Below are 72089 nucleotides of genomic sequence, written 5' to 3' on the forward strand. Positions count from 1 at the left end.
CGACCCCGAGTAAGGCTTGCTTCGACCCTCCCTTTTTAGACAAAAAAATTATTAGTTGTATGTCTTTTCGCATTGATTAACAATAAATTCATGCAATACCTCGCTAGGCACGATGCAGTGATGTCAATTGACAAAAAATCACGGTTAAATTTTGGACCAAGACGAAGCTTTTTAGACCCCAGGGTTTGAGAAATAAAAAATGACCCTAAATCGACTCAGTCCAGGGCCGTAGGAAGAACCGGCCCATGGGGGGGGGGGTTTTGATGACAATTTATTTCCTATGACATTTTTGCTTGAACGATACATACACAAGTGAAAAAATTTATGTGTACTAAGTACAAATAATTCAGTTTTAATTATTATGCATTAAAAGTTATTTATTTTTGAAAATAAGTCCATGAGTTATCTATTCTTTTCATAAAGCTTAAAAACATATGGGGACTTATGACATTAGACTGAGTCGATTTGGGGTCATTTTTTAATTTCTCAAACCCTGGGGTCTAAAAAGGTTCATTTTGATCCAAAACTCATCCATGATTTTTTGCAGAATTTTTAAGTAACGTTTTCATGAGTAAATTGAAACTTGAAGGTTTATATGGGAAAATTTAATATTTTGGATTGAAAAATTAGCATCATTTTTGTTTCTTCTTTGGAACCGATCCTGCATATGGTTTTTGAGCCAATTTATAAATTTTTGAAGGGAAATTTTCCGCTGAACAACTTTGTCGAATATCAAAACTTCGTATCTTTTTAGACAAAAAAGTTATTATCTGTTTAACAGGTCTATGTCTTTTTGCATTGATAAACAATAAATTTAAAATAAAAGTAAAAAATTAGGTTTACGAACCGTTAATAAGGTTTAATTTCTACTCTTGTAAACTAAATTAAAATTTAAGATTTTGGTTACACAGTAAATTTTTGCCTCTATTTCCAGCAAAAAAAAAAAGCAATCCATTTTTTTTTGGAAACCAGCAAACACTCTTCGTATTGCTGATGTCACTCGCTGCTGTTGAAGACTGTCGTTTTAAAAAAATGACGGTTCAAGCGTTTTAAGGAAGAATTCTATTTAACGAATCATTCTATAAATAAAGTATTATCCTTTATTTTCCTTTCATATTCTAGCAATGCATAAATCAAACCAAAGGTAAAGGATTAAGTTCGAGATTTGGTGCACAGCGGCCACTCCACCGCTGGATATTGTATCGTTATAAAATAAAATTTGAATGATTTGCTTTGTAAAAATGAGCTAACTTCATTTATATTAATCATAGCTTGAGAATTATTTATGTTAAATATAGAAATCGAAAATGAAAATCAAATTAGAGTCCATCAGTGATCTCCAGCAATTGAGATTAAGGATTTTCCGGCAATTGATTTTGATGATCGTTTCCAGCAATTTAAATTGCTGGTAATTTTGCTGGAAACCCAATTAGGGCTTCAAAATTTGCTGTGTAGAACTTGCAACTTGAAGAATCTTCAATATATGTAAATAATGTTCAATAAAATTTCCAGCTGAAGTTTTTCCTGTGGATAAAAACCAAGTTAAAAAATTATCATTTATTATTTTACATTTCATAATTCAAATCCTGTAATTAAATTTTGTAAAACTCAAATCAAGATGTTTCAAAAAACAAATTCAGATTTTATTTTTATATGTGATTTTTACCAGGTTTGTGTTTCTAAACTGACTTTGCTTGAATTTAAATTTTGAATTTTTTTTTTCAATACAAACCTTGGATTTCAGTTCTAAGTCTGAATTTTGCAATTTGAACCCAAATTCAAAACCTGAATCTTAAATCCTATGAATTACCAAAAAGCGAAATTAGTAGCAGAACCTTTAACCAGACATCTTTTATTTCATTTTGAATGTATAGTTTTCATAATGACTAGTTTCAATTATTGAACATATGAATTTAAACACAATTTTGAATGATGAAACGGTTTCACATTGTTTAATTCTGGATGCATGAAACTTTCTTATGTTTCAACTCTGCATATAAATTTAGGATAAAAATCTCAGATCCAAACCTTAAAAATGGTTTTGATTTAAAATATTTTCTTTTCATATTCCGAAATCATGAGTTTAGAATATGGCAAAAACGTCACATTTTTGATTACCAAGGTTCGAAGCAGGATTCTTTACCAATGATGATCCAAACTGAAAATCAAGAACAATAAACTGGATACTAACTAAATAATTTTCCGCAAGAATCCAAGCTGGGCAAATCCTGGAAGTTTTATCTTAAAACCTTGCGAAATTGGAGCATATTGTTTAAAATTTTCCCAAAAATCCGGCCAATATGCTGGCAAATTTCGAAAATATTTAATTAAAATCAAGAAGAAAAATGATTTTAATTTTTTCAAGACACATCATCAGATTCAAAATCATCAGAAGAAAGGCTCCCAAAAGTTGTTATATTTATTTTGACAAAATTTGGTAAAACAAATATTTGGATGATTCTAAGGACTAAATTGAAATTTTCGTTTGATTTTGCAAATAAAGTGATAAAATTTGGTCATAATCCGGACAATCTGGTAAGCTTAGTCTAACTTTATTGGGGTTCAATACTTGGAACTCAACAAGTGAGATATTTTTTGAAAACCTGTTATAGAATTGTGTTCTTGAAATGAGATTTTGAAGTTTTGGAGTCATCAAAATTTGATTAGAAATTTCTATTTTTATGTTTGAAAAAAAAAATTCACCTCGTAGTTTTGAACCTTCATGGGGGGGGGTTTAACCCCCAAAACCCCCCCCCGTTCCTACGGCCATGACTCAGTCTACTACTTAATGCTAAATTTAACACCAATCGGTTGAGTTGATTCTGAGTTCTTGGAGAAAACAGTTACAAATTCTCTCTATTTTTCAAGAGATTTTAGCGATTTTTACTAAACTTCAAACAACGATTAAACGCTTTGAACGAAAAAATATACCTCCAGTTTATTGATTTTATAAAAACTGAGTTATGATCTTTTAAATGCAATCAACAATAAAATTTTCGATTTCCATTTGGAATTATCGTAGCTCTAAAAGGGTAATTTTTCAACACAAATTGCCCTATAAGTTCAAAACGAAAAGAAATATTGGTAATCCGTTTTCCGCAAAAGATGCGCATTATAATTATCTAAAGTCATGCCGAATAAATAATTTTGATAAAATATTACACTGAAAAGATATAAAGAAAAAACTGCTGTAGGACCACGCTAACTTCATGAAAACAAGCTGCTATAAAACTTTGAGTTTAAGAGATACATACATAGTTTACGTCTTTGACAAAGTTTCATAAATTATCGTGTTCTAAAATATTGGCGCATGACTGAAATCCAGATAGGCATCGAAGAAGAGGCAGACCCGAAAGCTCGTGGCGACGACGTAGTCCAGCTGCGCAAGTTCGCACAGTTGACGAAAACCCTGACGAAGTGCGGACGCTGGCTCCGGATTGTCAGCAGTGGAGATCTTTTATCTCAGCCGTATGCCTCGGACAATCGGTGCCTGATCATTAAGTTAACAATAAGAATTTTAATTGAGAGCATTGCAAATTGCACTTTGGCTGTTCCAACTTGGTACTGTGTACTGAATTTTTTCGAAGAAGCTTCGCGAAAGACGTGACGTCATTTTATTTCACATTCTTCAAAATTTGGCCCAAACCACAGAAGTCATTGTTACGGAGTGAGCTATCTTTATTCTGGAACAAGAAGGTTCTTTCATAACACTTTATCTAAAACGACAGGTGCTCTTCAATTCAATACTATCTTTGCAGCGTGATCCTGTCGAAGGTCTCGGTCAAATGTAGGAACTTATGTACAATGAACTGTTAATTGTGACTTTTTACAAGCTGCTTAATGTTCTTTTTTTCCAAAACTTACACTTTTAATCCTGAAAGTGATAATTCAGCTTGTAAAATAAAAGATGTATGGAAAATTTTCGTTGTTAAACATCGCAAATTATTGAATTTGAGTACACCTAATATTTTTTCACATTTTTGGTTTATACTCATATTGCAGCAAGGTTTTAAAACTTGTTCGATTCTAATTTGCTAATGAAGTCATTCTTTTTGCTCGCCATGTTTTTCGCAATAACATAATTAACAACTGCCATTATGAGCTGCGTCCCCGTGAATCCGACTATGCCGTACTGGGTAAGTTCGCCGTACTGCATCAGTTCCGAAATAATGTTATCCATACAGCTGAAATCACCACAGCCGAAGTTGGGTAGATAACATCCCGCAAATGGTTCAATTCCACAACAATCGAATCTTTGCCTAATAAAACCGACGACAGGGTCCATTTCTTGCACCGATCGATGCGCGCAAAGATGCTGCCGGAACCAGTGAAATACTAGATCATAGATTACATCTGGTTTGAAAGTTTCAAACACCATGACAAACATGGCGATTTGAAGCAATATCTCGAAGCTGAAGGCAATGTTGTAGGCGTAGTTGATCCTGGTGGAATCCTCTCGGATTGCGCGACAAATTCCAAACACCGATACAGCTGCAGTCAGGCAGCCCATCAGCGGAATCCAGAAGACGATCAACTGCAGCCGCTCATTGAAGTCGATCAGATCCGGCATGGTGCTGATCCAGTAAAGTCCGAATATCGCCACTGATAATCCACATCCCAGGCAGAGCGAATTGTAAGCGATCATAAATCGCTGCTTCATTTTCAGCGACATTTTCAAATACACGACCCTGAACAGCGTCACTGATAAATCTCTACTGAACTCTAGATCAGCCGGACGCATTCGATCGAAGCCCTACTGACGCGATCGGCGATTGTGTTTCCCAATTAAAGCTTTTCCCTTTAACTTGTTTGATGTTCCGGTGCGCAATAATTAGATGCAAATTTTACTACGAGTGCAACCGGGTAGTGGGCGTCGATGGTTGATCGGTTGCGCTTAAAGTTTTACTGGTATTTTTTTAATATTTTAGAACTTTAAACCTAAAAACTCTGATAAACTTTGGACTTGAAAAAGCATTTTAGGGAAAACATAATCTAGTGAATTTTTTGAAAGATAAATTATGAAAGAAGCCTACTTATTGATAAGGAATTCTAAGCATCCGCTCCAATGTGAACTTTGAAAACATTTTATAATTAAGTTAAATCATTCTAGTAGGCTGTGTACTTAAATAAATTCAAAAACCATTAGTTGATGTCGGTCAAAAAATCACACCTTTGTAATTTCGTTAACTGCCTATTTACAGAATATAAATTTGGATAGAAAAATATGTGCATTTATATTTACAATGCAAATAATATTGCTGGATGAATGAACTATTAAAATCAATTATAATAATTAAACCCCCGCCCAAGGAAAAAAATGAATTCAGCGGCCACAACTTTTTCTGAATAGGTATAGCCGCCTAGTAGGTAAAATGATCTCAATGAGGTGGCTGCTGCTATTTGTTTCCCACGTGCTTCTCTCACAAACGTCAAAATGTAGTTAATGGGACTCGCTTACAAAACACTGAAATTGAGGAATCTACGTTATTCATTCGCGTCCATCTCGTAAATAGCAGCGGAGTACACTTTAGAATTGGTCTACATAGTTTAAGTATTCCAAATGAAATTGAAATAGATAAAAATTGTAATGTGTATTATAGGCGCCTCGAGCATGAGGAAAAAAATACGAACATGCTATTGTACATTCTCTATCAGAGAACTCTGTACAAGAACATTTTCGGTTGCTCGTTAGTTTGAAATAGAGTCCGAGTGAATGTGGGTGCGTTTTACCACTTCCAAAATTGAAAAAAAAAAAAAACTTTGCACAGATTCGATTCTTTGATTTAGAAAGATCCATCAGGATCAATAGCGTTCATTAAAATTGGCTTATACTTATTGCTGTTGCAGGTCTGCAGGTTTGGGCATAAAAAATGCTTCAATCGGAGATTTAAAAAAAAAAAAAATATGACGCAATTGAAAATTGTGAAATTTTATGCATTAGAAAGTTGAATGATAAAAATTATTCCAGGCATTAAACACAACTGCGCGAGATTTTTTTCAACTGTATACTTGACTTTTCTTAATTTTTTTTTAACCCCAACATTTTAGAGTGATCCAAATTAGTTTTGGGAAAATGAAAATCATTAATCTTAAGCACTGCAAGGTACACCTAATCTTTGGCTTAGCAAATGGCAACATGCCAGACCAAGATCGGATTACGGAAAAGTATCGCACAACGAGTCTGAAGTTCGTTTGGAAAACCAGTTTTCCATCAAGAACATACAGAAATTATCATATAAGTTTAATTATTCAAGAAATGCTGTAAATCTCACTGCATCTTGTTTGAGCAACCGTCAATAAACCATCTGAGGCAACAATGTTATTAGCTCTTTAACAGGTGTATGTCTTTTGGCATTGATAATTAAGAAATTCAATTGACACCACTGCTGGGTGCCTAGCGAAGTATTGCAAGACCACTTTTCATGCCATACTTCGTGGGGCACAAGCAGTGGTGTCAATTGAATTCATGGTTTATCAATCCAAAAAGACATACACCTGTTAAACAGCTAATAACTTTTATGTTTAAAAAGATACGAAGTTATGATATTCGACAAAGTTGTTAAGCGGAAAATTGTAAGAAATTAGCAGGCTCGGTTCCACAGAAGAAACGAAAATGATGTTGATTTTTCAGTACAAAATATTCAATTTTCCCATACAAACCTAAAAGTTCAAATTTACTCATGTAAACGTTACTTAAAAATTCTGCAAAAAATCATGGATGAGTTTTGGACCAAAACGAAGCTTTTAAGACCCCAGGGTTTGAGAAATTCAAAAATGACCCCGAATCGACCCAGTCTATTAATATAGTTCTAGGTGTTCATTGTTTCCGATGTGACGTACGGACTAGATATTTTGCCAAACTTGAAAATTGCCTGCATCACCATCACCTTCTAGTCAAATTTTTCGGTGAAAATGGAATTTTCCGTTTCGGGGATATCCTTGTCCTTGCGTACAGTGCAGTATTGTGGCCCAGGAAGAGTTTTATAGTCCAATTTCACGTATGTTTCATCGTCCATAATAATTCACCCAGAACTTTTGCAAAATATTTAATCATTCAGTTTCCGGGCTCTTGGTTTGACCGAAGCGGCTTGATTTGAGTTCTTTTTAGATTTTGTCTGCTTCCGGTACGTCTTGAGAGCGACTTGGTCTTTAGCACGTATTACGTTAGAAGTCGGGATACCGATTTTTTCGCATCCCTCACCTTTTTGTCGATTGCAGTACTTACAGGACCAGATTTTCGACCACTCCTCGGTTCATCTTCAAATGTACAATGTTCACCATATTTTTTAAATGTTTTCCGTACCGTTCCGATGCTCACATCCTCTTCTTCGACAAATTTTCTCATAAGATTCCACTCACAGTAAACCACTTGTGCACGATACTTTTCTCTTCTCTGGAGTAAGACCACGCATTTTTAAATGTTATCACAAACTAAATGTGTTTTTTATGTTATTACGTACAGAAATTTGTAAACAAAAGGACGCCGCCAGTAGAATTCGAAAAAAATATTCGATTAAAACGACCGTTAACATTAGGACGTGTGCTTATAATTTCTGGAACAGTCTATATGTCATGAAGTTTGTTTGTCCTTTAAAGATTGCATTATGAACTTCTTATTTTATTATTCGATGCAGTGTAACCTTGAAGCTTTAAAAAGATCTAGCTGACCATTTTCGAGTGATCAACTGATTAGCATGATTTTTATCTAACCGGTTTATCATATACAATTCTTATGTAGAACAATAAACATCAATGAATGATTGTTAACTCAGCTTATTAAAATACCAGTAACAAATTTTGAGAAGCTAAAACTGAACAAACTTGAACATTTTTATGGAATATTTTGAACCTATACAAAAGTTTTGCCATTTTGAGTTGGGAAAATCCAGCATTTTCTAGAACTTCGAAAGTCTTATTATAGAATAATTACTTGAAAATCCAACTTTTTATTACCAATCTTGAAAAAAATCATTCTAGAATAACATGCTTACAAAGTGGAAAGTTTCCAGCAGATTCTTCGAGTTATCAACGAAAAATGTAAGTTTCTTTGTTAATCAAAGGATTTTTCGTGATTGTGACGTCGCCGTATGTACCAATACTAGAGCAGGGCTGCCTTGGCACTAACTTCCTTAATTGTTCCTTGATACCCTTCCTAACGATTTCAAATGTCTTGATTCGCTTGCAACCTTTCGTGGAATGCGAATGTAATGGTTCAACAGAGAAAATAATAATGTATAGATTATAGTTTAATTTTAATAAATTGTAATAGATTTATTAGCTTTTTGAAAACCGACTGCAATAATTGATAAAGCATTTTTCCTACTTTGCAAGTATGAATAAATGAATTAAATTAAACTAACTTAAATCAATTAAAAGAAACCATCTTTAAAACCATAAGGCTTATTTTTGCGATACGTGCCAAATTGTGGAAATGATAAATTAAAAGAAATCTTTCGATTGCTTTGATTGATCCTAGATTAAATTCCATGTAATAATTCTTCATCAGATTTGTTTTCTACAAAAGTAAATAGTTGGACCAACATTCGTCCTTTTCTCCGAGTGGCGCAACGAGTTTCGATTTTGTACAGAAATTTGTATGGGAAACAAAATTTTTCGTTCAAAAATCACCAGAGATGTAATGGAAGTTCAAAACTTTGGATGAAAAATATTTGATGAATCCTGCAGTACAATTCATGTGAACGAAGCACAAACCTAACTTGTACCCCAGAAAAGATATTCGATGTAATTCTTTTTTTTTTAATTTTAGCCTTTTTATCTGCATAGTAGGATGAGAACGAAAAATCTCAAAAAACTGCTTTGCATAGCTATGAAAATATTTCATGAAATTTTCAAAAGTTCTAGCAAGAAAAGTCTGCCATTTTTAAATACTTTTCAATGGATTCAGATTCTGTATTTTAAAATGGTTATAACTTTATTCGTGAAATGCTTAGGCGCTAATCAGGAAAATAAATCATCAGTAAAATGGTAATCCGATATCCAGAGTTGTTGTATGCGCCAGTACCAGAAACGTCGGTTAATAGTGACTTATTCTGAATGATTTTTTGAAAAGGCCTGAAAGAAGACAACATTTATTGTCAAGTTGATCATAAAGTGATTTCTTATGTATGCATGTTTACCAAACTTGATGGTTTTTTAAAAAAAATTGTTATTGCGTCCACAGATGAAAATTTTCAATAATTGTTCTTCGTATGGCTAGAAATATTCGTGACATAACTCTGACATATTCAGTAACACTTTTTAACTTTGGGAAAATAACCTCAAAAGCGATCAAGTCCTTGAACGGACATCAACGTTTTGATAACTAAAATTTTGGAGGATATTTTTCCTTTTCTTATCCATATACGTAGGCAAGTGTGCGTATGAACTGTCAAAAACAACTCTATAGTTGATATTATTTCTGGATAGTGGATGTAGCAACCGCAAATCCGATCGATCAAACTTTGCAGACATCCGGATCTGCTACCGTTAGTCTCTGCTTTCAGGAACATGAATGCTACCGGAGATTATAAGGGGAACCATAAAAGCATCGAAATGTTTTCAAGTTCTACTACCAAATCTGACCTCTAGAATGATCAGACGTTCACATGTGCTGCAGATCTATTAGTCTATGAAATAGATATATGCAAGGTTACCGAAATCACAGAAAAATCTGTAATTTCAAAGAATTTTGAGCAAATTTTCATCACAGAATCCTTGTCACAGAACACAGAATTTTGAAATATTCACATTTCTCAAAGAATTTTTTAATTATGAATGGATTTTCAAAATTTTGTTTTTGCCCAAATAAAATTTAGATGTTTTCCTTTTAATGAGAAAAGTATGATAAGATTGGTAATGGTGACTGATTTTTTCCAACTAAAATATTAAAAAACCTAATTTATCATGAATTTTCAATAAAATTAAAGGGAATAGCATCACAGAAAACCATTATAGAATTTTGAGGTAAAATCACAGAAAGTCAGATTTTTTTTTCTCAAAAACACAGGTTTTTTTTCTGAAACCTTGGATATATGTGCTGTTAAAAAGTTCATCCTAAACCTTACTCAACTATTGTTGATTTCACAAAGCTTAACACTTTAACTAGACACCGGGCACCTCCACCACAATTTTCGTTTCCATACTCCGAGCATTTGAAAAGTCGAAATGCTGTAATATAAAAACGATACGCACGTGCAAAGCAAGTTGGCTAGTTTTTTTTCCAAAACTGAGCAAGGTTATTTGTGTAAAGTCTATCCGCTCTTTATAGTCAACCTCCCTGATGGGTTTAAAACTGTTCATGTGTTAGTCTTGTTACTAAGCCACTGACTTGTTTTTCAAGACTCACAGGAAAAAACGCTGTAAGTATTCGATAAGATATAAAAAGACGAATCTATTAAAAAAACCTCTTTAAAAAAAATTAAATATAATGATTAGTAATATTTATTATATTTGTCTCGCTTATTTGTCGTGCTTATTCGTGTTTTAAAAGTTTATTTGTATTAGATTGTATTTTGATTGTGTTTCAAGTGAAAAATATGTAAAATTATTGAATAAATACATTGACGGTTTGATAAGTAATGAAGCAGCATACGGTTTAAAATTGGAACTCAAAAGAGAAAATATTTCGATTAAATATAATTGGAACGGGTGTAAATGGTTTTTTACCCGAATATTGTAATAGTTTCAAAATTAATAAGACGTAGTTTTAACCATAAAACCAGAGATGCTCATTTGAGTAAGTTGTAATCATACAAACAGATTTATTTTTGACTGAAAATAAATAAAGTACGATTTTCAAAATTGAATTGCATATGGATTTCTAATCTGATAAATATAAACAAATGGTTATTCCATATCCCCAACTAGATAAATAAACATAAATTCAATTTCAAACCAGTTAAAAAAATTTGTCTGCGTATTGCCTAAGACTAAGTCAGCCACAAACAGATGTACAGAATTCTTTGAACAAACTTTTTTTTTAATTGTCTTTAAAATTATTTACATGCTGCTGAATTCTCTTCATCTTTATCATCAACATTTTTCTTGTCACAGTTTTTATTTTTCCCAATCACTCAAAAAGTTTTGGCCATATTTTTTGAAAATTTACTAAATCACCCCCCCCCCCCTAAGAGCAATCTCAGTTGTCTCTCAGCAATCTCAGCAGACAGTTGTCAAATGTTTTCAATTTTCTGAAATTGATTGTTTTGGCGATGAACGCTGTATGGGGTGTTAATTTCCTGCAGTAAAATGTTCAGTGGAAAAATATTTAAGAAGAAATCAGTAAATTATTAACAGATGTGTGTCCTACATAAGAAATAAAATTTAAAGTTGTGGTCCCCAAACATGGAAAGAGAGTTGTTATCATATGTGATCTAGTTTTATCTGTGCTTTTTCTATATTGTTGATGAGTTAAGCATGAACAATATTGGAATGTGCTTCCAAGACTTCCCGTACCGATTCGGGTCGAAAGACCTTTCAGCCTATGTTGGGTGTAACATACATTACAAACATACAAACATACATACATACAAACAAGTTATAACTATTCTTATCGTTTTGGCCATCGTTTTTTAATTTCCCTTCGCACCCTGATGTCATGGTTTCACCAAAAATCGAGTTTGGAAACATTATTTTCTTGGTTTAACTTAGTCTAACCAGGAAAAAATTCTCGCTTATGGAGGTTTTACACTCTCACTTATAGAGGTTTTTGGCTTTAAATAGTATGGGACCTGGCGATTTCTCTCACATAAAGAGGTTTCTTGCTTAACCAGTTCTGGCTTATATAGGTTCGACTGTACTCAAAAGAGATCTCTTCATATAAAAAAAACAAGCTCGACTCAACCTGCTTTCAATAGGACTATGAAACGCTTGAAAATGTCGTTATGGTTTGTTTCTCACCTGTTTGTATTATTGCGACATAAACCGTACGATGTATTTTGTGATTATCTACAGAGTTTCGGTGAAACTTTATGCAAAAGAATTACCGAATTAAATGATCTATGACGTGTGTACGCTAGAACTGTTCACCGATTAAATATTCACCTCTATACTGAAAGTTTCAGTTCCACCTGTCAAAACATGTGAATCTGGCTAAATTTTAAACGCTTGTAATAAACTGTAAATCACCAATGCATTGATTTGGCACTTACATTATAGTCCCAATTAGTTGTGTATCATGTAGGTAAGTGACAAATCAATTAACGTGAATAAACGATAACAATGCAATGGCTGTTAATTATCACACTCTATGTGCATATATTTGATTCATAACAGCTGTTATGAAGCTATTAAGTAATTACTTTTTAAATATGGATTCAAACTAAGCAAAGTTTAATAATCCAATACCAACTTACCCCTCCCAATCATTCACTTTTTAAAGATGCATACAAAAAATTTGATATATTCTGAATAAAAGAATAATGACTAACCTCTTTGTCCGGCATCTGGTCGAAGTCAAAGTACAGATGGAACGAGGCAAACTCCTCCACTAGATAGGACTGTGGATGGCAGTGGTACAACTCCAGCAGGGCATCGATAGCAACGCCAAATTCCTTCCCCGGTCCATAGAGTGCCACACTAAGCGGTGCCTTCCATCGTTCAAGCAGCGGCACGACATTATCCAGAAACCGGAAGTCCCCGTGGGTTGTGTAGGTAACGGTCTCGTAACATTCTACAGGCCTTCGACCAACGTTTCTCCAAAACAGAGGGTTGAGGAAGTTTTCCAGCACCCAGAATTTGCCCTTTTGATAAATCCGGAAGCCGGCATCTGTAGATGGACAATTCAAAAGGTATCTAATCTTTAAATAAAACTAGACCTACAATCGGACAATTTTATGGCAGCGGTTGCTTACTTCAGCGCCTGGAGGTGATCTTTGGGTGGTTCCTGAAACGTGCTGATTTTGTCGTTGAGCGTCACAGTTGGATATTGGCTGCTGACAAAGCCCATGGCACAAAAGAAGAGGAAAAAGATTGCCACCAACAGTAGAAGGATTCGAATGAATGCTGACTTTTGGTATGACTCATCTTGGTTTAGGCGGGCGTAGGAGAATTTTGCCGATTGGGATGCCATTCTCTGAAAAAGAGCAAAAAATAATGAAAAACGTTTTCGATAGGTGTTTTAATCACATAGCAATCAGAGTAGGTCACTTCTTCCAAAGAAGAGATTAGGGTTTTATGATGGAATTAAATTATTGGTAGCATGGCCTACTTTAAAATTCTTTTTTCAACGCATCATGTAAATTGTAATAAAATTTTTTTAATATTTACTTTGACACAAGAATTTAAAACATGTTTTTGTATTGTTTTTTAGGAAAATGATCAACAGCTATCTGTGCAACGGCTTCGTCGCCCAGCAGATAATATCTGAGCTTCTGCCGAGCACGCTAGGATTCTCGAAACGCCTTGGATCAACTCTTATGGTATCCTCACCGGACCTGAATAACACTACAACCATCAGCAGTAAACTTCCCTCACCAAAGACCGCCATGCTGTACGATCCCGGATCCTCCGGCTATGTCGATTGGTTGTCCAAGTGAGTTGCTCGTTTTTAAGGTGTTGAAGTTCGTCTTGATAATGTTACTGTTACTTTCAGATCTACCACCTTGGATGACATCTACCGAAATTATCTTTCGCCGAGCATGTCCAATGTCACGAATGACCTGGGGAATCATCGAGCCGATTCAGCTGCGAACCCCAACCTCCAACAACCATCGGTAGCTGGCGATTACTTCGACGAAGGTGTCATCACGGGCTTTGCAGTTCAACATCCGGACCCTAGCCAACACCCGTCTCCGGTCTACAGTCAGCCTTACAATCCGTCCTACAATCCGTCGTCCTACAATCCGTCGTCCTACAATCCGTCCTACAAAGCTCAGCCTTACCAGCCCAATCCGTATCAACTGCAACCGAGACCGGCCCCTGGTCAGCTGCCCAACAAAAACCCTCACGAACTTCTACAGGGAGAGTCGCGGGGAGATTACTACCACATCCATCGTCTCGAGTACGAACACGAGAAGGAACATCACCACGAAGGCAAGAGTCTAGCCCTGAAGGACCTGTTCGACATCGCCCTGACCACGTTGGCATTCCTGTCGTTCGGAATGTTTATCCTGCAGGTGATAATGTGCCTCACGATGACGAATGCGGACACCAATCTGATGGTTCCGGTCGCGACGACGGAGCTAACCGGCGAAGGCGTCGAAGAGGTGCGTATCGGAGGTCGCCGACGTCGAAGGCGATCGCTGCTGGAACTGAACCAGCTTCAGCGGCTGGACGAAATCAACGAAATAGCTCGCAAGGTGTTGGACTCGATGGATGCGGCCATTCACGCGAAGGAAGATTCGGGTCGCTGCTCTCAGTTTGTCATCTGCGAGGGTAATCAACTTTCAACCGGTCTGAAATACATCCGGCGCTACTGGATGGCCGTGTGGAAGTAAGTTGAGGCGGTTAAAATCAGAGGGATGAAGTGCCTAAATGACAGTTGGGATGAATAAAAATCCCTGAAAAAAAGCCTAAATGACAGCTTCGAGAAAACGCGCTTCAAAATTGTCAAGATGCTCGATTTTTTCACATATTTTAGAACTCTAGCAGTTTGAATTCAATCGAAATGGTGTTAAAAAATATTTTTTTAAAAATCTATTTTTTATAAATGATTTTGGCAGTTAAATCCCTCTGATCCTGAGGTCCTCAGTTTATAAATATAATTTGTTATCTGTTTCTTTTTTAGTTTGGGAATAAGTTGGCTCACTGGCAACCTGGTAGAAGAGGAAGCTCGATCCGGTGTGATTTTAGACTGCCTGAAGTCGATGATAGTGGGCTTGGGTGGAGGAGATTGTCGAAAGAGCTTTCACTGCGTTGTAGGTCACAAACCAGCAGTGAAAATCAAACAATAGTTGATTCAACTGAATTGAACTTAGTGTACCTTTTAGTGCTCTTTTAAACGTTTTAATGCAAATAAAATCATACTCATATCAGATCATCTGTGTTGTTTTAAGAAAATACTTACAAATAAAGAAGGAAATTTATCCAAAGTTATTCATCACTAAAACTTAAAACAGCAATTATTGTGAAGAAATGAATTCAATTGAGTAAATTGAAATTTCAGGGAATAGATAAGATGAAAATTGTGGTTGAAAATTATCAGACGTCAGAATTTAATTCAAAACACTGATAACAATGATTCAAATAAGATGATATAACTCACGCTCAGATTCCTTCCTTCCTTCCTTTATTGATGCTTAGTTTTTTAAAAGGTGTTAATTGAATTGTCCAATATTGTGAATCCGTCCCAAGCAGAGATTGTCTGCTTGTTTGTCAGTCAAACTAGTAGTGACGCCTCCGAGGCTGATGCCGCGATCACGTTTCGTATCGGCAGAAATAAAAAAAAAAACTAAAGATGCTGCAGATCGGTAATTGATAGGACCAATAAAGTAGATGATACACTTCTCATCACAATAGGAATTGGATAAGAATTTTTCCTTTCGACTTTTGATAAAATCACAACCGTTCCGAGGCACCACCTTCGACCAACTGACTGACTTTGTCCCCCCCGTAAATTGACCGACCAGTAGTATTTAGTGGCGTGGCGATATCGATTTCTGCTGAACCTGCCTTCTAAGCATCAGGTGAACAGCACTCGTGTTATCTAAAACCACCGACCACGACCAACTATCTCTAGCCTCTTTTAGGATTGATAACAAATAAAATGTGCTGTCTCCTGCACACAACATGCAAGCATCCTCTAAGCAACTAATTTTGATTTTATTTTTCATCAACTGCTCTCTGCCAATCGGGTCGAGTCGAGATAAGATCGAAACGTGCTCAATGAGATTAAGTTTGAAACGGTTTGCCCCAAAGAAACTTCGAAACTTGGAAACCTCTTGAGTTTCAAATAGTAAATTAAACATCGTTGCGATTCCTAATGTTTAAGAAACACTTGAAGGTATTGACATAGTTAAGAAAGGCTTCAGCTGTATAGATAACAAACTTTTTTAGTGATGATGTCTCATAAAAGAAAAAAAGAAAAAAATCAAGACTTTCTCGAGAAATATCGGTTGAAAATTTTACAAAATAAAATATTTTCTAGCCCAATCATAAAGAAAACTGTTAATCAAAGACGTGTTTTGAAACAATTTTTCCACTAGCTTCCTGCTTTGACAAACTCAACATCATCACTCACTGAATTTTCTTCAAAGTTGATTTTGTTTAATATAAAGATAGCCATCTCCAGTCAGGTTCAGAGCAAAAAAAATGGTGGTTGTACGATCTCTCTTCAGCTTGAATCACTGGTGAGTGAGCAATTTATTGTTATCATTGGATTAGGTATGATTCATAAACTTAGTTGGAATACAAGCCTTCTGTTTGGTGAGGTCATAATATATGTGCTAAATATTATCGTTGTAATATGCTAACATATCCCATTAAATATTGCTCAGAATTCTGCGGAAAACCTTACCCTAAAAAAATAGTGTTGTCCTCAACCAAAGCGGTTCGATAATCGATCTCTGCTTAACGTAGGATTGGAATTTTTTGACGCTTGATGATAAAAATTCAACGACGGACTGGCAAGTTAATTGATACCTGACTCCAAAAATTGATTCAAAAACACTATCAAAACTCAAAAATATAAGTTTGTGTTCCATTCCAGTTTTAGGTCGAAAAAGATTTCCAATACTTTGAACATCTATGATAAGCAGTATAGATTTTTTTAGATTAAATCTAATGTTCGGAGTTCGTCTTGGTACATCTTCGTACCTGAAAATAATCAAATTAGTATTAGAGAAATAAATCGACTAAAATTCCGAGTCGATGAGTGGTGATAGACAAACAACGGAGAGATCAATAATGCGCGAAGAACACATGCGAGATATACCTACTCCATGTGTTCGATAGCAGATCCAGCAGTCGACCGATGGAGCTGGACGTGTACGCATGCTGGAGCCTATTTCGTCACGTTCACCGTGGTGTAATTGGCTAACGCGTCGTATGGAATCTGTCAAGCAGTAGCACTGTAATTGAGTTGACTTCATCGAGTTAAGTTTGGTGCTAGATTTTACGGTAGAAAATGTTCATCATGCCCCGATCGATGGTGCTCTGTTAGGCCCGAGTAAACAAGTTAAAGTAATAACGCATTTTAAAATTGGGTATAGTGAAAAATGAAAACTTCAATGAAGTGTCTAGTCCTGGTTCTGCACCTTGTTGGTTCAAGCCCAGTCTGCCACCCAACTGACCTGATTGCTGGCTAGATTCTGCATAGGTCAATTGTGCTAGCGATTGCTCAACATCGTAGGTTGAGTTTGGCTCTCATACACGGTCTGTATGTTTGGAGTGCAAAGACAACTTATATCAAGATGCCACATGATGGTAAAACTTGAGGAACAATCTGGACATCATGTAGCAGTGTGTACATTATAGATCAAGATGATTTATCGATCCCTAGAACTTATTTGCTGCTTACTGCTTAAAAATTATAATTTTTTCGAAACTTGGAAAGGCGCTTCAAAAGGCGCTGGAAATCGAGCTTCGGGAACGGGAATGGATTGGGCACAGACTACTAAGAGATGAACATGAGATTCGCAGAGAGGCGCTTGACCGGAATCCAGATGGCCATCGAAAAAGAGGCAGGCCCAGAAGCTCGAAGAGACGAAATCTAGCCGCTGAAATCCGCACAGTTGACGAAAACCTTGGCTGACAGCAAGTGAAGAAGCTGGTTCCGGATCGCCAGCAGTGGAGATCTTTTATCTCAGCCCTATGCGTCGGGCAATCAGTGCCAGATCCTTAGGTAGATAGGTTGGTAGGATATTGTGAACCAAGTTGAGTTTTTCTAAATATTTCTGTAAAGTTTCAACGGGGGGACAAATAAGTAAATTAATAAAACAAACACGAAGATACAAATAAGTTTAAGTATGATCTTTTTTATGACTTTGAAGCACGAAGTGTAGTAACAAAACAAGGAAATGAATTACCCTCAACTACAGTCCCCCCACAATCATGGGTCACACACAATTATTAGTCACCGATCATTAGAACTGCTGATATCTTCTAAACCAAAAGAAATTATATCAAATTATTATTATTAGTTAATCGACAATATCATCAAAATGCATTAAAAATATTATTTGTGCGTTTTATAACAGTAAAATTGCTGTTTGAATACTTTTTATCAAAGGTGGACTATAAGCTGTGGAACTATCGCATAAAATTCCAATGTTATAAGGTTGACATTTTCAACCGTTAAGCCCCTTATACGGGTATTTCAAAGATTCCAAATACAACTGAGCGAATGAAATGCGAAAATTCAATAATATTTAGCAAAATAAAAGTGACCCATAATTGTTACAGAATCCACCAAGTTCCACACAATCATGGGTCACTTTTTCGCAAGCAAAACAAAACATTTCTTGGTTGCTAGCTCAACCTAATTGCCCCTTGAACGTATACTAGCGAAGAATGCCCCTGAATGTTTGCCAGAAACTTGTTGATTTTCGTGTTGATATTCGGGTGTTGCCATGGACTTCTATGTGACTAATAATTGTGGGCAATATGACTAATAATTGTTACAAGCTTCAATTTTGACCCATAATTGTGGTTTTGAAAAACGTTGATTGTTTCGGTAAATTATTTTATTTTTCAACAAAATTGGAAACAAAATCATGTTTAAAATCAAAGAGGGAATATTTAATGACTGAAATTCATGCAAAGCTTGATGTTTGGTCCACTTACACCCGAATGAACGAACATTTTGTGGTGAAATGATACGTTAAGTGACTAATGATTGTTGGGGGACTGTATATGTTAAATAAATGAATAAATAAATAAATACATTGTAAAAAAACATAGCATTTTTGTTGTGGAATTATAACTAAAGGAACTTCCTAACTGTTCCTCATCAAAATTTATTTAAGAAAATACGTACTTCCGTAGAAAAGAGGAGAGCTCACTTCACCCCGGGAGCTTGTTATGCCCTTATCTGCTCTACACCGGGATGAGTAGGAACGGTTTTTTGTTTAGTTAAACTTTAAAAAATCATTATAAATAATCGGCAGTGGATCATTTACTACTGGCAGTGGATTATTACTACTTATTACAGAAAAACAAGTTTTTTTCCCAACTATTTATCATTCCCATACTAAGAGTAAGTTCACTGGTGTTGGGAAAAAGTGGTAGAAATTTCGTCCCTTTTTGCACATTTTGAAAATTTTGCCATGCTAAAACATTTTCAATATCTGTCGCCTTCAAGTTTTTTTTACAACACGTGTTGTATTTCCGCATGCTGTGATCAGTTGATCGATTTTTTTCGGAGAAATGTCAATCATCTTGTTAACGCTTAAACACCCTAAAATAGTGTTCTGAAAATTCATGTACTACTGTAGTAGTTTTATAGCAGCATTGAAGATGAGCTTTTTGTATTGTGCTATCACTTGTATTGTCAGTAGGTGAGCGATAGGAGAGAGTCTACACAATGTAGGTTCTCTTAGGTTGATTATTTTGAGACTCTAATAAATCTACCTCTTGGCTCTTGAACACCGCAGACGGTCATTTTCCTGCAGTTCGCGCGTTCATAATTTTTAATCTGAGCCCGTCTAAGTCCGTGAACGTCGCAAGTGTCTGAAGTGCTTTTCCGTGGCCACCTCACTAGCCCCTCGAGCTAGTCGAGGTTTTTGAACAATCACATCTATTTACGAACTGTGCAATCGATAGAAAATATTGTTTTTGTTTACCTGTTTTGAAGAGATGGAAGATTCCGATTTTTTTTTCGATGATAGTGAGCTGAGTGTGCTTTATTTTAATGGAATTTCTTCAAAATTCGTAATGTTCGCAGAAAACGCAGGCGATAACAAAGAGTTCCGATTTATTTGCGAACTGTAGCAAAAAAATCAGACTTCGAATTTTTCGAAACCTTCAGGATTCCAAGAACCGTCTACAATCAATTGGTACTAATATTCAGACCACATTAGAGTGTACCTAATCGAGGTAAAAAAGAAAGATAATCTAATAAAAAAAAAAAAATATATATATATATATATATATATATATATATATATATATATATATATATATATATATATATATATATATATATATATATATATATATATATATATATATATATATATATATATATATATATATATATATATATATATATATATATATATATATATGAAATATGAAAATATGAATTTACTTATAAAAATATTGACTCCTTATTGTCTTTTCTTTGTATACCGAGTTTCATTTCTTCTAACACAAGTTTGCGCCCCTATTTCTTTCCTCTTCGATTTTCAATTTTGACCTTTTGAAATCGTTTTCATTTTGTACTTCCAAACGACGCTTCGAAGATGGCCTACTAGGTCCTGGCATCAAATTCCTAGACTCTAAATTTTCGTTAGTGATTGAAATAGAAGACCCTATTATTTCCTCAGGAACATTAGGCCTGGCACCCTTTCCGAGAACATCGTCCAATACTTTGAAATATGTCCAAGTAGCAGCCTTAGAGCCGGATCGATTCCTGGCATCCAAATTAAGCCGGTAGGTTTTCATAAGTTTTTGACTTCAGCTTATCAGTGCTGCAGTTGAGGCTTTTGGCGATCACATTGTCTCTTATTTTACGCCATAAAAGATGTTTGTTTCTTTGTTATGTCTCGAAATTCCTCTTCGAGCTCTAAACGGAAATGGATAAAATTCTTGATTTGCTCATCCATTGCCATCCTGTTGCCATCATCGATGGATTCATTATCGTCCGGTTCCTCACAAGCAGGGGGTATCTCGGCTTCAGTTTGAAGCGATGGTTCCAGACTGAAAAAGTTGTGCACTAAAACTAAAACGGCGAGGGTCATTGTATCCATTTTTGACAAAAATACTTTAAACTATAGAAAAGCAAACAAAATTTGATAAGTAAACAAACAAAAAACATATCTGTACCAACACATGAAAAGGATGTATCTCCATATATGGCGAATCGAGAAAAAAGCGTTCGAAAAAAAAATACAAACTATTTTAAATTTCTTATTAAAAATCACTTGAAATTTTTGCTTTTTATGAAAGACAAACGATTTTTAGAGGCATTCTCTATGTGTTATAAAAGAGGAATATCAATTTTCATGAAAAACCAACGCGCTATCGTAGATAGAACCTTGCTCACGTAATATTTTGTGTGACCTGTTTATACACCCTTTGCTATTTTCTTATTTTTAGCTTTAGTTATAAGCTCGCGTTCATTTGCAACAATGTTTTTATGTTGAATAAAGAGTCAAATTGATTATTTTGAGTTTGTTTGTGGAGTAGTAGCGAAAAATTGTTCTGGAGTAAAGGGTGTTTATCAATGTGATGGCGGTTCTGGTTTTAGAATATTTATAGATCCTTTACTCAAAATGAGTTTTTAATGTAACGGAATAATATTTTCTCAAAAGGGTATTACCGTTAAGTAGTGCAAATGTTGGCCTATCATGAGGTACTGAAAGTTGTTTTTGTTTAATTTTGAAGATAGATCCTTTTCACGTGTGGGTACAGATATGATTTGAGATGGCTGCCTGGAAAAAGTTGTTTATATTGGTACATTAACAATTCTAGCTGTTATACTTACTTTAAAACATTAAAATACGAGTGTCCACTTCCGTTCGTGAACAGGCCTTAGTGATAGGATAAAGTAGTGGAAAGGTGTAAAAAAATGGTAAAAACTTATTTTGATTTAAACATCTTTTGTTTTGTAATCTTTTGGAAATATTTTTCAAAACAATTTTCCACCAAGCCCTTGGAATCTATAACGTGGATCGGTGAATTGCCGAAAATGATTTGTTCACACCATGTTGTTGTCTTGTTGCGAGCTTCATGCTTAAACTGCTTTTTTGACAACAATCTTGAGCTGGATAAAGTAGAAAAAGATGATAAGAAATGAACATTTACGATATGATGCAATTTCTCCATAATAAAAATACATTAAATACAACAGAAAAATAATCAACTGTCTTTTTTCTTCTAACAAAACAAGGAGTTCTCTTTTGTTTCTAGATTGAGTCTAACCCGGTTAAACACCTTTGTTTTTAAATACATTTATTCTTCTGGTAGTTGTGTTCTCCTTTTTCTTCTTCGCTTCGTCGCTCATTTTCACTAAAAGACAATGGGTATTTTCATGTACGTTTGTGTGTGTGTGTTTGTGATTGTGAGTATTGATGCTGATTTGATACTGTTATTTTCCGCGTTTCCGTTGTTGTTTTTGTTTTGCTTCTTCCTTTTATTCTTTTTGATTTGCTTATACATGGATACTCTCACTAATGTCACAATACAGTAACTTTTTCAAATTTTCTCCTAGTCATTGATTTTATTTTATTTTTTTTTATGCACAAAACAAATCGATGACGATGAAATGGATTGGCGTGTTAGTTTTAAATTCAACTTCCAACAATTGTTGCATTGGAAGAAAAGGTGAGTGTATACAGATTAGGAAATTTTGCGTAGGTAACTCAATCTGAACCTTCGGCAATGAATCGTAACTACTGGCAACAATTGACATGAATTTGTAAGTGTGATTAAATAAGTTGATGTCTGATGATGCAAAAAGGGTAAACGCATTTTTTTATAGAAATAAATGCATGTAGAATGAATAGTATTTTGATGTGGAATTAATGCAAAGCTCATGAACGTTGTAGATGGAGTCTAGGTTTAATTTAGGAATGGCAATAAATAATAGTAACATCCCTTTGAAAGTTAAGCTTTCCCAAAAGATGTTCTCTGGGGTGTTTACATCTGTTTCGCATGGCCTACTCGTTTGAGCTCGAAACTATTCCCATGGAGTTGGAAACCTTTATACTATTCGCGGCTTGCTTGGATTTGATATCGAAATAAATTCTAATGAATCTAGGGCGGAAAACTCTCATCACTACAAAGAACACTATATTGTAAAAAATCGTGTTTCAAGGGCATGAATTTGAATCGTATCGAAGTGTTTCACTAAACAAACAACTTTTTTGACATCTACTAAGGTACCCAAAGAATCCTACGTATGGTAAAACTTTACTTTTTTTTTGTTTAAGCGACGTCATTCAGCGAAAACAGGCTTTCAGGAATCTATACAGTTCTAACTAGCTGTCAACTAATATCTATTGAAAAGTAAAAATGAAAGAACGGAAAAAATGTAACACTAAAAACTAGGGGAGCGCGAAAAAATGTTCGCATTAAAAGTATCTAGTCATACAAGTGGCAATCGATATTTTTGCTCCCATACTGGGAAGTAACTCCTATTTTTATCTTTTTCTTTTGTATTTGATACAACTTTCACTGTTACGAAACGTCTAAAAACTAGTCTCTCCGAACTTAATTAACTGGTAAACGGTCTACCGGTACGTTTTAGTTTTTTGTTTGTTTTTTTTTTTGCTATTGCATGGAAAAGTGGCGTCGATGGACACAAATGTGTGTGTTGAAAGCCCCATCAGATATTATTGGTCTTTGATCAAGGCCTAGTTTTGTTGTGTAAGTAAAATGCTAAAACTCGAATAAAACCTTGATTTTTTCTAGCAGGCAAATTTCTTAAGGGATCTTACTCTCGATCTGGAATGAATTTCATCCTTTCGAAATGTTATTCCAGTTTCGATGATACACTGCAAAGAATTTTCCACTAGGTTTTTGTTCTATCTTACTTTGGAGCTTTACCCGATAACATAATTGAATTGAGTGTAGAGGTTTTTTTCAAGTAACTTCTCCTAGGGTAGATATTTTCGAATTTGGATTTGTTTCTACTTCAGTACAATTTTAAGGAAAGCAAAACACGAGGAGTAGATAGTACGTATTTTCAAACCAATAACCTGAACAAAGATTAGATCTTGTTGTTTAAAAATCAATGCAGCTATGCTAAGCACTCTAAAAAATTCAACAGCAATTTTTGATCATTTCGGCTGCTGACTTCAAGATTTGTTATCCATTTAGTGGAACCATGGGCTGGAGATAAAAATTTCCTATTTTTATGATTTCTGATGATGTGCATTAAAAACAGCAAAAACTTTGCGTTCCATTGAGTACATTGACTGATTTTAAGCTAACACAATCAAACAACTGACGCAATCGGTGAATGATTTCGATCTGAATGAGTTGGATGTGATTTACTCTTCTTGTCTCTCCATTACTTTAAGGCACTCATGATGGAGACAAAATGCATTTTTACTGATCTTTTTTTTCATTTCGGATTTCAGAAATAAACAAAAAATAATTGAAGTCCAATTCTTAGTGTAGAAGTTTAGAATTAAAAAAAAATGGAAATAAGAATTCTGATTCATAATTCAAAATTCGGATTCAGAATTCATATTCCAAATTCAGATTCAAAATCCAAAATCCGGATACAAAGTTTCGAAATAAGATTCAGAATGCCGATCTAAAATTTAGAATTTATATTCAGATTCAGAATTCAGACTCAGAATTCAGAATAAAAATTTCAGATTCAGAATTCATGTTCAGAAATCTGACTTAGAATTCAGATAAAAATTCAGATTCAGAATTCAGAATTTAAATTCAGATTCAGAGTTCGGATTCAGAATTCAGATCAGAATTCAGATTCAGAATCAGAATTCAGATTCAGAATTCAGATTCAGAATTCAGATTCAGAATTCAGATTCAGAATTCAGATTCAGAATTCAGATTCAGAATTCAGATTCAGAATTCAGATTCAGAATTCAGATTCAGAATTCAGATTCAGAATTCAGATTCAGAATTCAGAATTCAGAATTCAGAATTCAGAATTCAGAATTCAGAATTCAGATTCAGAATTCAGATTCAGAATTCAGATTCAGAATTCAGAATTCAGATTCAGAATTCAGATTCAGAATTCAGATTCAGAATTCAGATTCAGAATTCAGATTCAGAATTCAGATTCAGATTCAGAATTCAGATTCAGAATTCAGATTCAGAATTCAGATTCAGACTTCAGATTCAGAATTCAGATTCAGAATTCAGATTCAGAATTCAGAATTCAGATTCAGACTTCAGATTCAGAATTCAGATTCAGAATTCAGATTCAGAATTCAGATTCAAAAATTCAGAATTTCAGATTTAGATTTCAGATTCAGAATTCAGAATACAGATTCTTTTTTGTGACTGTTCAGTTTACTTTTAGTAAGTTGATTTTCGGCTTTCAGTCTCAGTTTTTTCAGTAAGAACAACTCTATTTTTACAAATTTTAGTTCCTGATTAAGATCCTTTAAGGATCGAAACGTTGGATACGTAAAAATAATGTCATTCAAAATATCTTTTTTTTATCTGATTCCTAAATTTCAATCCAAATTTAGTTTTAACAAAAAAAAAAAGTTTAAACAAAAAAAAAACATTATTAATGAAAAATTTTAAAATGTCAAAATTAAAAGAAATTTTCTTTAATTCTTCGACATAATGTTTTTGATATTCATCTCAACAGTCCTGCTGATCAATGTGCTTCTCATTTTCCATTAAAAATTTAATGTTGCGTTTAGTGTGTTTCAAATTCTTTTAGTTTTTTTTTTTCTTTTTCGTTTACATGTTGACTTTCCACAATTTGTGATAACGTTGTTGATTTTACTTGATTTTTTTTTGTTTAAGGTGTAAAAGTGATTTATAAAATATTCATCACTACATCATTCGTGTTTGTGTGATTTACTTGTGTTAGCTTCAGCGTTGCCAACATTTTTTAACTTTTATTTTGCCTCGTTTTAAGGATTCAAATGTTTTTTTTTTTCGTGTGTGAATTATCTCTCGGTTGTGGAAAAAATTTCTACCACTGACAAAAATTACAAAAAATTGTGTATCACATCGATACTGTGTCACTACTTTACTTTATCTGCGTTAACCAAAACAGCCAATTTGTTTTTCTTGTTTGTTTTTTTTTTTTTGCTTTATCTTACAATAGTTTAGCATTGTTTTAGTCTAAGGAGTATATTTAAGACAGTAATTTTTTCATATCACCGTTCTTTTCTTACTGATCTAAGCCTTATTGCGTTCAATATTCTGGTCGCATGCAATTTTTCTCGTTCAAACAATAATGTACAAAACCTCTCGCACCCGTCTTATTATCCTTTGCTCAAACGCTTTTTGTCCTGATTATCGTAAAATGCGACTTAGCTTAGCACACAGTACATACATACGTACACATACTTACACGTCTTATCGCTAGATTTACTTCCGCCGTCTGACGTAACCCTTACGTTTTCCCTTCTTCCGTCGGCTGCCTACGTGCGGGCGCTGCTCGAGGAAGGTCACCAGAAATCCGGCCCCGGCCAGGATCGGATTCGGAGGGGAAGCGACGGCAGAAAGCATCCCACCACCTGCTCTAGAACCACCACCACCACCAGCAGTGGCAGAGGGCGGCGTCGGCATCGGCGTTGGCAATCCGGATGTCACCGGAGATCATCTTGTCGTCAGTCCTCCTGTCGCTGCCACCACCTCTGCCATTGCCATTCCCCTTATACTATTGGGCCGCAGGGAGTTTCCCCTTCAACTATACGGCGCAGCCCTTCCGGGAACCGTACATGATCTGCAGCTCCGGGTAGATGATCTTCTTGATCAGCTGATTGGTCTTGGCGGCCAGCATGGCCCGCTTCGGATCCTTCTTCAGCACCTTGATGCCCGGTTTGTGCACCAGGAAGGCATTGTCCAGGATGTGGAAGTCGTAATCCAACACGCAGAGCGCCGTAACCCTACGAATTGAAAGAAACTTATTGAAAACTAATCGAAAAGGAAACCAAAGTACCCCAACTGACCTGCGTCATTTTATCACTCTTTCCCTCCCAACTTAACCGCTCATCGTAGTGTGGATCTGCGTGGGTTCCGATGTAGATCGGCTCCAGTGGATAAAGTATCCCACCCGCTTTCCTATGTGGAACACTCCCAAATCTAAAAAAATAAGAAAAAAAAATCTTTTAAACAATCTTTTCGCAAATTTTAAAATTAATCTTCCTCACCGTCAGTTTCATTGGCTGCGATCCACTCCTTCGACTTGGGCACCCCGTGACAGCTGGAGCACACTCGCTTGTGGAACGAGATGGCCCTTGCCCTGCCGCAGCAGCTCCTGCAGCTCCGTTTTGTCCCGCGGCACCGGCGAGCTGCTGTCCACCTCAAAAATCGACAGCGGAAAGACCCTGTGAATAAAAAAATATTTTAAAACACGTGGTCTAGATTGAAATTTCAATCATAGAAGGAGTCTACTAGGTTTTTTAATATATTCTAAATGAGAAGCTGAAACTTTTATCAAAAAAAAGGGTTAATCTCACCTCGGATTTTTCCGCTGCAGTACCGGCTCGTTTCGCACGATCATCTCTAGGAACTTGTGCACCAGGGCCCGGATTCGGGTACAATTCGATATCGCTAGCTAGGATGAAGTGGGTCATCGCCGCGTCCCGGGCAATGTTCCGGCCCACGTTCACCGGATACAGCAGCTTCTTCTGCGTCTTGTACAGCTGCCCACTCGACATGTTATAGAAGGGCGATGCTGCGAGCAGTTGTACGGCGGTTCTAATACTTTGTCGTATTTAGGAAACCTGTGAACGAGAGGAACGGAGGGAAAAAAAAGCCCGAAGTTAGTCTTCCAATCAACCGATCCACTTTTACAGGTATACTTACAACTTTTGGAATCATGTTTTACTACTAAAATAAATATGAAAGGTGACAAACTGACGAACTAGATGGCTCTCGGGCAGGCAGTCTCGCAGATACTTGATCGCGCCGACGGTGGGCATGAAGTCGGTGCCCGGGCGCGTGCATCGCCAAACTGACCGGGGCGTTCCACCTGTAATGAAGATGTTCAATGTTGCAGTCCAAGGGTTAATCGATTCTTTTTTCCTAGATTAGCGATCTTGTTCCTAGATGTGTTTTTTACATGAATCACTAGCTGCCATAAAATCTGAGCCATTCTACCAATTCTCCAGAAGTTGTTGTTTGTCTAAAGTTCCTCCAAATGAAACGGAATAGTTGTTCGAAAGGTAAGAATACCCCGATAAGCATAATTAGAGGTCTTCATTGCCCCAAGTTTAAGACAAGTTATCATATAGGCGACATTCTATAGCCACCCAAAAACTCAGCGTGAGAAAAATAGCACACTGTTTTGTATTCATTTGAAGCAATTAAAAAATCTCAACAAAAATAATGTTTGCATATCAGAAAAACCGTTTTAGTAAAATTATACCTAAATTTTGCTAGCAACCATCATGAAAAAATGCCAAAATTATGCTAAAATTTGTACCAAATTTTAGTTCTGCTAAAATATCATTGATACCTCGTTTAGCGACTTTTTTTATTTAAATGAATCCTGAGTGTCTAATAATGCAAAATATTGGAAGTATCAGACAACAAAAAGGTTCTTTATTAACACTGTAGAAACAATTTTTTCCCCGGAAAGCAGGCCATGATTCGTTTGAGACGGACAGGTATAATTTTCCTTCCGTCGGGTAAATTTTTTTTTTATACATATATTTTAATGGTTAAATTGATTCAAAACATGAAATATCGTACTTCCAAATGTGTCAATCGTTGAAAATCATCGTCAGGAAAGTAACAGTCTTCCTCGGCGAAGTAAAGACTTTGAGCATCGTTTTTCCTTAGGCGTTTTCCTTAGGCGCTGTGTAGAGCGGGAATCCGTCAAGAGCTGACTGGAAAGTTGAATCGATCAACGACTATCAAAGATTACTTGGTGATTTCTTTCCGTAATAATGAGTATACGTATATTAAAAAGAATGAATGTTTTCTGGAAATCACATGGAAATCTCCAAATTTTCAATACATTTGAGAATCTCAGATATTCAAGAGTAGTTAGCTAAAAAATGGTTGTACGTTCCAGAATTATCTGGCTCAGTAATTTTTTTTTCAAAACGTAGTCCCTTCAATCAATTGATTTTGAATGGATTTAATTTTTTTTTTGTCCTTAAAATATATTTTCTATTTCTGGTGGCTTTTCGTTTATTTTATATTTTATTTATGAATGATAAATCTGTGCTTCAATTGGAAAAAAAAACCTGCGATAGTAGAACAAACGCACTTAATGCATTTATGTGTAAGGTTTAAGAAGGGAAGTGAGCTTTCTAAGAAATTTTTAATTCCGTTATTCGTAAGTTCAAAAAATTGTCAAATTAATTCTTTTATATTTGTCATGAAATTTCTGGAAAGTATAGAGTTCCAAAGATTGCATGGATGTTATATTTTGTTATCATGAACAACTTTTGTATTTACAATTTGTTCAGAACGAACAACAATATGAAATTTTTTTTTCTGAGGCTTCGAAGATGAACATTTTTGCAAATATGATAATTTAATTATTTTAAAGCCATCGAAATCTTTCGATTGCTTTGATTCAGTTGAATCATTCAACCAAGTAGGCTCACAACAGAAAAGACTACTTAATTATTTTATTATAAAATTATAATCATAAAATAAAATCAATTTTTGTAGATTTTGTCATATTTTTTATTCATTTGTGCCATTTCAATCATTTTTGTTGTTTTGGTAAATTTTGTCATTTCTGTCATTTTTGTCATTTCTGTCATTTTTGTCATTTTTGTCATTTTTGTCATTTTTGTCATTTTTGTCATTTTTGTCATTTTTGTCATTTTTGTCATTTTTGTCATTTTTGTCATTTTTGTCATTTTTGTCATTTTTGTCATTTTTGTCATTTTTGTCATTTTTGTCATTTTTGTCATTTTTGTCATTTTTGTCATTTTTGTCATTTTTGTCATTTTTGTCATTTTTGTCATTTTTGTCATTTTTGTCATTTTTGTCATTTTTGTCATTTTTGTCATTTTTGTCATTTTTGTCATTTTTGTCATTTTTGTCATTTTTGTCATTTTTGTCATTTTTGTCATTTTTGTCATTTTTGTCATTTTTGTCATTTTTGTCATTTTTGTCATTTTTGTCATTTTTGTCATTTTTGTCATTTTTGTCATTTTTGTCATTTTTGTCATTTTTGTCATTTTTATCATTTTTGCCATTTATGTAATTTTTGTTATTTTTCGCAGTTTTGTCGCTTTTATCATTTTTGTCATTTTTGTCATTTTTGTCATTTTTGTCATTTTTGTCATTTTTGTCATTTCTGTCATTTTTGTCATTTTTGTCATTTTTGTCATTTTTGTCATTTTTGTCATTTTTGTCATTTTTGTCATTTTTGTCATTTTTGTCATTTTTGTCATTTTTGTCATTTTTGTCATTTTTGTCATTTTTGTCATTTTTGTCATTTTTGTCATTTTTGTCATTTTTGTCATTTTTGTCATTTTTGTCATTTTTGTCATTTTTGTCATTTTTGTCATTTTTGTCATTTTTGTCATTTTTGTCATTTTTGTCATTTTTGTCATTTTTGTCATTTTTGTCATTTTTGTCATTTTTGTCATTTTTGTCATTTTTGTCATTTTTGTCATTTTTGTCATTTTTGTCATTTTTGTCATTTTTGTCATTTTTGTCATTTTTGTCATTTTTGTCATTTTTGTCATTTTTGTCATTTTTGTCATTTTTGTCATTTTTGTCATTTTTGTCATTTTTGTCATTTTTGTCATTTTTGTCATTTTTGTCATTTTTGTCATTTTTGTCATTTTTGTCATTTTTGTCATTTTTGTCATTTTTGTCATTTTTGTCATTTTTGTCATTTTTGTCATTTTTGTCATTTTTGTCATTTTTTGTCATTTTTGTCATTTTTGTCATTTTTGTCATTTTTGTCATTTTTGTCATTTTTGTCATTTTTGTCATTTTTGTCATTTTTGTCATTTTTGTCATTTTTGTCATTTTTGTCATTTTTGTCATTTTTGTCATTTTTGTCATTTTTGTCATTTTTGTCATTTTTGTCATTTTTGTCATTTTTGTCATTTTTGTCATTTTTGTCATTTTTGTCATTTTTGTCATTTTTGTCATTTTTGTCATTTTTGTCATTTTTGTCATTTTTGTCATTTTTGTCATTTTTGTCATTTTTGTCATTTTTGTCATTTTTGTCATTTTTGTCATTTTTGTCATTTTTGTCATTTTTGTCATTTTTGTCATTTTTGTCATTTTTGTCATTTTTGTCATTTTTGTCATTTTTGTCATTTTTGTCATTTTTGTCATTTTTGTCATTTTTGTCATTTTTGTCATTTTTGTCATTTTTGTCATTTTTGTCATTTTTGTCATTTTTGTCATTTTTGTCGTTTTTGTCATTTTTGTCATTTTTGTCATTTTTGTCATTTTTGTCATTTTTGTCATTTTTGTCATTTTTGTCATTTTTGTCATTTTTGTCATTTTTGTCATTTTTGTCATTTTTGTCATTTTTGTCATTTTTGTCATTTTTGTCATTTTTGTCATTTTTGTCATTTTTGTCATTTTTGTCATTTTTGTCATTTTTGTCATTTTTGTCATTTTTGTCATTTTTGTCATTTTTGTCATTTTTGTCATTTTTGTCATTTTTGTCATTTTTGTCATTTTTGTCATTTTTGTCATTTTTGTCATTTTTGTCATTTTTGTCATTTTTGTCATTTTTGTCATTTTTGTCATTTTTGTCATTTTTGTCATTTTTGTCATTTTTGTCATTTTTGTCATTTTTGTCATTTTTGTCATTTTTGTCATTTTTGTCATTTTTGTCATTTTTGTCATTTTTGTCTTTTTGTCATTTTTGTCATTTTTGTCATTTTTGTCATTTTTGTCATTTTTGTCATTTTTGTCATTTTTGTCATTTTTGTCATTTCCGTCATTTCCGTCATTTTTGTCATTTTTGTCATTTTTGTCATTTTTGTCATTTTTGTCATTTTTGTCATTTTTGTCATTTTTGTCATTTTTGTCATTTTTGTCATTTTTGTCATTTTTGTCATTTTTGTCATTTTTGTCATTTTTGTCATTTTTGTCATTTTTGTCATTTTTGTCATTTTTGTCATTTTTGTCATTTTTGTCATTTTTGTCATTTTTGTCATTTTTGTCATTTTTGTCATTTTTGTCATTTTTGTCATTTTTGTCATTTTTGTCATTTTTGTCATTTTTGTCATTTTTGTCATTTTTGTCATTTTTGTCATTTTTGTCATTTTTGTCATTTTTGTCATTTTTGTCATTTTTGTCATTTTTGTCATTTTTGTCATTTTTGTCATTTTTGTCATTTTTGTCATTTTTGTCATTTTTGTCATTTTTGTCATTTTTGTCATTTTTGTCATTTTTGTCATTTTTGTCATTTTTGTCATTTTTGTCATTTCCGTCATTTTTGTCATTTTTGTCATTTTTGTCATTTCCGTCATTTTTGTCATTTCCGTCATTTTTGTCATTTTTGTCATTTTTGTCATTTTTGTCATTTTTGTCATTTTTGTCATTTTTGTCATTTTTGTCATTTTTGTCATTTTTGTCATTTTTGTCATTTTTGTCATTTTTGTCATTTTTGTCATTTTTGTCATTTTTGTCATTTTTGTCATTTTTGTCATTTTTGTCATTTTTGTCATTTTTGTCATTTTTGTCATTTTTGTCATTTTTGTCATTTTTGTCATTTTTGTCATTTTTGTCATTTTTGTCATTTTTGTCATTTTTGTCATTTTTGTCATTTTTGTCATTTTTGTCATTTTTGTCATTTTTGTCATTTATGTCATTTCTGTCATTTTTGTCATTTTTGTCATTTTTGTCATTTTTGTCATTTTTGTCATTTTTGTCATTTTTGTCATTTTTGTCATTTTTGTCATTTTTGTCATTTTTGTCATTTTTGTCATTTTTGTCATTTTTGTCATTTTTGTCATTTTTGTCATTTTTGTCATTTTTGTCATTTTTGTCATTTTTGTCATTTTTGTCATTTTTGTCATTTTTGTCATTTTTGTCATTTTTGTCATTTTTGTCATTTTTGTCATTTTTGTCATTTTTGTCATTTTTGTCATTTTTGTCATTTTTGTCATTTTTGTCATTTTTGTCATTTTTGTCATTTTTGTCATTTTTGTCATTTTTGTCATTTTTGTCATTTTTGTCATTTTTGTCATTTTTGTCATTTTTGTCATTTTTGTCATTTTTGTCATTTTTGTCATTTTTGTCATTTTTGTCATTTTTGTCATTTTTGTCATTTTTGTCATTTTTGTCATTTTTGTCATTTTTGTCATTTTTGTCATTTTTGTCATTTTTGTCATTTTTGTCATTTTTGTCATTTTTGTCATTTTTGTCATTTTTGTCATTTTTGTCATTTTTGTCATTTTTGTCATTTTTGTCATTTTTGTCATTTTTGTCATTTTTGTCATTTTTGTCATTTTTGTCATTTTTGTCATTTTTGTCATTTTTGTCATTTTTGTCATTTTTGTCATTTTTGTCATTTTTGTCATTTTTGTCATTTTTGTCATTTTTGTCATTTTTGTCATTTTTGTCATTTTTGTCATTTTTGTCATTTTTGTCATTTTTGTCATTTTTGTCATTTTTGTCATTTTTGTCATTTTTGTCATTTTTGTCATTTTTGTCATTTTTGTCATTTTTGTCATTTTTGTCATTTTTGTCATTTTTGTCATTTTTGTCATTTTTGTCATTTTTGTCATTTTTGTCATTTTTGTCATTTGTGTCGTTTTTGTCATTTTTGTCATTTTTGTCGTTTTTGTCATTTTTGTCAATTAATTATTCCAATAAAAACATGTAGAGTAAGAATGTCCTAAATCCTCGATCTTCTTAGTATTTTGGTACATTTTATTAGATGATCATAAAATTCCTCGCAGTTACTTAGACAAAATATTGTTTAAATCCTTGAAATAATTTATAGAGTTTATTCCTAATTGAAGTCGTATTTAGTACATTTTTTGTGTTTTTGAAGGCGTAAAATGTTCCCACAATATAAAATTGGCGCCAAGCGTCTGGTCAATGTAATTAAATTGATATTTTCGTAGAATTAGTCATTGTCTCGACCTGAAGTAACCCTCCTAAGGTGGGACGACCCATTCTAGAGATTTCTGAAAACCCCCGAAATTAAGCTAATCAAGAAAGAAAAGGAAGACCCCTCAGTATCCCAAACCTTCAAGCAAATTTAAACCAGGGCCCATCTCACATTTAAATTAATTTGATGATCTCATAAAAAAGTTCAACGACGATAAAAAAATTGGAAGTATGTGACTCCCTATCATCACGATCATCATCAACATCATTTTTGCCATCAGGCCAAGTCATAAACAAAGCAAGCGACGAACCCTGACCTTGAGGCAGCGTTGCAGCCCCACATCACATGGCCCACTGTGTTTTTGTTTTTGTTTTCGTTTTTCTTAATACCTACGATGTTGTTGATTAAACTTCACTTGACGTACCTTTCGACCAGTGGTATCAGATTATCGAGGAACGTGTAGTCGGCGTGCGTGGTGTAGGTGATGGTCTCGTGACACCTCAGCTCCCCATGCTCTGCACGGACGTAGTTCTTGAGCACCCAGAAATCACCCCGCTGGCCGATGTACGGCTCGTAGTCACGATCGTGACAGTTCAATAGCGACCTGGCAGGAGGAGAAGCGCAAAAAACAGCGACAATCAATCTCCGATATCGAACCATCAATTTCAGAGGTAAGTAATTAAGTCCGTAGTGTTTTAAGGTCGGAGTTCCTAATTTAAAAGATTTAAACGCTCACCTCAATTTCATTTCGAGATCGATCGACGCTGTGGTCGAAAAGATATCACTAACGTTCAGGAGACCAGCTCCCGCTCCGTTTGGTCCTGTCATGAGGGACCCATCCTGGTAAAGGATCTCAGGTCCACCACCAGATGGCGCCATCTTTGGACCACCACCGTTCACGTTCTGATTACTGTTACCCAGGGTTTCGTCTATTGGCACATCGAATCGACTATCCTCTACGTTACTATTAGAATTATCTACATCCCGACCTCCGGCAGCGGCCTCCAGAAGCATCCGGTCTTGCTGTTGCTGCTGCTGCTGCTGGGATTGACCCAATTGTGGAACCTGCGGAACCTCTTGGACGCTGATCTGTGGAAGTTGAAGAAAATGAAACGCAATCAATTCGAAGGTCATCGAATGGGGTTCACGTACTCGACTGAGTACGACATACAGCAGCAAATTCGCAGACACCTATAATTAATTTACCAGCAATGCAATTTCGATGCAGACGACAGATCGATTGCCTGAAGAATTATCTACATGCCAAACAACACCAAGGGATGAATTATTGATTACATTGCTTGCTTCTGCAGCACTGCGTTGAACGCTGCAGGAAATCATTAATGATAGCTTTGTTTCTAGTTGAGCTCTCTTCTCCAGACTGCGTAATGAAATGCTCCTCACGATATCGATAAATTTAAATCAATTGCAACTCAACATAACTATCGATTAATCCAGAAGAGCAGTGTGAATCCAATATATTGTTTACAATTTATTGCAAACAATTTCCTTGGCTCACACTGGTCTGCACATCTAAAAAAATTCTCAACATCGATTACATCGCCAATACACTTAGAAAATATTTCTTCATACATTCAGAATCGACTTTCGCCAATTGCGGGTCTAGCTGTGGTTGAACCGATTTTATTCCACATGTGATTGTTACATTGATGTACTTTTCCAATGTTCCGAAAATCACTCAGGAAATTCATTAAAAATTCGTTTTAAAAAGCTAGAAAATTTCAACAAAGGGTGCTATGATAGCCACGTGGTAATAAGGCTTTGACCATTTAGAATCCATTCAGCTATAAACGCGTGTTGAAAACTTTCTATGAAGAAAATGAAGGTGTTAATATCGTGTACCTATCTATATAAACATACTAGCTGATCCCATACGAACTCCGTTTCGCTTTCAACTTGGAATATGTCATGAGCAGTTTGTATGAAAGTCAATTGCCAAGCATTTTCCAGATTCATTGTTAAGTAATAATTGCAAAAATATTGGACGATCACTTCGTCTGTCGTCTGCTTCTAAATATGAAATCAGGAATCAAAAACCACGCGTTTAAATTTCGACTAAATCATTGCATAACAACGCAATTATTGCCAAAAAGCTAAACCCCTTTCGAGGGCTTTTATATAAACTTTGATATCTGAAATCTATTGCCCTTCCCTCAAAACTCCCGGGTGCAAATTTTCAAAGCAATCCATTGTATAATAACGTCAATGTTGCTAAAAATAGTGAAAAATTAATTTATATGGACGACTCCTTTCGTCGACCCCTGGCAAAATATTTGATATCTGAGATCGATTGTCCGTCCCTGAAAACTACCGTGTGGAAATTTTCATCCCAAACCGATGTATAATAACGTCGATAATGCAAAAATATTGAAAGGTTTATATGGACGACCCTCTTTGCCGGCCCCTTAAACTGAATTGAATACCTGAAATCCATTGCTCATCTCTCAAAACCCTCGTGTACCAATTTTCGTCTGAATGTATAAAAACGACAATATTGCATCAACAGTGAATAGTTAACATGGACGACCCCTTTGGCCGACCCCTGATTTTAGTTTGGATAAGTGAAATCAGTTATTTGTCCCTAATAACTCCTATGTGCAAATTTTCATCCCAATCCGATGTATTAAAACGACAATATCACTAAGATACTGAAAATTTAATATGGACGACCCCTTTTGCCGGCCCCTAACACTAAATTGGATACCTCAAATCGATTGCACGTCACTCAAAACTATCGTGTACCAATTTTCATCTGAAAACAATGTATAGTAACGTCAATATCGCAAAAACAGCGAACAGGTAATATGGACGACCCCTTTGGCTGTCCCCTTATACAAAATATGACACCTGAAATCGATTGCTCGTCTTTCAACACACTCATGTGCAAATTTTCAACACAATCCGACGAAAAATAACGTCAATATCGTGAAAACAATATTTGTCTTGTATGGACGACCCCCATCAGAAGGGGTCATCAAAAAATCTGAAAACATTTTTCATCCTTCCTGGTCCTAATGAGTATCCATGCCAAATTTCAGCTCTCTAGCTCTTAAGACGGCTGAGTCTATAGAGGACAAACAAACAAACAAACAAACAAACAAACAAACAAACAAACAAACAAACAAACATACAGAAATTGCTTTTTATCTAAATAGATAAAAAGCAATTTCTGTGGGTTTGTTTGTTTGTCCTCTATAGACTCAGTCGTCTTTAGAGCTAGAGAGCTGAAAATTGGCATGGATACTCATTAGGACCAGGAAGGATGAAAAATGTTTTCAGATTTTTTGATGACCCCTTCTGAAGGGGGTCGTCCATAGAAGACAAATATTGTTTTCGCGATATTGACGTTATTTTTCGTCGGATTGAGATGAAAATTTGCACATGAGGGTTTTGAGAGATAACCAATTGGTTTCAGGTATTCACTTTTGGATCAGGGGTCGGCAAAAGGGGTCGTCCATATCAACTGCTTAATATTTTTGCGATATTGGCGTTATTATACATCAGATTGAGATGAAAATTTGCACATTGGAATTTTGGGTGACGAGCAATCGATTCCAGGTATTAAATGCGGAGTCAGAGGCCAGCCAAAGGGGTCGTCCATATAAACCACTAGCTGATCCCGTACGAACTTCGTTTCGCAAGCAATCATAAAAATGTGATAAAATAGGATAATGTTTTCTTAACAAAGTAAAATATTCACTACACTGAACAAAAAGTACTTTTTCTAAACAGTATTTTTATTGAAAAGTTGGAAAACCACCCCCAAACTCATCGATCCTGTGCATGATCTTTTAACTAAAATTTCACAATACGGATCAATTCGTCTCACCTGAAAAAATCCCCGTGAATTATTTTTTACACCCATATAATCGCCCGTATCTTTAAACCACAAGTAAATATGGACGACCCCTTTTGCTGACCCTTTACACCAATATTGCTGACCCCTGCCACTTTTGCTGACCCCTGTCTCGAAAAAGCATAATTGGAATCAATTGTTTGTCCTTAAAACTCCCGTGTGCTAGTATTTATCATAAAATCTCTTTTTTAGCTTTGCACACTTTTTTCAGACATGTAATGATCAATTATTTTTACCACAGAAGCAGAATTTTCGCAAAATCATATTATTTTACAAGAGTTCACCTGAAAAAACCAAATGAAATCTGGTTGGAACCTTCTCACGGGCGACAACTCGAAGAATTTGACCTCTTCAATTCGAATTTTCTAAAAAATATCTGTGTTTATCAAAACACATATGTCACATTGTGTAAAAACCGTTGTACAGACTGCGATGCATGGAACTGCCCATTAACAATTAATTCGATTAAAGTATCTCAGAAATGTTCTAAAATGTTGCTAAAAATTACAAAAAGTAACCCTAGAATCCTCAAAAAAGGAAAAAACTTCCACTACAATTTTCTAAATTTTATTTCAATATTCTTGACGGATCAGGTTAGAAACCAGTTCATTCCAAATTTTTACAAATTTTCATAGAAATCTTTACATATTCAAGCTTTAAAAAGTGTAATTTAAAATTTTCTGGAAAACATATGATGACCAGCAATCGAAAAAATTTAATTTTGAAAGCACAACTTGAAAAAAAAGACCTGGACCCCGTGATGGTTTTTTTATTCCAAACAGTGCGTTTGAAAGAAGATGGTTTCCTTTTATACTGAGCAAATTTTCAGCGTTGTCAAATTTATCAATATTGAGGTACGAAAAACACTACTACTGGAAAAATATAATACCTATACATCTTCTTTTTACATTTCCAAATTTGTCAAAAAGAGTTCTAGATTCAAAATTGAACTTTGCTTTCCTTGGTTTTTATATGATTGATAGTTTTTGCTAATTATTCTATTAATGTGCGATACTTGAACAAATTTTAAGAAACTTTCTGAATTTCTGAATTAGTAATATAGTTTTCAATTTACAGGAAGAGAGCTCTGATCATGATCATCATTCTGATTTTGTTTCATTTTTGTCTCATTTTTGTCCTATTTCTTTAAATTTTTGTCTTATTTCTGTTTCATTTTAGTCTCATTTTTGTGTCTCATTTTTGATAAATTTTTTCTCAGTTTCGACTCATTGTTGTTTTATTTTTGTCTCATTTTTATCTCATTTTTGTCTGATTTTTGTCACATCATTGTTTTTTTCGTCTTATTATTGATCATTTTGTCGTTTTTTGGCTCATTTTTGTCTAATTTTTATCTCATTTTTGTCCAATTTTGTTTTATTGTTGTCTCATTTTCGTTAAATGTTTGTTCAAATTTTTGTCTGATTTTTCTTATATTTTGGTATCATTTTTGGAAATTTTGTAAATTTTTAATTTTTTGAAATTATTTTTTGATATTTGTCTCATTTTTATCTCATTTGGTTTAAACATTTTGTTCTTTCTATTTTGTAATTTTTTTTTTTTTTTTGGTTTGTCATTTTAAGTTAGTTATGGCAATTTGCGCAAATATCTAGGATTATCTCATTTTGCCTTATTTTTCACTAGTTTTTGTTGTCTTTTTGTCAAATGTTTGTATTATTTTTGTCTCAATTTTGTCTTATTTTTGACGCTTTGTTTGTCTTTTTTTTTGTCTCAATTTGTCTCAGTTGGGTTCCATTTCTGACTTATTTTCGACTGAATTTTGTCTCATTTGTGTATTATTTTTATCTCATTATTTTCTTATTTATGCCGCATTTAAGTCTCATTTTAGTCGCGTTTTTGACTCATTTGTCTCATCTTGACTTATTTTTGTTTTAATTTTTGTCTCAATTTGTCAAATTTTTTTCTAATTTTTTTGTCAAATGTTTGTTTTTTTTTGTCTTCATTTTGTTTCATTTTTGCTTCAATTTTGTCTCATGTTTGTCCCATTTTGGTCTATTTTTGTCTTATATTGTCTCATTTTTGTCAAATATTTGCATCTTTTTACATTTCCAAATTTGCAACAAAGAACTCTGGATTCAAAATGGAACTTTGCTTTCTTGGTTTGTATATGATTGATTTTTGTTTTGTTAATTCGCGATACGCGAACAAATTTTAAGAGACTTTCTGAATTTTTCAACTTATTCTCCGAGGCAGTTACGAACTCTAGGTTCCGGTAAAATTAGTAATTTAGTTTTCAATTTACAGGCAATTGAAGAGAGATCAGAACTAATGATACTTTTTTTAAACATTTTTTCGAACTGATGAATTCAATAATTTCATTTTTGTCCTATTTTTTTCAATTTTTGTCTTGTTTCTGTCTCATTTTTGTCTAATTTCTGTTTAATTTTGGTGTCTCATTTTTGATCAATAAGTGTCTCATTTTGACTCATTGTTGTATTATTTTTGTCCCATGTTTAACTCATCTTTGTCTGATTTTTGTCTCATCATTGTTTTTTTTTCGTCTAATCCTTTTGTTACTTTTTTATTCATTTTATTTTTTTTTATCACATTTATGTATAATTGTGTTTGATTGTTTTCTCATTTTCGAAAAATGTTTGTTCAAATTTTTGTCTTATTTTTTCCAATTTTTGTCTGATTTTTGTCAAATTTATTCACCATTTTTGACATTTTTGTCAATTTTTAATATTTTCGAAAGTTTTGTTTGTTATTTGTCTCATTTTTATCTCATAGGATTAAAAGATTTCGTTCTCTCTATTTTGTAATTTTTTGTTGTTTTGTCATTTTGGGTTATCTCAGTTTACTCAAATATCTGGAACCATCTTCTTTTGTCTCATTTTTTCTACTTTTGTCTCATTTTAGTTAAATGTTTGTTTTATTTTTGTATCAATTTTGGCTCAGTTTTGACACTTTTTTATCTTATATTTGTCTCATTTTGTCTCATTTTTGTTCCATTCCGGACTTATTTTTGTCTCATTATTGTCTTATTTATGCCGCATTTATGTCTCATTTTAGTCGCGTTTCTGATTCATTTTTGTCTCATCTTGACTTATTTTTGTTTTATTTTTTCAATTTTGGTCTCATTTTTGTCAAATTTTTGTTTAATTTTTTCCAAATGTTTGTTTTATTTTTGTCTTAATTTTGCTTCGTTTTGTCTCAATTTTGTCTCATGTTTGTCCCATTTTTTTCTATTTTTGTAGTATTTTGTCTTATTTTTGTCAAATATTTGCATCTCTTTATATTTCCAAATTTGCAACAAAGAGTTCTGGATTCAAAATTGAACTTTGCTTTCTTTGGTTTTTATATGATTGATAGTTTTTATTTAATTATTCTATTGATGTGCGATACTTGAACAAATTTGAAGAGACTTTCTGAATTTCTCAACTCATTCTTCGAGGCAGTTTTGACCTCTAGGTTCCAGTAAAATTAGTAATTTATTTTTCAATTTACAGGCAATTGAAGAGAGGTCAGAACTAATGATACTTTTTTAACACATTTTTTCGAACTGATAAGTTCAATAGATTCATTTTTGACCCAGTTTTGTCTCATTTTTGTCCTATTTCTTTAATTTTTTCTCTTATTTCTGTCTCATTTTTGTCTCATTCTTGACTCATTTTTGTGTCACATTTTTGTTCAATTTTTATCTTATTTTCGACTCATTGTTGTATTGTTTTTGTCTTATTTTGGTCTCATCATTGTTTGTCACTTTTCTGTTTCATTTTATCTAATTTACATCAAATTTTTGTGTAATTTTGTTTGATTGTTTTCTCATATTCGTATAATGTTTGTCTTAATTTTTGTCTCATTTTTGTCAGATTTTTGTCATATGTTTGTATCATTTTTGGGCATTTTAATTTTTTTTTTTTTTTTGAAATTTTTGTTTGTTATTTGCCTCATTTTTATCTCATTGGATTTAAACATTTCGTTCTCTCTAGTTTGTAATTTTTTGTTGTTTTGTGATTTTTGGTTCGTTATGTCAATTTGCTCAAATATTTGGAACCATCTGCTTTTGTCTCATTTTTTTCTATTTTTGTCGCATGTTTGTCAAATGTTTGTAATAATTTTGTCTAAATTTTGTCTCATTTTTGACACTTTATTTGTCTCAATTTGTTTCATTTTTGTATAATTTCTGGTTCATTTTTGTCTCATTTTGTCTCTTTTTTGTCTCATTATTTACTAATTTATGTTTGATTGTTTGTCTCATCATTGTTTTTTTTCGTCTAATTTATGGATCCTTTTGTGGGTTTTTTGTTTCATTTTTGTGTAATTTTTATCACATTTTTGTATAATTTTATTTCATTGTTTTCTCATTTTCGTAAAATGTTTGTCCAAATTTTTGCCTAATTTCTGTCTTATTTTTGTCTCATTTTTGTCTGAATTTTGTCATATTTTTGTATCATTTTTGACATTTTTGTCTTTTTTAATTTTTTTGTTTAAAGTTTCGTTTCATTTTTATCTCATTGGAACTAAACATTTCGTTCTCTCTATTTTGTCATTTTTTTGTTGTTAGTCAATTTGTTCAATTATCTGGAATAATCTCTTATTGTCTCATTTTTTTCTATTCTTGTCAAACGTTTGTATTATTTTTGTTTCAATTTTTTCTCATTTTTAACACTTTATTTGTCTTATTTTTGTCTCATTTAGTCTCATTTAGTCTCATTTTGTCTCATTTTGTCTCATTTTTGTTCCATTTCTGACTTTTTTTTGTCTCATTTTTGTCTCATTTTTGTCTCATTTATGTCACATTTGTTTCTCATTTCAGTCTCGTTTTTGACTCTTTTTTGTCTCATCTTGACTTATTTTTTTCAATTTTTGTCAAATTTTGTCTCTTTTTTGCCTCATTTTTTTTTTAATTTTTTCTATTTTTTTTCTCATATTTGTCTCATTATCAAACATTATCAAATGTTTTTCTTATTTTGTCTCATTTTTATCTCATTTTTGACTCAATTTAGTCTCGTATTTGCATTATTTTGTGTCATTTTTGCCTAATTTTTATCTCATTTATGACTCATTTATCATTTATATCATTTTTGTAATTTTTTAATTTTTTCATGTTTGTAGTTTTTGATTGATCTTTGTCTTATTCTTATCTTATTTTCTCTAGTTGACATTTTATTCTCTCTTTTTTGTAAATTATGTCATTTTTCTAAAAGTTTTTGTTTTATCTCCTTTTGTCTCATTTTTGTTTGATTTTTAACTCGCATTTTTCTTACTTTTGTGTGATTTCTTTTTGTCCTGTGATTTTTGTCTCAGTTTGAAACGATCACAAACACATACAGGATTTCAATGAAACTTGATGTTTCCTCGAAGAGATTCCTTTTAACTTAACTCTAATCGTACATCTCATGGATATGATGGCTAGCATCTTACAAATGCTAAAACCACCAACCCAATGTATGCCGTGACCGGGATTCGATCTCATGACCGAAGATTTGAAGCCACGGGCTGCGGCAGATTAATCTAGTTGTTGTCTCATTTTAACCCCATTAGTGTCTCGGTTTAGTCTCTTTTTTTGTTTTATGTTCCTTTCTATTTTGATTAATTCTTGTGTCGTTTTTTGGAAACTTGGAAATTTTAATAATGTTTCTGAATTTTGGGTTGATCCCCAATCTTGGAACTTAAACTGAATTTTTGGTTTCCTTTATTGATTTTTCCGGTTTTGGGGCTAACTAGGTTCACGATTTTTTCCCAGTTTTATCGGTGCGATTTTCAATTCCCGGGTTTTTCCGGTTAACCCGATTTTCCCGGTCGAATCAATTGACTACCCAGGAGGACTGTTTTGGAAAAGAGTAGGAGTGTGAAGGCGTTAAGGATCTTTTTTTGACATGTTTGAAAATCGTCATATTCAGAAAAAATCGTTTTAAGAAAAATCCTTTAAAATAAGATCGTTGACAAAAGAATCCAGTGTACATGATGACTCTTTTCGAATTTGTGTGTTTATTCCGCTTGTTATTGTTCTTTAGTATATTTTTATTGGTCATGTTAATTACCAGAAAAATCCACAAGGGTATCTAATTTAATTTTTGACGATGTTAACCATTTATTCTATTGAAAGAGTTAGCTTCAAAAGATGTCCTATAAACGTTGTTTTTATTTAATCAATGATTCAAATCAAGAGAAATTATTTAATAACGCTACATTAAGGTTGATGACCAGAACCGGGGTACAAAGGCATTCGAAATTCGAGCATTTAATGTTTGAGGACATATCAGCATTTGCCCGGTAATGTTCATATCTATCAGTAGATCACAATCGAAAAACTTTAGCACTCTGCGGACCCAGAAAATATTTGAGAGAAGCAAACACTCTATGTGTGACTGCTGTTATTTATTTTAGTTAGCAGCATTGCGCCAACAATTCGAACTGGTTGTGTTTTTCGTAAAATCCTAAATTTACCAGCTTGAGGGATAATCCTACCTTTCAATTTTAAAATCAAATAGCTTTAGTAAACTTCTCTCACTAAATTTCATGTGACAGCTAAAATTTTCAATTCTTAAATTTAAAATTCATAGACAGTATTTAACTCAAGCCGTTTCAGTGGCATAAATGAATCATCAAAGAAATTCAATACTCGTTTACTTTACACGTCAATCTTCATCCTAGGAAAAAACGTCTTAATCATCATCATCTTCGCGCCTGGCTTCTTTTAAAGTGGATTATCAAGCATGCACCACATTTCCGTATTGACAGTCCCATCGAAATTCGGCTGATTAATAATGCTGAAATGATTGGCACAAAGAAGCGTTTGAATTTGCATTTCCGTGCCACATTCGTTTTTTGCTTGCTTCTCACAGCAGCATCTCAACTGAAGACGATGGTAGAAGATGGACCACGTACTTCCAAAATTCATCCCCAGTGCATTTGAGGAACAGTCCCACCTCTGAAAGGTAAGAAGATAGTCCGGTCGACCTCAATTGGACGAGACTCGAGAGTGATGCATTTTTGAATGTTTTGCCGCTTTATTCGGCAGTTGATTTAATGCGCCACAGAGCTAAGAGATTTCCAAATGCGGAATGCATTAAGCACTTTTACGTGACTCTTTCACAGTTAAGCCGAGGAAGATATTTGTACTCCCTAAGTTGATGAACTGTTGTTGGTCAGATTAAACACTGCACGGTAATTATTGTGACAAATTTGGCAATCATGTCTTAACGGGCTCGTAGGATGTTGACATATTTTTGCTATTGGGTGTACACAAGTAGTTAATTCGAGTACCTAGAAGTCGAAAATACCTGAATCCCAAAAAATAATCATTAGTCCATTTGAACCCATTAAGATTTCGATTTTTTATCGAAGAGTCTAGTCATTTGTCTTGAATTTTCGAAATCAAAACATGAATTCTACTGTAATCAAAATCCTGAACATAATTTTCCAACCTGGATTAAGGAATATTCAAGACCCAGGATTTATATTAAATTCTCCTGTACTGTTTTAAAGCTACATTAGCTACTTAAAATGGGACACTCACCCCGTTTTCCTGAATCTTCACCACCACATTGTTGTGCTGATGCTGCTGCTGATTCTGGGCCTGTTGCTGTTGCTGCTGCTGCTGGGCAAGCTGCTGGGACGATTCCAGCAGCTCCTCGAGCCGCTCCTCTTGCCTCAACTGCTGGGCAACCTTGGCCGGCAAGTGCCCCCGATAGCCGCCGCCAGACGCCGCAGCCGCAATCGTTGTGTCCGTATCGGCCGATATGATATAGGCAGGGCCGAGGGCAAAGTTTCCGCCCCCGATCAGCAGATGGCTGCACAGGTACAGCAGCACCGCCACATTGATCAGGATGCTGCACCGTAGCAGCCAATTCCGACGGGTCAACATTCTGATCAGCTTACTCCGGTGGTCCTTTAGCTGTTTCATACGTTGATGGTTGATGTGTAAGTGTGTTCCTAAGGTAGAAAGCTAACCTTTGTTTTGTGCGTTTCGAAACACTTGCCTTCCTTTGCCAAAAGAAGTGTATCTAATTCGATCCAAAAAGTGGAGAACGTCAGGCAAGATGGTCTCAGCTGATATTGCGATACTAGGTTTAGAGAAATTGGGAAGCTTAGATATCTAGAGGAGGACTCGAGGGATAGTTTTGCTTCTGCTTCTGCTTCCGGTTGTCTTTGATGCGTTTCGTGTAAAAATGGTCCTATGGATTACGCCGCCGTCTGGTTTCGATTCTAGTAGGCCGTCGAGCGTTGTTTTGACGTCATTGTAGCGTCCTTCCAGTCGGTGTGCTCTTCGAATTTTACCACCGGTCGGCCTACTGTGATGCAATAAAATACGGTCGTTCTGCTCCTCAGTAGGCATAGATAGGGATTATAAGCTCCTACTATTTAGGTTTATTGTTTGTATTTGTCAATCGATCCGCTTTGTTAACGTCACCTGAAATAGAAGAACAAAATGGAATCTTTATTTTCGGTTCAATCGGTACCAATAAATTGGAGTGAATCAATGAAACAATGAACTCTTATTCTTCCTCAATCCTATCATACCGTTTTTTTGCCATAAAAAATCATTTTTATGAAATTTTCAACATTTAAAATCATGTTGTTTAGTAACTAGTGGAATATTTACACAGGGCAGTTTCCACAAATAGACAAGCTTAAACCTTTTAGGCTCTCGAATTCCGATACAGCTCTTCTTGGAATGTCCTAGTGCGAGTGGGGCGTATGTTGTGAGTTGTTGTTCCCCAGACCGGGGTAGGCAAAGTGATTCCAAACTGCGGACGTCTCAACGAACTTCTTTTTACAAATTTATTAGAAGAATTAAATAAACCGAAGCTAAGTGTTTCTTTTCTTTCAAATTAATCCTTTACATTTTAAGGAATCGATGTGTTCTAAATACTGTTTTATTGCCACGATTAGCGATGCACATTCAGTAGCGTGAACATTTTAATTTATTTTTCCGTACCATTCCGAAGTTCTTGTTCAAATTCAAAATCGGCGTTTATGAGGAGAGTGGGGAGAGGGTGTTCGAGATAAAGAGAGTTCGTTTGATTTAATCATTGATTTTCCTATTGTCTGATTCTTTCTTTAGAATATCATAACTCTTTTATCCTAACATTTCTAACATTTTACGAAATTTTCTTTTTAAAAATAATATTATGACCTAGCTATAAAATCTGTCTGAGAAAAAAATGTAAAAGGCGTAATAAGAAACTTTGAAAATATAATTTGACAATGATTAAAAACATACTCTTTATTGATCTTCACAGGATAAATAGTTTCTTTTCGTATTCAATGTTTTCTAATAATTTTAATGAGATGAACAATTGATATTTTACTAGATGATTCCAAATATTTGCTTTAAACTTTTTTAAATGTATTGCAAAGTTGTCATCAACAGCTAATGTTTTCAGATATGGTCTAAGGTGAATTGGGAAAAAAATACATTAGAATACCCTAAATTTGTATGAAAAATTTAAAACCTATAAAATGTTATGCCCTGCAGGCTAAAATTGATCATAGGTTTTGTAGAAATTTCCATGCCAAATTTGGGGCAGATCGGACCACGTGAAGGGGTGACTGAAGATTGTATGGGATTTTGATTTAGGGAGGAACATGAAAAGCTACTTTTTCATCAATACCTTCGGCCCCCGGTTTTTATTAAAACCTAACCAATGGCAAATATTTCATCCGAAGACTGCATTTCAATTAGAGTTAATATTAAAAAAGTTATAAGGTTAAAAAATGGGATAACTTTTTTAAGGGCGATATTCTGGTTTCAGCCATTTTTTTTCTAACCATTCTAAAGATTTCTCCCAATTTGACACAGGAGTTTGAACTAGACCCTAAAATAAGGTTGCCAGATTGCCCGGTTTTATCTGGGTTTGCCAGGATATTTAATCCAAAATTTGAGTACAGTCCAGCTCGGCCCGGTTGCCCGGATTTCATCGAAAAATACCCGGCATGTTTTTGGCTAATCAAACAGAGAAAAAAAAACAAATTATATTGTTAAATTTTGTTTTACTTATGCCTCCAAAACGAAATTTTTTGAGCAAGTTTTATAAAAATAATCATGAAAGGTTTTTCAGAAGCCTTGAATAAGATTTTAAAACTGTCGATGGATTTGGATGACAAAATTTATTCTCAATTTTTTTCTTCATTTTTGTTTAGTGATTTCAGGGTTTTGACCTAATTTGCCCAGATATAGCTCGGTTTTTCGTCGTCAATTTTGAAATGGAATGCCCGGATTTTGCCAGGTTTTTATATAAAATTGCTTGGAATTTCCCGGCCCGGATACGTGCTGAAAAAATTCTGGCAACCTTAACCTAGGATCAATTTTAGCCAGCAGCGCAAAACTTTTTCAAAAGTCGGTTCATTTGGGCTACTCTAATATACATATTTGGAAAACTAGGTTCAAAATTATACGTCAAAAAATCTCTTTTCGTAACTTTTTTTCTTTGTCGTAGCTATTGGGGTTTTTTCATAAACATTAATATAAATTATTACAAAGATGAATTTTTATTAGAATTCAAAAGTAATTTTGAAGATTACTATTGATAAAAAACCAAACCAAAATTATTTTTCTAGGATGCAGAGGTAGCTTCGGTCATTGAGTACAAAATAGATCTTTCATCCCTTTCTCTTTTTTCCAATCTACCCATTTACTACTAGGACGTGGCTGGTGCCTTCATTGACATTCAATGATTGGCTATGTGGAACTTTCTCTACTGAACCTCGCCTGCAATGGTGTAATTTGAAGTGCAAATAATAAAAACTATTCAGAAAAAGCAATAAGCCTTCAGATTTTTTTTTTATTTTAATAGAGCCTTACAGGTTAAACGATTAAAGGTGGATGTGAGTAATCAATAATGCTAAGCTAAGCTAAAATTTTCAAAGTATTTACAAATGTACCTTCTCTTCAGTGCTAAAACAGACAGCCTTGAAATGGGAGCGAATAAGAAAAAATCAAGTGTTTCAAACGTCCAAGCCAAATTGATGAACATAATCTATACTACCTATTTTTTAAAAGATAACTAAATCAATGGAAAATTCGGAAAAATTGGAAACGATCCAGAAATAGGACACCGATCCTGATGTTCCATTTTTAGACCTTACATCACCTAAACTTTGTGTCAATACCAACAATTCATCAATTAAGGTGCGAATCCTCAATCGGGGCATAGCCAAGAACTCATATTGAACATTTCCAACATTTTTGTTAGGTTTAGGCAAATAAACTAAAGTGAAGTTTTTTTTTCTTTTTTCTCGAAAAACCAAGCTTTTCATGGGTATTTTTATAGGAACCAGTTCAGTGCCAAAACAGGAACAGTAGTTTCAAAGTTGGAAATGTTGATCATTCATATCTTTGTAAATCTTTCAATAATGGCAACAACTATGTTGAAAATTCTTATAGAAGCCTGCACATAAGATTATAAACTATATTTGGATATTGCTTAAAACATCCTCACCATTGATTTTATTGGTTGTTGAAAGTATATATTCGAAATCGAATTCTCAAAATTGATAGTTTCTCATCAGCGGTAAATTTTTGTATTATATTAAACTGAAAATTTATTAAATTTTAAACATCCGATCAAAATACCCTCATCAATTTTTGGACGAATAACCTTTCTCTCAAGGGACTGTTCGGGAAGATGTAAACAAAACCACGTGTTTACAGGGTCCGGCAATTGAACTGCTACATTACTTCAACAGTAATTATTTCGTTGCACACGAAACAGTTTTGAACGACCCCTCGTCGCTTTGTTTACATTAAGTCTAGCTAGCATTGTTGCTTTTGTAATCAGGTGTTATCCGGAAAAATGGTTCTCTAACAGAAACGTAGCGCTGTTGTTGCTTTGTTCCTAGCTGGCAAGCGACAGAATGACATAGTTCGTGAGCTGTCCGATATAAGTGTGTGCAGAAGTTTTGTATACCGTACAGTTAAAAGATACCTGGAGACCGGAAGTGCCGAAAAACGGTTTGGTGGGGGACGCCGACCTACTGTGGTGACACCTGCCATGGCGAAGATCGTCAATAAGCGCCTTCAGAGAAATCCTCGTCGTAGTGCCACTAAATTGGCAGATGATCACAACATATCTGATCGAAGTCTCCGTCGGATCCTGAAAGATAAACTTCAGACCAAGCCCTACAAGGTCCAAAAGGAGGTTCAAGACCTTACAGTGAAGCAGAAACATGAAGAATATTGTGTTTACCGACGAGTAACTCTTCGCCGCACAGCAGTTCGTGAATAAGCAGAACGACAGAGTTTTGTTGCCAGACAGATCACGACTTGCTGACGGCCACCCGGCGACAAAACCCAGCATCGGTGATGGTTCGGGCCGGAATCACCCGTGATTGCCGGACTCCGCTGGATTTCGTCCCTGACGGAGTGAAGATCAACCAAAATACATATCGTGAACTAGTTCTACAGAATGTTGTCTAACCGTGGGAAAGTCGACATTTTGGTTCCAGAGATTGAGTTTTCCAACAGGACTCGGCGCCGGCTCACAAAACGAAGAAAACCCAACTTTGGATTGCGCAACATTTTACAGGGTTCATTTCGAGTTCCGAGTGGCCGGCGAGTTCGCCAGACCTGAACCCTATGGACTTCGCTGTTTGGAGTATGTTAAATGCCGAAGTCTGCTCTAAGAAACATGAAGGTGTGGAGGGCCTGGGATAAAATACCACAAAATCACCTGCGGGCCTCATACGATGCGTTCCTCGACCGCCTGCGGCGAGTTTATTTTTATTTACATAGTATTCCGTCTCACGACATATTTAACTTGACGAACATAATTCCTAAAATTCACTCGGTCCATGGCAACCGTTCTCTAATTTCTCGGGCATCCCACGTTCGCCAGATCACGCTTCACTTGGTCTAACCACCTCGCTGGTTGCGCCCCTGCTCGTCTTGTTCCTACCGGATTCGTAGCGAACACCTGTTTTGCAGGACAGTCGTCCGGCATTCTCGCAACATGTCCCGCCCAGCGTATCCGGCCAGCTTTCACCACCTTCTGGATACTGGGTTCGCCGTAGAGTCGCGCGAGCTCGTGGTTCATCCTTCGCCTCCACACTTCGTTCTCCTGTACGCCGCCAAAGATGGTTCTTAACACTCGTCGTTCAAATACTCCAAGTGTACGCAGGTCCTCCTCGAGCAATATCCATGTCTCGTGCCCGTAGAGAACAACCGGTCTAATAAGCGTCGTATACAGGTTACACTTCGTGCGAGGGCTAAGTCTTCTCGACCGCAGTTGCTTGTGGAGTCCATAGTAGGCACGACTTCCGCTGATAATTCGCCTCCGGATCTCACGGCTGGTTCCATTGTCTGCGGTCACCAGTGAGCCGAGATAGACAAAGTCTTCGACTATCTCCAGCTCGTCGCCGTCGATCGTGACCTTGTTATTACTGGACAAGCGGGTTCGGTCGGTCTCGGATCCGCAGGCCAGCATGTACTTTGTCTTGGACGTATTATCAACCCAATCCTTCCTGCTTCGCGTTTCAGTTTGCGGTAGATTTCCTCCACCGCCGCAGATGATCTGCCGACTATATCAATGTAATCGGCAAAGCAGATAAGTTGACTGGATCTGTTGAAAATCGTGCCCCGCATTTCGCCCACCGCTCGTCGAATAACACCTTCTAGCGCCACGTTGAACATCATGCAGGATAGACCATCACCTTGTCGAAGCCCCCTGCGCGATTCGAATGAACTCAACAATTCACCCGAAATCCGCACACAGCACTGCGTTCCATTCATCGTCGCCTTGATCAGTCTAATCAGCTTCCCGGAAAAGCCGTTCTCGTCCATGATTTTCCATAGCTCGTTACGGTCGATCGTGTCGTATTCGGCTTTGAAGTCGATGAATAGATGGTGCGTAGGAACTTGGTGTTCACGGCATTTTTGGAGGGTTTGCCGTAATGTGAATATCTGGTCCGTCGTAGACAGTCCCTCCATGAAGCCGGCCTGATGACTTCCCACGAATCTGTTTGCTTGCGGCGTTAGGCGGCGGAGTAGGATTCGGGACAACACTTTGTAGGCGGCATTGAGGACAGTGATCGCTCGGTAGTTCTCACAGTCCAATTTGTCGCCCTTCTTGTAGATGGGGTATATTACCCCCTCCTTCCACTCCTCCGGTAGCTGTTCTATGTCCTGCGGCGAGTGGTTAAACTCAAAGGCGAACAAGTCGAACTTTACCAGTGAATTTTGAAAAAGTAATTTGTTTTCAAAAGAAATTGAATGAATTTGAAATAAAAAGTTGTTGTTTTGACCAATTTAATGTTTATTTCAATGTAGCACTTCAATTGCCGGACCCTGTATTCTAAATTTTGGAGTGCAGTTTTCCATGAATACGGATCGAATATCGAAATGACATCGATCCAAGAAAGATATATCAAATGGTATAACATAGCACTTAACCTTAATTGACAGAGCCGTGTAAACGCAAGGTCAAAAAGAGTTATGAAATTTCAAACAATTTGTATGGGATTTCAAAAAAAATTAAAATTTATGGGAAATTGAGGGGTCTTATTGTTCAAATAAGTAATCAGTCGCATTCTTTGCAATAACTTGTGTGGCAATCAGTAAAAAGTGTGTTCAAAAGTTTTCAATGAAATGTCTGCCTGACAGTTTTCCTTTGGAAATTTAGCAGTATTTCATCAAATTATTGGAATTTCGGAAAGCATTTTTCCAAATGTTGTTTTAAAAATATTTTTCAAATATGACGTGTTTCAACTTGCATAGAATTCTACATCAGCATAAGCGCCTAATGCATTGTAAGTATTTGATGAACACCTCTATATTTTTGCAGAATTTTATAGAGGTTTTTCGACGGATAGCAAGTTAAAAGAAATGAAAGATGGTGAAAATAAAAGGGTAAAATTTTATGTAGAGCACTTTCAACCTGTATACATACAGTTGCGTTCAAAAAAGAATGAAATCGCGTAAAGCTGCGCACCCACTTCCAACTTTGACAAGCTGCCATTTTTCTCTCGGTTTATATTTTTTCATGAAAATTTCACACAATTTTGTTCAACTATTCAACTAACACTCCACAAAATTGGAAGTCTTTACAATGACGGGAATCAAAGATACAGCTTTTCCTGTAAAAAAGGGAAATTTGGAACTGCTTCACTAAATTTGCTGTATCTTTAAAAATTTTCATTGAAAAATCTTGAAATTTGGTTCAAAGATGTGAGAACGTTTGATCTAATATCAGGCCAAGTTTCGTCAAAATCGATGAACGTGATCAAAAATGGTGCCGAATTGAAAATGAGGCTCATTATCACCCAGCAGACGATTTCATTCTTTTTTGGACGGATGTTTGTATGGAAAACATCGTAATCTATGTATTCTTGATTTTTTCCTTCAGAAAAACCAAATTTTTTTTACAAAGAATGTTGTAAATAGCTAAAAACTTCATTCTTACTTTGTTTCGAAAGAGAAAATGTTTCAACAGGGTTCGAAATAAGAAGAACAGAGTTTCAGAAATGACCTTCTTATTATACCGAAAAACAAATTTGATCCACAATTAACGCGAATATTCTATTCGCTCTTATGTTCAATATCAGCTCTGTTGGAACAGTTTCTATTTCTGAACAAAGCCGGAATGAAGTTTTTTATCAATTTACAACATTCTTTAAGATAAATTTTAGTTTTGTGAAAGAAAAAACCAAGAACACATAGATTACGATGTTTTCCATACGAACATCCGTCCAAAAAAGAATGAAATCGTCTGCTGGGTGATAATGAGCGTCATTTTCAATTCTGCACCATTTTTGATCACGTTCATCGATTTTGACGAAACTTGGCCTGATATTAGATCAAACGTTCTCACATCTTTGAACCAAATTTCAAGATTTTTAAATGAACATTTTCAAAGATACAGCAAATTTAGTGAAGCAATTCCCAATTTCCCTTTTTGCGGGAATAGCTGTATCTTTGATTCCCGTCGTTGTAAAGACTTCAAATTTTGTGGAGTGTTAGTTGGATAGTTGAACTAGATTGTGTGAAATTTTCATGAAAAAATATAAACCGAGAGAGAAATGGCAGCTTGTCAAAGCTGGAAGTGGGTGCGCAGCTTCACGAGATTTCATTTTTTTTTTTTGAACGCAACTGTATCTCAAGTGGCGATGGAAATCCCTTGCTAAGTGTTAGTAAAAGTTTTTTTTTTTTGTAAACATTGTAACCATGACAATTCGTGGCTTCAGTTACATTTTTAAACAAACAACAATTATCGCTGTACCAGCGAAAACTAGAGAAAAAAATCATTGCCAACTGCTGTTTAAGATTCTCGCCTAGGATACATAAACATCCTGGCAAGTGACGTAGGCTTTGTTCACCTTTTTACTTTTTTATAACGAGTTCTGAAATAGTGTGCGTGTTTGTTCGTCACCTTTCTTTGTACCTCATTGGAGCACTTTCATCACAAATGAAATTTTTGTTTAGCTCAGGTCCACCGCTATGAAGTGGTAGATACAGATGGAGTTGCAACTACCACCCACCACACATTAGTAAGCAACCGTGGTCTCTGCTGCAAGACACGAATGCGACAAGGATGATAAAGTGTCAACGATTTCTACCTCCAAGGGTTGTATTTCGATTTTTGGAGCAATTCAATTTGCAAACAAGTTAGAGTGATACAACAGTTTAAGCCCCAAAGATTTTGATTCCAAAATGTACAGTCCTGCAGTCAATCCTAGAAGATTACTTTTCTTTTCAAAAATGAAGTTGCTTGGATGTTTGGCCAGCCTACTATTTACTATGCGTTTCTAAAACTTCATACCTACATAAGAGTACGAAAGATCCCAATTTCAAATTTCGCTTAATGCGATGAATTTTGATCTGAAATTTCCCTCTAAGTGGAGGAACGCGAAGTTCGATCCCAACCAGACTCACATTCTAGCTCGAAATGGCTGATGGCACTGCAGACTGTGCGCAGTATGGAACATAAAAGTAGAAGAAAAAACTTTGCTCCAGGTGCAATGCAATCCATCACTGTCCGGACTCGATGCTGAAATTTTCCGCTTTTTCTTTATTCTCGTTGACTATTTTGGGCTTGGGGAAAGCAAAATAAATACGTTATTTTTCCCTTCGTTCAGAGTGTTGTTTTTAATATTCAGCCTAGTCTGGTTTCCCTATAATTTTCAAACTTTTGGTTTAAGTACATATTTAAAAAAAATATTTCAATGAACATTTTTTTCCAAATCCCTTTTGAGTTTCTGAAGCTGAAAAGGTTTTCTTGTGACAAATTTTCCAAAGAAAAAAAACGTTTAGCTGTTGCCACATATAAGATGGATGGCTAAACTAGTCAAAAGTGGCATACAGATATCTGCATTTTCTTTAGAAGATGGCGATCGTTTTGTGAAATATGTCTTCCTCTTGTACCTATATATGTAGATACCCATCTAGTTCGCTTCACTTGGTCAATCTTCTGTCTATGAGTGTCTGACGTTTGCAATCGAAGGCTCCTTCGATTGTTAACCGTGAGACTAATTTTGATTGTACGAAACGAAACCATGCTGGGAAAAATTAGACCTATCAAGCAAGCAGTCCATTCGCTGGTCGCAATTTAAGAGCCTACTTGGAGTGTAATCGCTCTTTAAGGTGCGATTCTGCGGAAAAGAAAGTCCATCATCATCGAGCTATGAGTGGGTGGATGGGAATCATGATTAAATTTTCTTGTCGCGTAATTGGCTACTGAATAATAAAGCGGTTGATTGGAATCGCTTCATTTGCTTTGACTTTGGCGTGATGAATAGGGTGTAAGTTGTAATCTCATTTACTATGAAATGGTAATGAACTTATAACTTTCACGCTTGGTTTCCGAGAATTTTAAAGCCATCGAGAAGAGGATTAAGGACGAATTCCACTGAACGCAACCCTGGTTATATCTCAACTAAAAATGTTGGTTAGATCTTACAAAAAGTTGCTTTATATTCTTTGAAAAAAAGCTTTTTTCCAATAGATCAGTTTTATTATTCAGAACTCATTCATCTCTTCGGGAATCTCAGTAAAACTATAATTTATGGTACCTTTTTCCCCGTGCATCCTGTCTGCTATGCAAATTTGCTTCGAATCAACAACAATCGATTTTTTGGCTTCCAACAAGCAGGAAAACAGGAAAAAAAACATTCGCGGAGAAATTAGCCGAATAGCGGAACGTTCCACTTCCATCTCAAGATATGCCAAATTTCCGATGCGCGAACCGGTTTCGCGACTCTTTATAATCGGTCACTTTTTTTTTTGTTTTTTTTTTACCCTTAAGATGATGATCGCCTCATGCGGCCTCCTGTGATCGCCTGCTTGACCAATTTGTACCCTAGAATTTTTTTCTCCCATTTAAAATTCGGTTCGATTTTCAAGGAGGGCAAAAAACTATCAGCGTGGTCCACTCCGTTAATCGGGGTCACCAAACTCCGCATATTCTATCGGGAATTTATCTGGTGATTATGGCGGGATTCCAATGATCTACTATGAATCGAACGAATGGCGCTAATTAAAAGCAGAAATGTTAATAACGTCAACACGTCGGATGGATTCCAATTTTGCTAGAGAAACTTAAACGTTCATACCCTGTTTTTTGTTGACAAATTTTTTGGAGTTGATCAAGACACCACCAAATGAAAAAGAGTAATAAGCTTGTCTCATGTAAGCTTATCGTTATATTGAAATTCATTTGTTATATTTTTGTCATTTTTGTCATTTCCCCCTATAAAGGCTATCAAAATTCAGTGCTTGACGACAAGCCTACTACGTATGATTTGTGCTTTATGTTCTTCATACACACTACTGGAAAAGTGCCTCCAGAAGACACAGTTTTCCCTAAGTAAATTTCCATGTTGGATCCCATATTCCTGTTTCTCACAGGTGATGGCATTGGCGTTCTGATATTTGCCGGCAAGCCTTTGAGCCATTCAGTCAGGCAGAAGTTCATTCATGTGTCACAACAAATTTTCTTCCCAAAATCCGATTCACTACTTGCGAAACTGATTGGGGCGAATCCCAAAGTGTTTTGGTAGGGTAAGACAAACGACGGAATCGAATGAATCACGTACATACACGATTTATTGTCGGCTTAAATCGACGCCGTGTGAGACTAATGAAACGATGCGCTTTTTAGTAGGCCTTGTAGTTTTGGTTTGAAGCGATTGATTGATTCGGGAGCTCAAAACGAGACCAGAAAATTGCTTCATAAAGATCAGATTGGAATCCAGTAGAATTGAGGGCTTAAAGAAGTTCTATTCAACCTAACAGTTTTAGAAAAAATACTCACCACCAAATACAGCTTTTCATAGCACTCGCTTTCCACCTCAACGCCTGCTGCTGCAACTTCACTAAAACCACCTCCAGAACACACGATTCAAAAAACCTACGACCATTAGCGAAAATGGCCTACTTGGTTGCCCTTTGAGGGCGCATCTTCACCTGGCCGAATTCAATCAGCGCGAACCGAAAAATGTCCAAACACCCAGCGCCAGTGGCATACAAAAATGGTCCGGATTCTGGGAAAGAACAAAATGAGAGAGAAAAAAAAACAACTGCAATTAGTGAATGTGTATTTTTTTGTTTTTTTTTTTAATTAAAATTTCATCTGCTTCTACATATTTGTCGTATCAACAATGCGGAGAAACGATAAGAAGCTAAGCCGCGGGCATTATATGTTCTGCTTTCTGTTATTTATGGTTTGGATCTCCCCGAAACGAGTAGCTTACGCACGTGCTGACATTTGTCTTGTGATAACAGCAGATTTTGGTTTCGTCAGCATATGCTGGACATGAAAATACTGGGAAATTAATCAGACGACAAGCAAATGTTTGTGAGCGAAAAAAGTCACCCTGGTCAGATAATTTTCAACAAATTTTAAGAACACGAACACAACTTTAAGATTTGTGAACGACGACCATTTGACATGGTTTGCATGGTTTATGAGTCAATATTATTTTCACCATAAAAAAAAACACTGAAAAAAATTATTATGACTTACGAAGTTTATTTGTGTGTGTCATTTTGCAAACCCTGGCTGCGACATTCAGAAAAAAAAGCTCGGTGGCGATTCGTGCTGATTATAAAACAACAAAACCAAGCAAGGGCCTGCGAATTATATGCTTTACATAACGATAAATTTACAAATCGGGAAAAATGTTTTCGATTCAAAACCGTGAAAAAAATTGCAAAACTATTCAAACTGTCAAATCAAAATTGTCAAAATTGTCAAAATTGTCAAAATTGTCAAAATTGTCAAAATTGTCAAAATTGTCAAAATTGTCAAAATTGTCAAAATTGTCAAAATTGTCAAAATTGTCAAAAGTGTCAAAAGTGTCAAAATTGTCAAAATTGTCAAAATTGTCAAAATTGTCAAAATTGTCAAAATTGTCAAAATTGTCAAAATTGTCAAAATTGTCAAAATTGTCAAAATTGTCAAAATTGTCAAAATTGTCAAAATTGTCAAAATTGTCAAAATTGTCAAAATTGTCAAAATTGTCAAAATTGTCAAAATTGTCAAATTTGACAAAATTGTCAAAATTGTCAAAATTGTCAAAATTGTCAAAATTGTCAAAATTGTCAAAATTGTCAAAATTGTCAAAATTGTCAAAATTGTCAAAATTGTCAAAATTGTCAAAATTGTCAAAATTGTCAAAATTGTCAAAATTGTCAAAATTGTCAAAATTGTCAAAATTGTCAAAATTGTCAAAATTGTCAAAATTGTCAAAATTGTCAAAATTGTCAAAATTTTCAAAATTTTCAAAATTGTCAAAATTGTCAAAATTGTCAAAATTGTCAAAATTGTCAAAATTGTTAAAATTGTCAAAATTGTCAAAATTGTCAAAATTGTTAAAATTGTCAAAATTGTCAAAATTGTCAAAATTGTCAAAATTGTCAAAATTGTCAAAATTGTCAAAATTGTCAAAATTGTCAAAATTGTCAAAATTGTCAAAATTGTCAAAATTGTCAAAATTGTCAAAATTGTCAAAATTGTCAAAATTGTCAAAATTGTCAAAATTGTCAAAATTGTCAAAATTGTCAAAATTGTCAAAATTGTCAAAATTGTCAAAATTGTCAAAATTGTCAAAATTGTCAAAATTGTCAAAATTGTCAAAATTGTCAAAATTGTCAAAATTGTCAAAATTGTCAAAATTGTCAAAATTGTCAAAATTGTCAAAATTGTCAAAATTGTCAAAATTGTCAAAATTGTCAAAATTGTCAAAATTGTCAAAATTGTCAAAATTGTCAAAATTGTCAAAATTGTCAAAATGGTCAAAATTGTTAAAATTGTCAAAATTGTCAAAATTGTCAAAATTGTCAAAATTGTCAAAATTGTCAAAATTGTCAAAATTGTCAAAATTGTCAAAATTGTCAAAATTGTCAAAATTGTCAAAATTGTCAAAATTGTCAAAATTGTCAAAATTGTCAAAATTGTCAAAATTGTGAAAATTGTGAAAATTGTCAAAATTGTCAAAATTGTCAAAATTGTCAAAATTGTCCAAATTGTCAAAATTTTCAAAATTGTCAAAATTGTCCAAATTGTCAAAATTGTCCAAATTGTCAAATTTGACAAAATTGTCAAAATTGTCAAAATTGTCAAAATTGTCAAAATTGTCAAAATTGTCAAAATTGTCAAAATTGTCAAAATTGTCAAAATTGTCAAAATTGTCAAAATTGTCAAAATTGTCAAAATTGTCAAAATTGTCAAAATTGTCAAAATTGTCAAAATTGTCAAAATTGTCAAAATTGTCAAAATTGTCAAAATTGTCAAAATTGTCAAAATTGTCAAAATTGTCAAAATTGTCAAAATTGTCAAAATTGTCAAAATTGTCAAAATTGTCAAAATTGTCAAAATTGTCAAAATTGTCAAAATTGTCAAAATTGTCAAAATTGTCAAAATTGTCAAAATTGTCAAAATTGTCAAAATTGTCAAAATTGTCAAAATTGTCAAAATTGTCAAAATTGTCAAAATTGTCAAAATTGTCAAAATTGTCAAAATTGTCAAAATTGTCAAAATTGTCAAAATTGTCAAAATTGTCAAAATTGTCAAAATTGTCCAAAATTGTCAAAATTGTCAAAATTGTCAAAATTGTCAAAATTGTCAAAATTGTCAAAATTGTCAAAATTGTCAAAATTGTCAAAATTGTCAAAATTGTCAAAATTGTCAAAATTGTAAAAATTGTCAAAATTGTCAAAGTCAAAATTGTCAAAATTGTCAAATTTGACAATATTGTCAAAATTTTCAAAATTGTCAAAATTGTCAAAATTGTCAAAATTGTCAAAATTGTCAAAATTGTCAAAATTGTCAAAATTGTCAAAATTGTCAAAATTGTCAAAATTGTCAAAATTGTCAAAATTGTCAAAATTGTCAAAATTGTCAAAATTGTCAAAATTGTCAAAATTGTCTCAAAATTGTCAAAATTGTCAAAATTGTCAAAATTGTCAAAATTGTCAAAATTGTCAAAATTGTCAAAATTGTCAAAATTGTCAAAATTGTCAAAATTGTCAAAATTGTCAAAATTGTCAAAATTGTCAAAATTGTCAAAATTGTCAAAATTGTCAAAATTGTCAAAATTGTCAAAATTGTCAAAATTGTCAAAATTGTCAAAATTGTTAAAATTGTCTAAATTATCGTCTTTATCGTCTTTATCGTCTTAATCGTCTTTATCGTCTTTATCGTCTTTATCGTCTTTATCGTCTTTATCGTCTTTTTCGTCTTTATCGTCTTTATCGTCTTTATCGTCTTTATCGTCTTTATCGTCTTTATCGTCTTTATCGTCTTTATCGTCTTTATCGTCTTTATCGTCTTTATCGTCTTTATCGTCTTTATCGTCTTTATCGTCTTTATCGTCTTTATCGTCTTTATCGTCTTTATCGTCTTTATCGTCTTTATCGTCTTTATCGTCTTTATCGTCTTTATCGTCTTTATCGTCTTTATCGTCTTTATCGTCTTTATCGTCTTTATCGTCTTTATCGTCTTTATCGTCTTTATCGTCTTTATCGTCTTTATCGTCTTTATCGTCTTTATCGTCTTTATCGTCTTTATCGTCTTTATCGTCTTTATCGTCTTTATCGTCTTTATCGTCTTTATCGTCTTTATCGTCTTTATCGTCTTTATCGTCTTTATCGTCTTTATCGTCTTTATCGTCTTTATCGTCTTTATCGTCTTTATCGTCTTTATCGTCTTTATCGTCTTTATCGTCTTTATCGTCTTTATCGTCTTTATCGTCTTTATCGTCTTTATCGTCTTTATCGTCTTTATCGTCTTTATCGTCTTTATCGTCTTTATCGTCTTTATCGTCTTTATCGTCTTTATCGTCTTTATCGTCTTTATCGTCTTTATCGTCTTTATCGTCTTTATCGTCTTTATCGTCTTTATCGTCTTTATCGTCTTTATCGTCTTTATCGTCTTTATCGTCTTTATCGTCTTTATCGTCTTTATCGTCTTTATCGTCTTTATCGTCTTTATCGTCTTTATCGTCTTTATCGTCTTTATCGTTTTTATTGCCTCCAGTTCGATTTTTTTTAGTTTTTTTCAGGAGTTTTAAGAGACAACTGCGAAATTTTTCGCCCAGACAATGAATTACCTATGCATTGGATTACAAGGGTTTTGAAATCAACCCACCATGCATAATCGTACAACGTACATGCAAATTCGATTTTCCGGGATAACTCTCCCCGTAAAAACTTCCTTCGGGGAAATCGTCGTGTCGTTGGTCCGGGTCTCGTCTCCCCGGAAAAGGTCAAAAGTGCGTCGCTAACCATTGGCATGAAAAAAAACCCCCTATCGGAACATGTGTCAGTTTTCACACAAGTCATCCCTCCAAAGCCGCTCGCAAAGCCGTCTGGTTGCAAAAGTTTTCGCAGCTCTGGGGGAGGTTGTGGAATCGTAATTTACACTCCATCCTTCTCACCTTTGGCGCATTTAGGGTGATTTATAGATCGGAGGGTTGCGAAACTTTTGGCCGAACTCGAGCTCGGGGCTGCATTCGGTTGGTTTTTCCTAGAACTGGCTGGACCACAGCTCTACTAACCAGTATGCCGCAAATTCTAGAGAGCCTGCCTCACTTTCCATGTACCAGACATTACAGGAACAGGACCCCTGGAGGAGTAAATCTCCCGAGAAGGGGATTTTAATTTGAATGTGTCGAACCCTATTCCGAGTTTTTAAAACGTTGGAATGATTCATCGAAGAAATAATCTATAAAATTAAACTAACGCTTTTCTGGTAACAATATTCCCAAAATTACGTTTTGATTGATAAGGAATCCTTGAAAAAGATCAGTGGAATTTCGAAACGTGAAAAATTGTATTTTTTATTTTTTTCGGAAAAAGTTGAACCATTCTGTTCCCTTCATGAGCAAACAAGGACGTTTGCCGATCTAATTTCAAACCCCTTGTTGTATACAGTACATTGATGGGTGTGAGGGCGTTGGATTAATTTTGAACATACAAACGGACCAATTTCCTACTCGTATGGAAATCAACCTGGAAACTGACAAAACCGGACCGAACTTCATTCATTTGGTTACATGGAGGGTGGATTAATTGTTGGGAGTACAAGTGCGCCCCAGAGTTTGGCCTCGCTCGGTTGTTTTCCGAAAGGGTATTTCTTCCTCTTCTTTCTTGTTCCTGGTGCTCCCTAATGTCTGTCCTGTCCTGTTGTTGTTTGGAAAAGTACACAACATCAATTGCTGTTATCTTATTTTGTTGCTGCTGCAGTTGCTGATATTGTTGGCATGAGCCGGTAAAAAAGTGTCATTCAGCGGGTAGGCACTCAACTAGATTGGAATCGATTGTTGTGCATCTTATAAAAGGGACTTGGTCGTGTCGATTGGACTCATACTGAATGAAGTGCAGAGTTCCAACTTTAAGTAGTATGCATGTTTATTTGAAACGTATAAACAAAATCCTTCTGAATGAATTATTTCGCAGAAAACATTTTACAACTGCCTAATAAAATACATACTAGAAAAATGTTTTACCCAAGAAATTGTTTAACAAAATACCAACTTCCGTAGACAAAAGAGGTGCTAAGCTAAGCAAACGATTGTAAAAAGAAAACGAGTTTGGCTCCTTCAAACCTAATCGTATGAGCCGTTTCAAATAAATCAGTTAAAAAAAAAAAAGAGGTGATCATTTCGCCTTGGGTGCCTATTAGGTTTGAGCATATTATCACAAACTCTTTCCAAAATCGAATATTTTATGAAACTTTATTGGATCATTTTAACTTGCTTACAGCGGAGCCTTAATTTTCGCTTGCAATGGCACAGTCTACTATGATTTCGACATTTGTAGTCTGACCTCTTCTGATTCTGTAAAACGACAAAGCAAGCCGGTTAATTTCGTCTTCTGTTTGTGCTTTCCTAAATTGAGTGCTCTCCGATGACCCCGTCAAAGTAGGCTGCCAGTTCAATGGATGTATTGATCCACACCTGACCAGGTCATTGAAGAGCTGAAAGCCTGGAAGACGATTTGTAACAGACAACAGGGTCACCGGCCATTGGACATGCTCAACACATGTATGTATTTATGTATGTTTACGGTCGTTGTTGATGTTGATTTTCGTCGGTTGAAATCGTTGTTGACCACGTGCGTTCCCCCCTCGGAAGGCTTTCAAACTTTTCCAAGCTCCGTCGATTACACCTGGACACGGAACCGAGGTCCGAGCCCAAATGACCGGAGATAATTGAACCGACGAATTTGTGTTTAGATGTTCCTCTAGCTTGCCGCTTCGTTTAGCTATTGAGTTGAGGTACATTATTGTCATTTCTCAGATCACAAAATAGAAAGGTTATTTTAGGTATCGAGTTACTGTCAGCACGTTTTTCCATGATGGCCAATGGGCATTTGTTGCTGAGCTGCCTGAGCTCGATGTCAGTTGGAAAATTGTCGATAATGAGACTTTTCTCCTCTTCCTGCTGCCACTTTCAGCACCCGATCCATTCCATCACTGATTGAAGTCTAGCTATTTGTGCCAACAAACGATTTGTTCAATTGGAGGTCCACAATTGTTCCCGGGTTTGATATTCTAAAACGGGCGGTGTAATTTGTGACAGATTTAAAATTAAACGGAAGTCGGCGATTTCGATTGTGTGACGGACAGTTGGCTTCTGATCAATTTCAAACATTTTGATGGAATTTGACTTCAACAAATAAGTCGTTTTCAATGTTTGAACAATTTTGAAGTTGTTATTTGGAATTTTAAATTTGTCAATAATGTTTGACATAGTTATGAGTTCCAGATTAAGGTGTCACAATTAACATTAGTCAAATGAAAAATGATCGAACTTAAGTGAGTGAAACCTACCCGCTAAGCTAGGAATGTGTCTAATTGTGCGAACCACTTAACGCGGCTCAATATCTTGTAGTCGGGGTTAATGCTCATGACCGTGTCTTTGATGTTGTTGCCGTTTGATGAAGTTATTGTTGCAGAAACAATGTGGGAGGTAAGTTTTTTGGACACGTCATAGCCACTTTAGCATAGTTCACACCTTCCGATTTTAATGAGCTTACTGATTAGTTGTCTGACGTTAAGGCATTTAACTATTCCTCTATAACTGGCTGGAAGTAAAATGTTCTGAGTTTGCAAGATAATTGCACAAGACTCTGACTCAAATCTCCTCAATTTTTTGAAATTTTTGTCAATTTTTGTAATTTTTGTCAATTTTTGTAAATTTTGTCATTGTTTGTAATTTTTGGAATTTTTGTAATTTAAAACATTTTTGTAACTTTTGAAGTTTTTGAAATTCTTGCAATGTTCCATTAATTTTGTCAATTTTGTAATTTTTGTCATATTTTTCAAATTTGTCAATTTATCAATTGAATCAATTTTGTCAATTTTGTCAATTTTGTCAATTTTGCCAATTTTGTCAATTTTGTCAATTTTGTCAATTTTGTCATTTTTGTCAATTTTGTCAATTTTGTCAATTTTGTCAATTTTGTCAATTTTGTCAATTTTGTCAATTTTGTCAATTTTGTCAATTTTGTCAATTTTGTCAATTTTGTCAATTTTGTCAATTTTGTCAATTTTGTCAATTTTGTCAATTTTGTCAATTTTGTCAATTTTGTCAATTTTGTCAATTTTGTCAATTTTGTCAATTTTGTTAATTTTGTTAATTTTGTTAAATTTGTCAATTTTGTCAATTTTGTCATTTTTGTCATTTTTGTCATTTTTGTCATTTTTGTCTTTTTTGTCATTTTTGTCATTTTTGTAATTTTTGTAATTTTTGTAATTTTTGTCATTTTTGTCATTTTTGTCATTTTTGTCATTTTTGTCATTTTTGTCATTTTTGTCATTTTTGTCATTTTTGTCATTTTTGTCATTTTTGTCATTTTTGTCATTTTTGTCATTTTTGTCATTTTTGTCATTTTTGTCATTTTTGTCATTTTTGTCATTTTTGTCATTTTTGTCATTTTTGTCATTTTTGTCATTTTTGTCATTTTTGTCATTTTTGTCATTTTTGTCATTTTTTCCATTTTTGTCATTTTTGTCATTTTTGTCATTTTTGTCATTTTTGTCATTTTTGTCATTTTTGTCATTTTTGTCATTTTTGTCATTTTTGTCATTTTTGTCATTTTTGTCATTTTTGTCATTTTTGTCATTTTTGTCATTTTTGTCATTTTTGTCATTTTTGTCATTTTTGTCATTTTTGTCATTTTTGTCATTTTTGTCATTTTTGTCATTTTTGTCATTTTTGTCATTTTTGTCATTTTTGTCATTTTTGTCATTTTTGTCATGTCATTTTTGTCATTATTGTGTTTTTTGTCATAATTGTGTTTTTTGAAAATTTTGTCATTTTTGTCATTTTTGTCATTTTTGTCATTTTTGTCATTTTTGTCATTTTTGTCATTTTTGTCATTTTTGTCATTTTTGTCATTTTTGTCATTTTTGTCAATTTTGTCAATTATGTCATTTTTGTCAATTTCGTCAATCTTGTCAATTTTGCCAATTTTGTCAATTTTGTCAATTTAATCAATTTTGTCAATTTTGTCAATAAAATCAATTTTGTCAATTTTGACAATTTTGTTAATTTTGTCAACTTTAGCAACTTGTCAATTTTTTTCAGTTTTGTAAATTTTGTCAAATTTGTCAATTTTGTCAATTTTGTCAATTTTGTCAATTTTGTCAATTTTGTCAATTTTGTCAATTTTGTCAATTTTGTCAATTTTGTCAATTTTGTCAATTTTGTCAATTTTGTCAATTTTGTCAATTTTGTCAATTTTGTCAATTTTGTCAATTTTGTCAATTTTGTCAATTTTGTCAATTTTGTCAATTTTGTCAATTTTGTCAATTTTGACAATTTTGACAATTTTGACAATTTTGACAATTTTGACAATTTTGACAATTTTGTCAATTTAGTCAATTTTGACAATTTTGTCAATTTTGTCATTTTTGTCAATTTTGTCATTTTTGTCATTTTTGTCATTTTTGTCATTTTTGTCATTTTTGTCATTTTTGTCATTTTTGTCATTTTTGTCATTTTTGTCATTTTTGTCATTTTTGTCATTTTTGTCATTTTTGTCATTTTTGTCATTTTTGTCATTTTTGTCATTTTGTCATTTTTGTCATTTTTGTCATTTTTGTCATTTTTGTCATTTTTGTCATTTTGTCATTTTGTCATTTTTGTCATTTTTGTCATTTTTGTCATTTTTGTCATTTTTGTCATTTTTGTCATTTTTGTCATTTTGTCATTTTTGTCATTTGTATTTTGTCATTTTTGTCATTTTTGTCATTTTTGTGTCATTTTTGTCATTTTTGTCATTTTTGTCATTTTTGTCATTTTTGTCATTTTTGTCATTTTTGTCATTTTTGTCATTTTTGTCATTTTTGTCATTTTTGTCATTTTTGTCATTTTTGTCATTTTTGTCATTTTTGTCATTTTTGTCATTTTTGTCATTTTGTCATTTTTGTCATTTTTGTCATTTTGTCATTTTTGTCATTTTTGTCATTTTTGTCATTTTTGTCTTTTTGTCATTTTTGTCATTTTTGTCATTTTTGTCATTTTTGTCATTTTGTCATTTTTGTCATTTTTGTCATTTTTGTCATTTTTGTCATTTTTGTCATTTTTGTCATTTTTGTCATTTTTGTCATTTTTGTCATTTTTGTCATTTTTGTCATTTTTGTCATTTTTGTCATTTTTATCATTTTTGTCATTTTTGTCATTTTTGTCATTTTTGTCATTTTTGTCATTTTTGTCATTTTTGTCATTTTTGTCATTTTTGTCATTTTTGTCATTTTTGTCATTTTTGTCATTTTTGTCATTTTTGTCATTTTTGTCATTTTTGTCATTTTTGTCATTTTTGTCATTTTTGTCATTTTTGTCATTTTTGTCATTTTTGTCATTTTTGTCATTTTGTCATTTTTGTCATTTTTGTCATTTTTGTCATTTTTGTCATTTTTGTCAATTTTGTCATTTTTGTCATTTTTGTCATTTTTGTCATTTTTGTCATTTTTGTCATTTTTGTCATTTTTGTCATTTTTGTCATTTTTGTCATTTTTGTCATTTTTGTCATTTTTGTCATTTTTGTCATTTTTGTCATTTTTGTCATTTTTGTCATTTTGTCATTTTTGTCATTTTTGTCATTTTTGTCATTTTTGTCATTTTTGTCATTTTTGTCATTTTTATCATTTTTGTCATTTTTGTCATTTTTGTCATTTTTGTCATTTTTGTCATTTTTGTCATTTTTGTCATTTTTGTCATTTTTGTCATTTTTGTCATTTTTGTCATTTTTGTCATTTTTGTCATTTTTGTCATTTTTGTCATTTTTGTCATTTTTGTCATTTTTGTCATTTTTGTCATTTTTGTCATTTTTGTCATTTTTGTCATTTTTGTCATTTTTGTCATTTTTGTCATTTTTGTCATTTTTGTCATTTTTGTCAATTTTGTCATTTTTGTCATTTTTGTCATTTTGTCATTTTTGTCATTTTTGTCATTTTTGTCATTTTTGTCATTTTTGTCATTTTTGTCATTTTTGTCATTTTTGTCATTTTTGTCATTTTTGTCATTTTTGTCATTTTTGTCATTTTTGTCAATTTTATCAATTTTGTCATTTTTGTCAATTTTGTCAATTTTGTCAATTTTTTTCAATTTTGTCAATTTTGTCAATTTCGTCAATTTCGTCAATTTCGTCAATTTCGCCAATTTCGTCAATTGTGTCAATTTCGTCAATTTTGTCAAGTTGATCAATTTTGTCAATTGTGTCCATTTTTTCGGTTAAAACAATTTTGTCAATTTTGAAAATTTCGAAAATTTTGTAAATTTTGAAAATTTAGTAAATTTTGTAAATTTTTAAATATTGTTAATTTTGTAAATTTTGTTAATTTTTGTTAATTTTGTAGGTGTTGTAAATTTTGTAAATTTTGAAAATTTGTAAATTTCGTAAATTTTGTAAATTTTGTTAATTTTGTAAATTTTAAATTTTGTAAATTTTTCAAATTTTTTAAATTTTGTAAATTTTGTAAATTTTTTAAATTTTGTAAATTTTGTAAATTTTGTAAGTTTTGTAAATTTTGTGAATTTTTAAATTTTTTAATTTTGTAAATTTTGTAAATTTTGTAATTTTTGTTAATTTAGTAAATTTTGAAAATTTTAAATTTTGTTAATTTTGTAAATTTTGTAAATTTTGTAAATTTTGTAAATTTTGTAAATTTTGTAAATATTGTAAATTTTGTTAATTTTGTAAATTTTGTAAAATTTGTAAATTTTGTAAATTTTGTAAATTTTGTAAATTTTGTAAATTTTGTAAATTTTGTAAATTTTGTAAATTTTGTAAATTTTGTAAATTTTTGTAAATTTTGTAAATTTTGTAAATTTTGTAAATTTTGTAAATTTTGTAAATTTTGTAAATTTTGTAAATTTTGTAAATTTTGTAAATTTTGTAAATTTTGTAAATGTATTTTTGAAAGCTTTGACTGACATTTTTGAATATTCTGAAAATTGTGACATTTTCGATCGTTTTTATGATTCCGACATATTGAACAAGATTGGATTTGTTGTTAATGTGCGATTTGGACACTTTTTAACATTTTAACAATCAAGTTCCATATGTCATTATGACTTTTTTGGCATTTTTAAAATGATCATTTGTCTCATCTAAAATAAATTAAAACATTCCTATGATCTCAAGAAAAAATCTGACAAGACATTATAACTCTAGAAGCATACTCACAGTAGTAACTGTTAATTGTTTATCACTTTAATGACACATTTAACAGTGACAGTTAATGATAAAAGCAAATTATCTGGTCTAGCGCTCTCAAAAGAAAAAAAAAAACCGCACTGGGAAGCTTTAACAAGAAATTTACCTGACAAACAATGGCTTTTTCTTAACCGGAACAACCTCAGAAAAAATCAAGAATAACAAGTGCAAACTCCGCCTGACTCTTCAGTACAAAGTAAAAGATAAACCACTGCCAAGATAAATTGTAACTCTTCATGACAGGTGATTTGTGTACAAACATGTGCTCTCAGCTGCGTCACGCGAAACTACCTCTCACACGCAAGAAGCACCTACGCAAGGCTTGCTATGATGTTGTTGCGTTTCTGTCTGATACAGACTAGCGAAAAGGCAACAAACTAAAGAAAAAAAGGGGTTAGTTAGAACTTTCGCCGTTTGGCACGCAATTTGATTTCTATTTCAGTTTGTTCATAAATTTCAATGCACCTCACGATGATGGTGGTGTTTTTTTTCACTCTTTATTCTGGCTCCTCTCTTTTTATAACCTCAACAACATATGCAGATCACGCGTGCCGTTTTCATCGATTCCTGTCTGACTGAGTAGGCCTTCGCTTTCGTAAATTGTATCATAAAAATCAAGGGTGAGATATGGAACAATTTGTTGTGCGATTAATGCCACACGACGACGTGGAAGCCCTAAAAAGTGTGGTGTGGCCACAAAGACCACCGCTTAAAATGTCGTTCGCGATTGTGCACCCTCGTATGGCGCACCTGGATTTTTGACAAAAAAAAATCGTTTCGTGACCGATGACACTTTGTCACAGGACCTAAAGCGCGACCCACGGGAATGCCCACCGTCAATTGTTGCGACAAAATGGCTGCCCGTCCTCTTCCTGGCTGCCAGAACCTGTTAATGGCTACAAGCCGCGCTTAATGTTAAATCAATAATTAATTACCTAGATCGGTTGAGAGGGTGTGGAAGGACGTTTCGGGTTTCCGGGGAAGTGGCGGAAGAGAAAAAAAAACCCACGCATTACTATCCTTGCTTGTTTGGTGTAAGCTACTAGCTCGTTAATAGTCCTGCCAGATGCTTATGCTTCGGAAGGAAAGCGCAGAACACGCGAATGAGGTTGATGGCTTTGCTTATGATTGTTTACTAGTTTGCATTGGGAATATTATGGTCCGGTTCCTGAATCTATTGACTGTTCGTTCCATAACGGTTGGGTGACAAACCCTCTTCGTCACAAAAAAAACTGACTGGCTACTAGAGTGTGAAACACTAAAGTAAACAAATGCGAGACAGCTCACTCTTGGAATTCACCAACTCTAATTCTCCGAACAAACCGTTGATTTAAATTAGCATCTCTTAAAATTGGATTGGCATAACTGGAAGATGATCTGTTCTTAATCACAAATAGCTAATGTTTAACTTTGTATTTTTTGTGGAAATTATTCAAACCTAATGACATCAATTTTTTACAGTGTTTCACAGTGTGTGAATGCATTTCAATAAGAAATGGCGACCCTCCGACCGCGAACCGTTATTTGACGCAGGCAGATTGACCTACTGCGATTTACCAACAACTGGGCCGCCGAATTTGGTTTTCTCGGCGCACTCTGATTTATAGCTTATTTCCGCAAGATAAGCAACAAGTTTGGTCAGCTCCAGTAAATTGGGCCACTCACTTGAATTCAACAATGGAGGCGAAAAAAATCGGCTCAAATTCCAGTTGACAAAAGTCAAAAATTTCGCACAGAGAATGTCAACAGCCTTACTATTAAGGGAAAAAAAAACTTTCCGCAACTGACAAAACCTACCTTCTCAAGAAGCAAGATTGACAAGAAACCAAAGAAAATTTTCGCACAAAAGCACATGTCTGAGAAATTTTTGCGAATCGGTTTTGCGAGAAGGCTGATTTTTTTTTATTTTATTCGTTGTTTGCTTTTCGCCCATTTTATGGCCGAGTTTGATACGCGATTTACTGCCCTGTCCGTACGATAGAAAATGCTCTAATCAGATGAAACACGAGCCAGTGTTTTGTTTTTTTTTCGGAAGCCTATAGAAGTCTCAAAATTTTGGTCAGTTAAATAGTTGCTCCATTTGGCAAAGTTCACGAAGAGATTTTTTTTTTATCACAGCAATCCATGGAAGAAGCCCAACGAAATCGTATTTGATGAGTGATCTCAGCAGCTCGATTAAAAGGTGAAATATTAAGTAAAATCTAAAATCAATATCCCCAAACGGATGAAACATTTATCAAATTGATAAAAATGCAACAAAAATGAAGTACTGCTTTTTTTTATTTTTATCATCACTCTGAAATCACTTTCAGCTGACTTTCGTGCAACTTCAATTGCAGGTGCCGGACGGACGAAATATCAAATTGACCTCTGTATTCAGCTGCTGAGCTGAGGGTGGAATCAAAAACCACCGCCCTCGAAACGTCAACAACGACAACAAAAACAACTACGACATACAGCCAAGCTGATGATTTTATTGCGCCTGATCGCGTGACAAGTTCTTATTATTGACGGAATCCAAAATTGCCAGCAGCTGGTGGCAACTGAAGTGGTTCGCTGTAGGTCGAAGAAATTACAAGCCCACATACGTATGTACCTACTGGTTTTCTAGCTGTTTTCGCTGTCACTTTTGTTGTGATGTCACCGGATTGAGCTTATGATTTTGTTGAACAAAAATAACAGCAAGGTTCGATGATAGAAAAAAAGAGATTTATTCTTTTCTTCCTTCAAAATCAGAGTTCAAAGATCAACAACAATCCATTATGTACTAGACCCACAATGCTAAAAATAAGAGTTGCGCAGTTTTATCAATTTTATCAACATTCTACTTCTGAACCGAATTTGAAAATGAAACCCACTAACTAAACAAGCAATTAAAAGTCACATCATAACATAAACAATAGCATTTCAAAAGTTCTTATTTGACTGAGTAAATGGTAATTTGGTTGTGGTTGTGTCTACACATTTTGTACCACATTTTAACCCAAAAAATAGCTATCAAAGGAAAACGAGAAAAAAGGAATTCAAATAAAAACTTATGATTTTGTCTTGATATATTTTGTACCTTGAAAAATGTCAAAGTTTCAAGATGATGGAAATTTTTTAGAAACACACGATGATAAAAAAAAAGGCAGAACATAAGCCGCAAATACCATGAATTTCTCTGAAAAAAAACAACAGCTCACCGACAGGACTTCAACCCGCAACATCCGCTTCAGAACAACGGCGCGTTAGCTAATAACACCATGATGAAAGTTCGAGGGACACGGACGTACAAGTTGAGCTCCACCGGTCAAATGCTGGACCCAATGCACAGTGGT

The 72089-nt window shown here is 33.8% G+C and overlaps 1 pseudogene; it reads right to left on the bottom strand.

Moving 5' to 3' along the window:
• Positions 1-26322: 26322 nt before the first annotated feature.
• LOC129761025 (beta-1,4-glucuronyltransferase 1-like) lies at positions 26323-46000 on the bottom strand (annotated as a pseudogene).
• Positions 46001-72089: the final 26089 nt, after the last annotated feature.

Source organism: Uranotaenia lowii, unplaced genomic scaffold (assembly GCF_029784155.1).
Source record: "Uranotaenia lowii strain MFRU-FL unplaced genomic scaffold, ASM2978415v1 HiC_scaffold_99, whole genome shotgun sequence".
In the NCBI taxonomy this organism is placed as follows: domain Eukaryota; kingdom Metazoa; phylum Arthropoda; class Insecta; order Diptera; family Culicidae; genus Uranotaenia; species Uranotaenia lowii.